The 72,089-nt window shown below is 44.6% G+C and overlaps 1 protein-coding gene across 1 annotated transcript; it reads left to right on the top strand.

The window, feature by feature from the left end:
* The first annotated feature begins 1,084 nt into the window (after positions 1-1,084).
* LOC144680746 (adhesion G protein-coupled receptor F5-like) lies at positions 1,085-60,207 on the top strand. The gene is made up of 9 exons (XM_078542082.1): positions 1,085-1,170; positions 8,522-8,628; positions 16,104-16,159; positions 29,965-30,080; positions 39,878-40,050; positions 45,711-45,878; positions 54,950-56,338; positions 58,517-58,558; positions 58,648-60,207. Exons 2-9 carry the CDS (start codon positions 8,623-8,625, stop codon positions 58,729-58,731), a joined length of 2,034 nt encoding a protein of 677 aa, XP_078398208.1. The 5' UTR covers positions 1,085-1,170; positions 8,522-8,622; the 3' UTR covers positions 58,732-60,207.
* Positions 60,208-72,089: the final 11,882 nt, after the last annotated feature.

Genomic DNA, 72,089 nt, shown 5'->3' on the forward strand with positions numbered 1-72,089 from the left:
AGAAGGGCAGTGGCAGGTCCCTCGATCAAAGGCAGCCTGTGCCTGATCGAGGGATTCGACATCAGGAAGGGAGAGGCCTGCTGAGAGCCTGTCCTGCTGCTGACTCCTGTGCACCACTTTCCCCACAACCTTCACCCTGTGAAATCCACCCCCACCCCCGCTCCCCAACATTAATTACCTGTGGCCTGGGTCACTCCTCGATCCAATCTTTGATTAGATGGCAGCTCTCAGTAGGTGAGACTTTCACCCCCGGCGTCTTGTTTCCAGGGGAAGGCTCACCACTAGCCTTGCCACGCCTGATTAGCTTGTGGTTTGGCAGGCCTTCCCAAAAAGAGGCAGTGCAGGTCTCTCGCTGGTTCTCCAGCCAGCAGACAAGACCCCCGCTTCCTCAAAAAGATACCATCCAGTATTTCAGGTGTGGTCCCACTAATGCCCTGTACAACTGTAGTAAGACGTCTTTATTCCTGTACTCTAATCGCCTTGCAATAAAGGCCAACATGCATTTGTCTTTCTAGTTGCTTGCCGTACCTGCAAGCTAATTTTCTGTGTTCCTTGTATGAGCACACCCATTTTTCTCTGAGCATCAACATTTACAAGTTCTATGCCTTTTGAGAAATATTTTGCTATTCCATTCTTATGACCAAATTGAATAACCTCACACTTTCCCACATTACACTCCATCTGCCATCTTGTTGCCCATTCACTTAGCCTGTCTATGGCCGGAATTTTCCGCTCCTGCCCATGGTGGGTGGGAGCGGAAAACATTGCAAGAAGAAAGAATTACGTTTTATATCAGAGGGAAAGCAAGTTCCTATTGCCCACTCTAGACTTCAATGGCAGAGCACATTTCCTAACATGCAATGTCAGGAAGACTATTTGAATACTCTTAAATGTGCTGAATACTCATTATGAAGCCTGCTTGCCGGTATCATTCCCCCACACTGGATCAATAGGGAACGTCGATGCCTAATTAGGCCGATGTGTTTCACAATGGTATATAAACAACGTGCACATGGCAACCAGCATTTCACTCGTGCCTGCGAGGTTTGTTCACATACCTTTGATCACGCAGTGCACACAGCACCTCAGATTCAGTGCCAGGCTTTGCAGGCGGCACCACATTGTTCTGAGGTGGGTATCACAGGCAAGGTTCTACCTACCAGACCAATGGTAAGTTGGGGTATGATGGAAGGGGCCAAGGGCAAGGCCTCCGCCAGAGGGTTTGGGGGGGGCTGGGGGGGCTGCGGAGGGAATAGTGATCAGAGCTATGGGAATGGGGCCACAAGGCAAGGCCTCCATTTTGCAATAGTGGCAAAGTTTCAACTCAGGAGCGTGACATGAGGGATTTGGCGAGGAGGCATCGCTTGGCCAGAATGGGGAAGAGCCTGTTACAGAGCGACATAAGTGGCTTGAGGATCATGGAGTGAAAATCACTTCAGTTTACATGGCTGACCTTGCAAAGACTGTCCCTGTCCCTGCCCAGGTAGGGTGAGGGAATGTCGGTCCAGGCCAGTAGTGCCCAGAATGTTGTGTACAGGGAGTGGTCGTGACAACTTGCGCCTCTGTCCAGGAGCGTTTCTGGCATTATACTGGACTGCATGCTTGACAAATCTACTGGAATTTTTCGAGGATAGAACTAGCAGAGTTGATGAGGGGGAGCCAGTGGATGTGGCTTATTTGGACTTTCAGAAGGCTTTCGACAAAGTCCCGCATAAGAGATTGGCGTGTAAAATTAAAGCGCATGGGACTGGGGGTAGTGTACCGAGATGGATAGAAAACTGGTTGGCAGACAGGAAACAAAGAGTAGGAATAAACGGGTCTTTTTCCTAATGGCAGGCAGTGACTAGTGTGGTACCGCAGGGATCGGTGCTGAGACCCCAGCTATTCACAATATATATTAATGATTTAGATGAAGGAATTAAATGTAATATCTCCAAATTTGCAGATGACACAAAGCTGGGTGGGAGGGTAAGCTGTGAGGAGGATGCAGAGATGCTTCAGTGTGATTTGGACAAGCTGAGTGAGTGGGCAAATGCATGGCAGATGCAGTATAATGTGAATAAATGTGAGGTTATCCACTTTGGTAGCAAAAACAGGAAGGCAGATTATTATTTGAATGGCTATAAATTGAGAGAGGGGAATGTGCAATGAGACCTGGGTGTCCTTGTACACCAGTCGCTGAAGGTAAGCATGCAGGTGCAGCAGGCAATAAAGAAAGTATGTTGGCCTTCATAGCTAGAGGATTCGAGTACAGGAACAGGGATGTCTTGCTGCAATTGCACAGGGCCTTGGTGAGACCACACCTGGAATATTGTGTGCAGTTGGTCTCCTTATCTGAGGAAGGATGTACTTGCTATAGAGGGAGTGCAGCGAAGGTTTACCCGACTGATTCCTGGGATGGCGGGACTGACATATGAGGAGAGATTGAGTTGATTAGGATTATATTCACTGGAGTTCAGAAGAATGAGGGGGGATCTCATAGAAACCTATAAAATTCTAACAGGGCTAGACAGGGTAGTTGCAGGAAGGATGTTCCCAATGGTGGGGGAGTCCAGAACCAGGGGTCACAGTCTGAGGGTATGGGGTAGACCATTTAGGACTGAGATGAGGGGAAATCTTTTCACCCAGAGAGTGGTGAGCCTGTGGAATTCGTTACCACAGAATGTAGTTGAGACCAAAGCATTATATGTTTTCATGAAGGAGTTAGATATAGCTCTTGGGGCGAAAGGGTTCAAAAGGTACGGGGGAGAAACCGGGAGCAGACTATTGAGTTAGATGATCAGCCATGATCATAATGAGTGGTGGAGCAGGCTCGAAGGACCGAATGGCCTTCCCTGCTCCTAGTTTCTATGTTTCTATGGTGTACCCAAAGTCAGGGGAGGCATCTTCAGCCTATAGATGGAGAAAAGGGGCATTGGAGGGTTCCGAGGAAGGGTATGCTATATACCTCACTGGTCAGGAAGCTTCAAGAGGGGAAGTGGTAAGGTCCACACAGGGCATGGGCACATACATATCCAAAGATTTAGGAGGCAACACAGGGATTTCCAACACAAGCACAAAGGGTTCAAGGATTGGAGGGGGAGGATTGAGAATCCTTGGATGTAGGGAAACCCCCGGAAAATTGAGCTCCTCCAAGCCGAAGGGAGGGATTTGCACAGCCACAGAGGGAGGGTTCAAGCTGGTCTGGGAGTGAGAACTCAGCACCAGCATCTTCCAACCTGAACCAATGGCACAACACAACATTAAAAAGAGGTGAGACTTTGCTGGTGAGGGCTCTCAGGGCCGATTGGAGGACTGGCGCTCTGCACTGGGGGGCTCATTGAAGGGGCACCCAACTGAAGTGTGTTTTGCCAGATGAGGGGAGATGCACACCAGTGACATGTTAGTCACTTTTCAGTGGCAGTGCAGGGAATCAGGAGAGTTAAACACTGGGGAGCATTCACGCAAGACAAATCCCCATTCCTAGCACTAATAGATCTCTTTGTATTAACCCCTTGTTCCAAATATTGAAATTCATCAGAGCGATAGCCAAGTGCGGGGCTATTGGGTGATTGGACAAGCTGGTGATATGTCTTAAACACAGGAGTTTAGGATATAGTCGCTGGCAGCTGACCAGATGAGAAGCCTCCATCAAATAATCACACTTCCTTTCTAAACATTTGCTCTTTTGTGTTTTACAAAGAGTCTAGTCTGAGAGTGCAGTGAATGAGGATCCCAGCGACAGGCCTGAAAGCTGCACGTCCAAGTGCCTGGCCTAAGCGATGTCACGGCAGTGGCTTATTTTATATTTTCCAAGAAAACCTTGAGAACCCCGCGAGTTTCCTCGTAAATGAGGCCGGAGATGCGTTTAATGCCTCCACGACGAGCGAGGTGGCGAATGGCAGGTTTAGTGATTCCCTGGATATTATCTCGAAGGACTTTCCGGTGCCGTTTCGCACCCCCTTTACCGAGACCTTTCCCGCCTTTGCCTCTACCAGACATCACACCCGGAGATAAAATCTTGTAATCAGCAGTGGCTAATGTAGGAGAGGTGGGGGGCTGAGTAGAATCACCTTGAAAAGTACCAGCTGGCTAACATCTCAGTGGCAATTAGTTGCCAACACTGAATCCAAGCCCTTAAAGCAATAGTCACTCACTAGCCATCAACAGAAATAGAACCTTTGGAGGCTCATGCTCATTCATGACACTTTCTGATTGATGCTGCAGAGAGGAGGCTTTCAGCAAGATGGAGGCTGGAATTATTGCTGCCTGCATCATTGTGTACCGGCAGCAGAGAAGGCGAAGAAGATTGTGATGGAGGCGCCAGGCTCATCAAGGGGAGGAGTTTCACCCTCATGAGCAAGGGGTAGCAGGGCCCCCTCTGGACGCAAAGGATGAGGCTAGCAGAAACATCATGCGTAGGCGGCTTTCAAGACAAAGGGTGTACAGAAGACGCATGTCTTTTCTGCCAATGAGCAACAGGCAGTGTCATCGGTGTCTCTGCATGTCCAGGAATCTGGTGGCACGCATCTGTCACATTCTCCAGGATTTGACACCACGGGGACTGGGAGGACATCCTTTGCCAGCAGCTCTGAAAGTCACCACTGCTCTTAACTTCTACACAACTGGCTCTTTCCAGAGCTCCACTGGGGACCTCTGCGGAATCTCAAGCTTCCATGCACAGGTGCATACAGGTGATAACAGACACCCTTTTTGCCAAGGCCCACAATGAAGTTAAGTTCACTAGAGAACAAGCCAGCCAAGACGCCAGAGCAATGGGCTTTGCTGCTATTTCTGCTTTCCCGCAAGTGCAGGGTGCCATCGGCTGTACTCTTGTGGCTATAAAAGCTCCTTGGCAACAGGCACTCCAACAGGACAGGCTTCCACTCGATCAATGTCCAGCTGCTCTGCGACCACAAGAAACAAATCCTGCAGGTTTGCGCCAGACGCCCAGGAAGCTGTCACAACGCCTACATCTTGAGCAGGTCGTAGATCCCGGACACCTTCGAAGGACTACACAGGGTCCAGGGCTGGCTCCTTTGTGACAAAGGGTACCTGCAAAGGACATGGCTGATGACGTCTGGGCAGCAGTCGCAAAATCCAGGTGAGAGGAGGTACAACGAAGCTCATACCGCTACCCGAACATTGGTGGAGTAGACCATTCGCATGTTAAAGATAGCATTCTGACGCCAAGACAGATCTGGCCAAGCACTCCAGTGCACTCCTCAGAGGATCTCATGGATCATCCCAGCTTGCTGCCTGCAGCACAACCTGTTGCTGCAAAGGGGCGAGAAGTTGCCAGATGCCAGCATGGAGGAGCTGCACGTTTCCTCTGATGAGAAGGACATCAAAAGGGATGAGGGCGATGAGGTTGAGGAAGCCAAGGCTGCAGGGAAAGGGGCCACACGAGGCAAGCATGCATGTGAGGCCCTCATAGCCACCATATTTCACGAGGAGGATGACAAGCAGCGTTTAGTCTCCTCTTAGACAAGTGCCCTCCATTATGGGCCTAAATGAGCAGCAGCGAGTCTATCCCCCTCATTTCAACCAGCCACTTCAATTGGAAAGTAACCACTTAAACATCAGGCTCACATTGTCCTGATGCTTTGAAGGTTGATGAGGCCTCAGGAGCATGCGTCTTTTCTGAAATAAGGTCCTAACTGGAGGGGGGCACTCTGGCATCAGACGTCAAATGGTGCTGCTTCTGCACGCGTCTCTCCAGCATCCCACTCACTACGGCAGCCTAATAAAGGCAGGAACTCGTCTACAACCCTCAGTGCGCATGTAGCTGTATGCCCTCAGTCTGACAGAGCTCCTCAAGGAGATCCACCTCCAGCAATGGGGCAATGCTTTATGATTCACCTTGATGGTGATACTGAGAGGGGACACTTGGGCCAAAGCAGCTGAGGATGTTATGCAGTCCTCATGCATTTTGAGATGACTTAGCACTCTGTGTCATCTTCAACTCCATAACGTTGACATCTGGCACTCTGTGGGCCTACATTTAGCGTGACCTTTCCATATTGATTGACCACCTGAGGATAACTATGTTCACACACTCCCTGGGCACAAATTAAAATGCCTCCAGTTGAACACAGACAGTCTCCCCTAATGGCCAGCCCTGGCCCTTGCAACCTCAATACAGCAACAACACTATGGAGACCTCACGGTGAGGCTTGGTTCACATCAGTGAGCACACTTCAGATTCATTCCATTCTGCCTCCAAGGTCATTGCTACCCTCTACATTGTCTTGCCATCAAGGTCACATATGCGCATTGAGTGCATGCTCAAAGGCTCCATTGACTACAACATATCATCGCTTGGAGTTATCATCACTGACCTCGGCAATTGTTTAGGCGAGAGGATGTTATGCACAAAGTCTGGCACAGCGCTGCTCCCGTAGATTGTGACGAGAGCCTTGTGGGTGTTATGCAGGCAACTACAATGTGCAAAAAGTGGGTCACAATCTGATGAGAACAGCACACAATCTAGTCCACAGCAAGAGGAGGCAGGGACATCAGGGATCACTGGCATTCGGAGGACTGTTGGAGGCCAAGATTCTGCAGAGTCTGAGTCAGAGGACGAGCATCCAGACTCGGTCCTGTCTCAGTTGGTGAAGCTGCAGCGACAATCACAGGAACATCATGAAGGGGTGCCAGCTGCATTCCTCAGGTATCAACCCACAATGGAGGAGTCCGTCCATGTTCAGTCTGAGGTCATAGCACCGGCATGCCAACATACCAAGGTCAACACTGGTAGTATGGCAGCAGCCATGGAGACCTTGGTCCAGAACATAGGTCTTGCACTGTGGCAGGAGCTGCACTTCATCGGTATAGGCATTGGTGACATCCATCAGTGGCTACACAAGAGTGGGGCACAGCACCTCAATCTCACTCCAGCTACACCTTCTCCTCAACAAGTCAGCCAGGGGCCCTTGAGCACCCATAAGGATGAGGACCAGTAGCTGGATACCCCTGAGCCATCCACCCAGGTGACACTGGGAATGTCTAGCCGATCTAAAACTCCTCTTCCTGTGACCCCCATCAGCTTCAGCTCCACAGGGCAAAGAGGGTGCACCTGCCCCACAGCAGGAGACCCAAAGCAGGCCAGGACCCTTCAGGCCTTGGCCCTCCAGAGGACGCCCACCAACAGGTTGTAGCAGTCAGCAGGCTGCCTCCAACTCTGTCGTGGATGGTGGGAAAGCACGATGACATAGCGGTAGGGTTAGGAAGACAAAACTATATTAAGATCACATCGGTGGCACGGGCGTTAAACACATGCATATCATTTTCACAAATATAAATAGAATTGCAGCCATTTCAAATGTCCTCTTGTGTATGTCTCCTCTTTATGTTCAGTTGTGTTTTTGCCAATCATGTGTGACACCATGGTCCCTCCCCCTACTTATCACAGATGTCACTCTCATGTGCCTCTTGGTCAAGGTTGTGTGTTTCCAACTGACCACAGTGTGTGCCACTTCACATATTGTTTCCGGTATCAGTTATGCCTCATCCTTAAAGTTAAGTGTACTTGTGAAAGGAAGCTCATTCTCTTTTTTTGATGGGTCATGCAATGTTAGATCTTGGCCGTGTAAGATTGAAGCTGAGGTACCTGTTCAGCCGTCTCCTCAGCATTATTTAAAGGTGAAAGTTTGGTGTGCAATGAAAGATGTTTAGATGCATGGAGAAGGTTCATATATACTGCAGCTCTATGTTCTTTCTGTCATCCAGCCACACAAGAGTGGGGCGCAGCGGAACGGATGAGATCATTCACCCTCTTTCTACACTGAATGGCTGACCTCCTCTGTGCAGTGTTGGCCTTGTTTATGGAGGTGCAGGCAAGAAAATTTGCCGTATTTATTTATAGCTAGGCTGTTCAGCAGGGGGTCAGCATTCAGAGTGGCTAGAACCAGTTAAAGCTAACATGCGCTGATTAAAGGAGAGGGGTATTGTGGCTGGAGCAGATGCTCCATGTAGGAAGTGCATCTAACCTGTGAAACATTGAGTAATGGCACATAATGGGAGCAAATGGGATCCAAGGTTTTGAGAGGCTACCCTAGAGGTCTTGGTGGAGGGAGTGGAAAGGAGGAAAGATGTCCTCTATCCAAACCAGGGTGGGAAGCCAAGCAGGTACACATTCACAGCCTGCCTGCTCCTTCCAGTGACCGTTTACAGCAAACGTGCTAATGCCCTCACCAATATGGTGCCTGGCATAACTCACCCCGAAAGTGTGCGCACAAGCTGCAGGTACCATTTTGGAGATCTAAGGGCACTGGTAGCACCCAAACGCTCGGTGCAAATGATCCCAATTTCACACCAAGCTGGTGTTATAAACTAGATTGATTCTTTTAAATTCATAAATTGATAATTCTAGTTTAGTTAATCTGTGAAAGGTTCAGTTTTTTAAAAAATTCCATCCATAATTCTTTGTGGGGTATTGGGTAATAGAATAACCATAATTCATTAGTAACACAAAGTGCCTTAAAGCAAACAATTGCACAACCTCTATATTTGAAATAATAAAAAATATTTTTTTTTGCAGTAAGGGAGAACCATGCATTCAGAGTCTTAGGACTGATCTTTACAGATGAACTTAAAGATGCTTCCTCAGCCTTGTATAAAAATCTCTCAAAGACATTTCAGATGTTGGTATGTAACTGAATGAATAATATTATAAAATGAAAAAGTGTTTTTTTTTTCAACTGTCTGCTATTGTTGGTGAATCTTGCCTTTCAGGAGTGTATAACAGAAATTCTGTTCTAAGACCTTGCTGATGCATTAAAGTAAAACCATTAATCGAGATCTCAAAAGTTTCAAAAGGCAATTAAATGGGGAAACGTAATCCTGTCACTGTGCAGTATGTGATCCTTTAGGTTAAAGTAAAAATTAGTTCAGTATCTTGCCTTGGACACAAAGTTTCAGTTCCTGGGGGCAGGATTTTCTAGTCCTGTCCGCCGTGGGACCAGAAAATCCCACCCGAAGTCAACGGACCTTTTTCTGATCCATCAAGTTTTCCATCCCGCAGACGACGATTCCCATGGCGGGCGGGATCAGAAAATCCCAGCCTGGGTGAAAACCTTTTTGAACAAAGCATCTTGAGGGAATCAGTCCGTTCATTAATTTACTGTGCTCTTATAGCTGCTTTCATGTTATTTTCCTATTATGAAAGTTTCCTTATGCCTTCCTATTTTAAATGTTACCATGAAGCATGTTACAGTAAGTGATGCTTCTGGCGCAAAGCATGCAAAATACGGATTTACGGAGATATTTTAATAACATATAAATAAAGCAATGTTGGGCAGAATTTTCCTTTCCCGCCAATGGTGGGAATTGTGGTGGGTAGGGCCAAAATTTGGCGTGATGGCAAAAGTCTGTTTGCAGGAAATTAGTTTGGAATTTTGTTCTCCCGGCGGGCTAAAAACGGCTTGAGTTTCCTGCTGATCTACGTCCGGAACCACATTTGCAATCATTCACTCTTTAAAAGGCCAACTCGCTGGAATTATGTTCCCCCTCCAAATGAAGTGCCCCACCAGTGGATTATTAGAACAGTCTGTTTCCCAACTGTGTATAACTGGTGCTTACCTGGCGAGCTTCACTACACCTTGAGGTGTGCAGGCATTGCTTTCGTCTGCCTTTAAGAGCGGTGCTGTGAGATTTCAGGTGTTTGTATCACAAGTTGTGTCAAGGCTGGACAGGGGAGGCAGGCTTCCGGGGGAAGGGTAGGGCGGGGTGGGGGGAGTGTGTCCAGGGAACGTGGGGATGGCCAGGCAAGGGTAAGGAGTGTCTTAGAGGTTGGGGTCATTTATGTCAACAGTGGGGTCCTAGCAGGAGATCTCAGGGTACTGGTGATAGGAGGGAGCAGTGACAGTCAGAGGGGTATGTGGGACGCGATAGGATGGGAGGTCCGAGGTGAGAGTCTGGTAGGGAAAGGTCTCATCGGGTTGGTCATGGAGGGGGACAAGACAGGTGGCTCAGATGATAATGGAGTCAGGTCCAGGGCAGGCTGGGATCTGTCCGCCCCGTCACTAACTCATGGGATCGAAAGTCTAGGCGCCATATTTATACAGTGCCCATGCACACATTCACTACCTGCAGCCTAGGATTTGTTGTGGCAAAGACAAGAGCAGCCCTGATAAGATCCAAACCGTCTGCCCCAAAGTTCAGAGACAGCTCCTTGGAGATACTTCTCCTGGCAGCCCTCGACAAGCGGGAGGTCCTCTATCCCAGAGATGGCAGCAGGAGGTCCACCAACCACACCACGCTGGCTTGGGTCACACCAAATGCCTCCATGGAATTAGGCTCACCTCCTCAGCTTCTGGGTCTTCATGGGGCCATGCTGGCCCATGTCCCTCAGGGCGAAGTTCTTCCCTTTGCCCTGGCAGACAGTATTGGGCCCTTCTCTTCCTCAGTTGCATCAAAGCCATAAAGAAGGCAGCCTTGCCAGCTTCTTGTGTCTGTGGAAAAATAGATGAGGGATATGATTGCAGCTTACCCTGTAATGATCACCTCCCATCACCAAGCTAGGGAGTTGTTGTGAAGCCCTTGGGCTGCCCCCATTCCAAATATTCCATCCTCAGGTCATCCCTTGCAGCTGAAGCACATTCTAAAGGATCACAGGTAGCTGAACTTTCCCCCAGCAACCCCCCCATCACAGTCCCAGGCATGACAGCGCATTTGCAAGGGGGGTTGAATCGGGATGAGTACAGCCATGTGCTATCAGCCTCAGTCAGGGCACTGTCAGGCTGCCTCCTTTGGAGCAGACTAGAGCCCAGCCTTAATGACTGCAATCATTGCTCCATGTAAACCCTGAACCTCCCAACTGCAATGTGTAGTGTTGTCTGGACCGTGTTACATATATACTGTAGCCAAGGACCCTTAATAGTTTGATCATTCTGACCTTTTTAATTCCTCTGTGATGAACAAATGATCAATCATACCAAATCTACATTTGCCCCAAGCCCTAATAGATTATTGCAAGAATGCATACCACGAGTTAAAGTGCCCAAATCCTTCGATTGGCATTTGAGTCTTCCTAACATTTCTCAGCTGAGCCTTACCTTCCACTTCCTGAACTGGTAATTATTAGGATGCCCCTTCAATTGGCCCAAAAATGCAGTAGTCAACTCCTCCCACATGCCATCAGACCCCTCCCCTAGTGATTTTTTCCAAGGTTATTTTCAACTGCATCATTCCATCAGCTGTTGAGATGGTGCTGCCCCAATTCTTTTTCAAGGCCAGCATCCAACCTTCTTCCCTGCTGAACCACTTTCTGTGGATGTCCCCATGCCCTTTGTCAACATCACCCCTCCCCATCTTGAGGCCCTTTGCACAGTGACCTACTGGGGCCCCGAGCCCTACACCCACCATGAGACCATCGACTACCCCCCTCTTACTTATCAATTCCCCAGTTACAGACAGCAGATGCCCCTCCTGATGGTGATAATACCACCTGCTGCCAAGCCACCAACACCCAGGACCCAAATGTGTGAGGGAATGGTCACATCCTTCACCCATGCTGTACACGACTGACACAGCACAAACAGGCCCTCCCCCTCCCTGGATCTGTACTAAGACATGCATACCAGGCATATCCCCGTAGCATGGTCTGCATTGCCCCGGGGCTGCCTTTAAATTCTGGCCCCACCACTGTGCTCTGCAATACCTCAGGACTGTCTTTAAATTCTGATCACAACACTGTGCTTCACTCTACCCCAAGACTGGCTCACACTTCTCCCCCGTCTTCCTTTTGTTATGTCAAGAAGACATGAAAAGAAATAAAAAACTGTATGTATCAAAACTTTATTCTTTTCTTGCTATTTTAAAATTGACTTCTGTGGAGCCACAAAAATGACTGCTACAGGTCACAAGGCTCACAAGATTGGCCATCAGTTCTGGAAGGTTCCTACAGAGACTACAAGAGCAAAAGAGTTCCACTTCCATCCTTGTGGAACCTCACACCCCATTATAAGGCCACATTATAATCACAAACCTCGATGACTATTAGACGAACTGACTCCCCCAGTCAGGCCAATAACAAAGAAGAGATGTCGAAACTCGTTATACGTGAAGAACTGTTAACAGCCACCTTTCTGCTCCTAAGGCAAACAATAGATTTTAGCTAGGAGCACAGAAACTGCTGGCGAGGCTGCAATTAACTCATTAATGGACCACATCACATGACCCCATGCTTTTAGCCTTTTGGATAATTTTAATATGACATTTCTAGCCTCACAGCTCAGACTTCTGCTTTAACACCAGCTGGAAAGAACTCCAGCAGCTCCCAAATGGCCAAGCAGCCGGCCCAATCTCTCAACTCCTCAAAGCCAGCTTGATTTTTAAAGTCTCTGATCAATGCCTGCCGAGCAGTCTAAGCTCAGAAAGCCTACCATGTTACATCAACATTTGTTTCAAGGGTTTTTGTATTGCTGTCTATGACAAGGAACTCACCTAGACTGAAGCTGTCACAAAGGAATCACCCACTGAACTTCGACTTCTCAGGCTTTGGAAATCACATGAACTAATATTAATTTTGGTGGTTCTTCTACTGTTGTTGCTCATATTATAAATCTTCCTCTTTTCTATCCCCCCTTACTGAATGTGTGTGTGTGTGTGTGTGTGTGTGTGATTACTGTCAGGTTTGGGTGTGGGTTACCTTTCATGCTGACCTGCTCGTGACCATGTGTATGGTTGAACATTATCCCTTTCTTCGTTCCCATTCTCCACCTGCATAATGCAGAGAAATGGACCTAGTTTGCACTTGGTGACTGTTGTTTATACATAAATGATACAGCAAATTTACACAGGGGCAGCTGGGTTGTTAAACTAAAATATTCAAAAGTCATTGTCCGAGACCTGCTGCTGTATTGTAGGCTACACTAAAACAGTAGCTCGCTGTCTGCCTCATCATTGACATGCTTTGCACAGGGTGAAGTTCCAATTGAGATACAAACTAATCTCACCACAGAAAGTCAGGTATTGTCTATTCCAGTCTACTTAACCTTTTAACAATGTGATAAATGTTAATTACTGCCAATCAACATCTCTGATGCAGAGAATTAACTATTGTGTGGAATATTATTGTTGAATGATGTGCCTGCATGTCACTTAATTTAAAGGTGCTCAGCAGAGCAAGGGTTAACTTGGGACTGGGGAATAGCACAACCTGTGGTATGATGTATAGAGTCACATGGTAATAGACTCTGAGAGGGCAGCCTAGAAAGAACCTTCTGGAACCAGCCTGCATGGAGACAATAGCTCCATGCAAGGCTATACCTTGGATCTGCAAATAGTTAGAGGTTAACAATAAAGGACTCATGTTTAGAAGTTGAGGAATCCACCAGAGTGAGTGGAAGTCCAATTGCATGACCCCTGAATGATGCAGACCAAAAAACTGATTAGATCACAAGACAGGTGAGCAATGCTACAACAAATTGCAAGACCACCAAATGATGCAGAGTTAAAAAGACAAAAAAACTGATCAGATCACAAAGATGGGTGAGCAAAAATACAAAAATTGTAAGACCCTGGGTGACACAGTGTGAAGGATACTGAAGTTCATGAGATGGTGAGTAAAAATTATAAAAGGTACTTACATTGTAGACTAGGTGGCAACCCCAAAGACTCAGTAGATTAGAGAAGCTGGAACACAGCTGCAAGAAAAAAAAACCCAAAGGTTTAAAAGAAGCCTGTAAAAATCAGCTGGCACAGTCAAAAGTTTAAGAATCTGCAGAGTTAAAAAAAGAGAAAAGTCCCTGCAATTCTGCTGCTGTTCTGAAGATTTTTAAAAAGGCAAACAAAGATTTTTTTTTAAGTGGCCACCATCTACACAGAGCCCTCCAAAAGTGTGGGAAACTCACAGCACAGAACCAGTAAGATGCAGTGATAGCCAAAGTGAAAAAAATGGCTACTGCACTTGAAAATCTTACAGCAGTAACAAAAGTTAAAGCAGTGACTACAAGAAAAGACAACGGCCATGGACAGCAAATTAGAAGAGCCAAAAACATTTCTGCTATAGAGATGACAACTCTGCCGAGGACAAGAGATCCCAGAGAGAGAGGGCAACTCCGCCAAGGGCAACAAAAGACCTAGGATGGAAGACAACAAAAGACCCGAGAAGGAGGGCACCAAATAATGCCAGATAGAGGACAACAAAAGACCCCAGAGAGAGGGCAACAGAAGACCCCAGATGGTGAGGTCACTCAAAAGAAGCAAAATGTGCAAAAAGTAAATGAAGTTGCTCGACAGGAAAATATACGCATCAGAGCTGAACAGGAAGATTTAAAGCACAAGATTCAAACTGAATCTATACCTTGGAAACGCATGATAAACTGAAGTGCTCAATAGGCTGAGCTGTTCAAGATCTGAAAAGTCAAATTTCAGAGAAAACATAAAGATATTGGGAGGAGATAGTGACCTTAATTCCACAGTTGGCAAGTCAAAGCAGGAGTTGGGAAAACTCAACCAGACAAAACAGCAGGCAGAACAGGCATGCAAAGAGGTTGCGACCCAGAAAACGAAAATTTGAGTCCACCCTAGGAATTAACGGAATGCGCATTCCTCTTAGAAGGAACGGAACAAACCCACAGTGTTTGAAAAAAAGCAAATGAGTTGTTAACAAAGAGAAACACAATGCGAAGGAGTGCAAACAGCTAAACAAATGGAGATAGCTAAATGCCAGAAACACAGGGCAGAATTTTACGAGTTGGCGAGCGGGGGTGGGGCCCGCTCGCCGACACGTAAAATGACGCGGGATGATGTCGGAGGCCATTGACAGGTCCAATTAAGTAATTAAAGGACCTGCCCGTCCAACCTTAAGGTTGGTGGGCAGGCCAGGAGCCCAGGCGGGAACTAGAAAATAACATGAAACCTCATCCACAGGCGGGATGAGGTTTCATGTAGGCTTTAAAAAAATTAAATAAAGGATTTGTGAAAATTTTGAACATGTTCCAACTCATGTGACATTGTCACATGAGAGGACATGTAAGGGAAATTTTATTTTTCTATTTTTGTCTTTTTCACATTTAGAGCTGATCTCCCTGAGGCAGCACTTAGCCTCAGGGAGATGAGTGCACTCCTTCGTGCGCATGCACGAAAGAGCGCACTCTCAATTTTGGGATTCCCCCCCCAACGCCCCCACAGGGAGTGCATAGCGCTTCCGTGCAGACGTCACACTGGGCAGGCCTTAATTGGTCTGCCCACATAAAATGGCGGCGCGCCTCCAATTGGGGGCGCCGATCGGAAGCGTGCCCATATGCGCCCGCCCATCAACCTCCCCCCCCCCCCAACGGAGGGAAAATTCAGCCCATAGAGTACTATTACCAATCCTCCAAATGTTTCAGACCGAGATGTGGAGGATCCGTTTAGCCTTAAGATCTTCTGAATTTATAAATTCAGAGACTTGAGCTGGGGGAGCAGGGATAGCAAGTAATGAATATATCACAAATAATTATACTTCATTGAAAAGGAAAGTTTTCTTTGGAGAAGGGGGATGTTTTATGATGTACCTGCATGCCACTGTAATGTAAAGGTGCTAAGCAGAGCAAGGGTTAATGTAGGGCTGGAGAATGGCATCAACCATGGTACGATGTATAGAGTCACATGGTAATAGACAGTGAGAGAACAGTCTAGAAAGAATCCTCTGGAATCAGCCTACATGGAGACACAGCTCCATGCATGACGATATCTTGGATCTGTAAATAATTAAAGGTTAACAATAAAGGATTCATGTTTAAATATACAAGACTCAAGATCTCATTACTGAGACATCTAAATAACCCATATTACAACATTTACTACTTAAGGTTTTAATGTTTGATTAAGATTTTTAAAATGTGAAGTTTTATTTTCACTCGTTGCAGATGTCTAATATCTCTCACTGAACTGTTAGCAAATCACACCATCAGCAAATTAAAAGCTTAAATATGACGGGCAAATCTAATTAGCTTGATGTCATTAGATATCCTGCCATAACAAACTTTGTGTCACTATACTGGAGAGTAATATGAAAGTATTTCATTTTTATAGATATATTCCTGTGAAATTAAAATTGTTTGTCACCCTTTTGCTGTTTACACATTTATTTTTAGAATGTCATCTTTCTAATCTACTTCTACCTATTTCTCTAGTTGGAAGATGCCTACGAACTTGTGCAACCTGCTGTTACAAAAGTTCTAGGATTCACGTAAGTGAGACAATTGGAGGAGACTTTTCCATAGTCACATTTTATTCTTAAGGTCTAATGTCAAAACATAGGGCAGAATTTTGCTCTTGTCGGGCGGGCTCGGCGGGGGCAGTTGGGAAGATGACTGCCATCCGCGATCAAGGCTGGAAAACGATTTCACGCTGGTGGGCCAATTAAGGCCCGCCAAGCGTGAAACGCGAGCGGCAGCACTCAGTGGGGGCGGGGGTAGGGGTGGCATTGTGTGAGCGGGGCAAGTGCGAACTTTGCACATGAGCGTGAATGCACGTTTGATAATCTCCCTGAGGCACTGAACTGCCTCAGAGAAATGAAGAGTGTTAAAAAAAATTAATAAAGAAATGAAAAATGTAATAAAACATGTCCCCTCATGTGACTCTGTCACACGTTAGACTCTGTCACTTGAGAAGGGACATTTTATTAATTAAATTTTTAATTTGTAATTTTATTTTTATTTGCTTTAGGACACCTCAACCCCTCCATGCATGAAGTTTCCTAAAACGTTCAAAGGCCACTAGGCCTTTTCGCCTGCCCGCCAACCATAAGGTTGGATGGGCAGAGAAAAATTTTGCTCAATTATCTTTTCAATGGCCTAACAGGCCTTTTAATTGTTAGCGGGCGCGCTGCCGACTCCGGCGTGCGCCCACCGATCAAAATACTGCGCAACTGAACATTGACATCAGGACGTTCGCCCGACATCAGCCTGCGTCATTTTACACTCCAGCGGATCGGGCACATGCTTGCCCGCCAAGCTAAAAATTTTGCCCATAAAGAATCTAATGTATAAATAGAAGCTGGAAAGTGTACACATGAAGGACACGTAGTAATAAGTTTTCCTTATTATTGCCATTTCCTGGGCCCCAAATACCTGCTCTGCAATTATAAGAACACAATTTTAAAGTGGCTCACTTTGTAAAAATTGACAGGGGTACTGCGATGCTACTTCTAGGAGGGGGACACATTCCCTCCCCACCAACCCATAACCTGGGCAGTTTTGGCAGTGTTTTTGACTTCCCCACTCCTTGAGCATGCAAGTCATAAAAGCTCCTCAAATCCCACAAATTTGAGGGTGGGGAGGGAGGGAGCAGTGACCAAGGTCCAAGATGGCTGCACTTTGCCACAAATGGTGAAGTGTGCTTCCCTGCAGATCAATATGGCCACAGTCTGCAGTAGATTATGATTTAGCAGTCCTGAATAGGAGTTCATTTTTAAATTCTTTCATTGCATGTCAGTGTCATTGACAAGGCCAGCATTTGTTGCCCATTCCTAATTGTGCTTGAGAAGGTGGTGGTGAGCCGCCTTCTTGAACTGCTTCAACATTTGGTGTTGGTACACCTGCAGCGCTGTCAGGAAGTGAGTTCCAGAATTTTTATTCAGCTGAAGTGAAGGAATGGTGTTTGTGGTTCCAAGTTAGGATAATGTGTGGTTTAAAGGGGAGCTTGCAGTTGGTGTGTCTGCTACTCTTGTCCTGCTGAATGGTAGATGTCTTTGGTTTGAAAGGTGCTGTTGAAGAATGCTTGGCATGTTGCTGTAGTGCATCTTGTATGTGCATCCAGGCAAGTGGGGAGTATTCCATCACACCCCTGACTTGTGTCCTGTAGATGGCAGACAGACTTTGGGGAGTCAGGAGGTGAGTTACTCACTGGAGAATTCCTAGCCCCTGACCTTGCTCTTGTAACCACAGTATTTTTTTTTGGCCCATCAATTAAAGTACTGGTCAGTGGTAGACCCCAGGATGTTGATGGTGAGGGATTCATCAATGATAATACCATTGAATGTCAAGGATGGGTGATTAGATTTTCTCCTTTTGGAGAATGTCATTGCCTGGCAATTGTGTGGCATGAATGTTACTTGCTATTTATCAGCCTAAGCCTGCACGTTACCTAGGTCTTGCTGCATATGGGATACAGATAGCTATATGAAGTGTAGGGTGGGATTTTCTGGCCCCGCCACTGGTGGATGGGATTGGAAAATCCTGGCCGTAGTATGGAGCCACCAAGTATGCTCATATCTATCAGGTGGCACATTAACGTGTTAGAATAGGATGTAACTATGTTTAAGAAATTTTACATTAATTGTCTTGGAAAGAAAAGAAAGAAATTGCAGTTATATAGCATCTTCTATGTGTTACTGTGTTGGACACAGTTGGAGTTTATTGCATCATGGGATCGAAGGAGTGGATGCCATATTTAAATGGCATCCACATACACATTCACTCTCTGCAGCCCAGGACTTGTTGTGGCAAAGACATGAATAGCTCTGAGAAGATCTAAACCATCTTTCCCAAAGTTCAGTGACAGATCCTTGGAGAGACTCCTCCTGGCATCCAGGACCGGCGAGAGGCTCTCTATCCCAAAGATGGCAGCAGGAGGTCCACCAACCACACTACGCCAGCTTGGAAGGTCGCCAGAGAGGTCAGTGCCTGTGGACCTCAGAAGAGGACCGCCCAGCAGCGCCATAAAAGGTTGAATGATCTTGTCTGCTCTACCAGGGTAAGTCAACCTTCTCCGCACTCCCAAGCCACACTTGCATCAGGCCTTCGCAGGGTTACAGTCCACAGGGGTCTCACACACTACCAGTAAAATGAACATCACCCAATGATTGTCTCACAGACACCTTAACATCATCATCTCCTGTAATATCCTGCATGAGTCTTCAGCCCTAACTGGGGATCACTCAGTACACACAACAGGCATGCATGCTTATGGTCTTCTCTTTCATCTGTGGTACTCACAGTTTATCCATCTGTCTCAATGCAGTACAAGGTCACCCACAACAACAGGGAGAGATCTCAGACCGGAGGGGGGATGCCGGGTTGAGACCACTCACCCCCTTCGAGAAGCAGGCAGAAAAGCTGGCTGGCAAGGACAGAGACTACTCCTGCACCGAAGATGAGATCGGCGTCTCTCAACAAGCCAGTAAGGGCCCATGCAGTAGTCAACATGCCACCTGAGGACACTGTAAGGGCTCTTTAATGTAGGTGACTGTTTAGCCAATCAATGATTATCTGCCCTCTATTACAGCCACCAGCAAGAAAAGTTGGAGGGACACCACCAGCCAGCCCATCAGCCCCAGCCCCCAGATCACCTCGGATAAGGATCCAGAGGAAGCATCCGAGGAAGACCCGTCATTGCGTTCACCTGCATCCTCCAACAATGCAGAGGCACACACCGCAGTGGGACCTAGTTCTAGAGCAGGGTCGGGGTTAGTATCTGGAGAGTACAGCACCAAAATGGCTCCACAGAAGGCAGAGGCAGTGACAGCCAACACCTCTGACATCTGAGGATGGCTGGAGGCCAGGACCCTGCTGAGTCTGAGTCTGATGATGAGCCTCTAGAATCGGCCTTCAGAGAAATGTTAGAGCTCCAAAGATAGGCAGGGGGAACATCAGGCAGGGTTGTCAGGGGCTGTCACCAGATTAAAACGAAGAAGGAGGAATCCATCCACATTCTGGCTGATGTTGTGGCTCCGGCATGCAAGCTCATCGAGGTCACCTTTGGATGGGCGGAGCCCACCATGGAGTCCCTGGTCTAGCAGTTTCTGCTGGATATGTGCTCAGACCCGCACACCATTGCTGTAGCTTTGAGTGGGAATACAAATCTAAGAACAAATCTAAGAGTGAACCAGCAGATAAGGCTAGAGGTTACAAAAATAATAAAAGGGAAAAATTAAAGTCTCTCTATCTGAATGCGCATAACATTCGAAACAAAACAAATGAACTAATAGAAATAAATAAGTAGAACCTGATGGCCATTACAGAGACATGGCTGCATGATGACATAGATTGAGAGCTGAATATTGAAGGGTACATGACATTTAGGAAGGACAGGAAGCTAGGAAAAGATGGTGGCTCTGTTAATAAATGATGTATTCATACAATAGAGAGGGATGACCTAAATTCAAGAAACCAGATTGTAGAAGCAGTTAGGGTAGAGATGAGAAATAAAAAAGGCAAAAAGTCACTAATGGGACTGGTGTACAAGCTGCCTTAACAGTATCCACATGGTAGGAAAGAGTATAAAGGAAGAAAGGTACGGTGATTATAATGGGGGATTTTAATCTACATATGGTCTGGAAAAATCAGACGTGCAAAGCTAGCCTAGACGAGGAGTTCATACAATGTTTTCTGGATAGTTTCTTAGAACAGCATGCTCTGAAACCAACCAGAGAGCAGGCTATACTAGACCTGGTATTGTGAAACAAGGTAGGATTAATTAATGACCTCATAGAGAAGGGACCCCTAGGTACCAGCGATTATGATATGATTGAATTTTACATTCAATTTGAGGGAGAGTAGAGTGGGTCCAAGGCTAGTATTTTAAACTTAAATAAGGGCAAATATGAGGGCATAAAAGTAGAACTAGCTAAAGTGAATTGGCGAATTAGGTTAAGGGATAGGTCAATACAGATGCAGTGGCAGATATTGAAAGGGATATTTCAGAATATACAGAATAGATAATTTCTAATGAGAAAGAAAAATTCCAAGATGAGGGCCCACCATCTATTTAAAAGGTTAAAGATAGTATCAAATGTAAAGAAAAAGCATATAATTGTGTCAAGATTGGTGGCAGATCAGAAGATTAGACAGGATATAAAAAACACAAAGAATAACTAAAAGATTAATAAGGAGGGAACATCAGAGTACGAGAGAAAGCTAGAAGCTAGCTAGAAATATAAAAACAGATACTAAGAGTTTCTATAGATATTTAAAAAAGAATAGAGTTAACAAAATGAGCATTGGTCCTATAGAAAGTGACTCTGGGAACTAATAATGGAAAATAAAGAGGCAGACGAATTGAAGAAGTATTTTGCATTGGTCTTCACTATAGAGGATACAAGTAACAGAAATAGCTGTAATTCAGGAAATAGAAGGAAGGGAGGAATTCAAGAAAATTACAATCATTAGGAAAGTAGTACTAAGCAAACCATTGGAGTTGCAGGTTGGCAAGTCCCTGGGTCCTGATGAACTTCATCCTAGGGTCTTAAAATAAGTGGCTAGTGAGATAGTTGTTGTGTTGGTTTTAATTTTACAAAATCCATTACATTTGGGAAGGTTCTATTAGATTGTTAAATAGTGAATGTAACTCCTTTATTCCAAAAGGGAGGGAGATGAAAAGCAGAAAAGTACAGGCCAGTTAGCTTAACATCTGTCAGAGGAAAAATGTAGAAGCTTTTATTAAAGAAGTTAGCAGGGCACTTTTATAAATTCAAAGTAATCAGGCAGAGTCAACATGGTTTAGTGAAAGGGAAATCATGTTTGACTAATTTATTGGAGTTCTTTGAAGAAGTAACTTGTGTTGTGGATAAAGGGGAAGTGGTTGATGTGCTATATTAGATTTCCAGAAGGTATTTGTTAAGGTGCCATATCAAGGTTATTGTAGAAAATAAAAGCTAATGGTGTAAGGGGCAGCATATTTGCATGGATAGAAGATTGGCTAGCTAACAGGAAACAGAGTAGGCATAAATTGGTCATTTTTTTGGTTGGCAAGATGTAACAAGTAGTATACCACAGGCGTCAGTGCTGGGTTCACAGCTTCTTACAATTTATATAAATGACTTAAATGTAGGGCCGAAGGTATGGTTACTAAATTTGCTCATGATACAAAGACAGGTAGGAAGTAAATTGTGAAGAAGACATAAGGAGGCTACAAAGGGATATAGATAGGTTAAGTGAGTGGGCAAATATCTGGCAAATGGAGTATAATGTGGGAAAATGTGAAATTGTCCATTTTCTCAGGATGAATAAAAAAGAAGCATAGTATCTAAATGGTGGGAGATTGCAGAGCTCTGAGATACAGAGAGATCTGAGTGTCCTAATGCATTAATCACAAAATGTCAGTATGCAGGTACAGCAGGTAATTAGGAAAGCTAATAAAATGTTATTGTTTATTACAAGGGGAATTGAATGCGAAAGTAGAGAGGTTATGCTTCAGTTATACAGGGCATTGGGAAGACTACATCTGGAGGATGCATTAGAAGCAATTCAGTGAAGGTTTACTAGACTAATACCTGGAATGGATGGGTTGTCATAAGAGAAAAGGTTGGGCAGGCTAGGCTTGTATCTGCTGGAGTTTAGAAGAGTAAGAAGTGCCTTGATTTAAACATCTAGGATCCTGGGGACTCTTGGTAGGGTGGATGTGGAAAGGATGTTTCCTCTTGTGGGAGAATTTAGAACTAAGGGTCACTGTTGAAAAATAAGGGCTCATTCGTTTAAGACAGAGATAAGGAAAATTTTTTCTCTCAAAGGTTCGTGAATCTTTGAAACTCTCTTCCTCAAAAGACGGTGGAAGCAGTCTCTTTGAAAACTTTTAAGGCAAAGCTAGATAGGTTCTTAATAAGCAAGGGGGTGAAAGGTTATCGGGGGTAGATGGGAATGTGGAGTTGAGGTTACAGTCAGATCAGCCATGATGTTATTGAATGGTGGAGCAGGCTCGAAGGATCGCGTGGCCTACTCCTGCTCCTAATCGGTATGCTTGTATGTCTGTTCATATGAGATCCATCAATGCCTAGGCAAGAGGGAGGTGGGGCACCTCAATCACCCTCCAGGTGCCCCTTCTCCTCAAGGAACCAGGGAGGGGCCTTCAGTCACCCATAGGGGGGAAGAGCACCAGCCAGACACCCCTTGGCCCTCCACACAGGACACTCCAAGGTTGTCAGGCTGCTCCAAATCCCCTCTGCCTATAACCCCATCCACTCCACAGGTCAGATCAAGGACAGTGCACCTGGCCCAGAGCAGGAGACCCGTAGCAGGCCGGAGCCTTCCAGGCCTCAGGCTTCCATGGAAGCACACCAACCTAAATTTAGAAAACAGGGCATAGCAGTCACCAGTCTGCCTCCACCTCTGCTGCAGCTTTCGGGGTGCACCTAGACGTAGAGGTAAGGTAAGAAAAATTAAGAAGTACTGAGAGCACAATGGGTGTTTGCTCACCGTATGCACTTTGCACGTTTGTAAATATATTTTGCTTTCTGCCTCCAAGTCTCAGCTAGTGAATGGCTCTTCCATGTGATGCAATGTTCCGAGGTCATACAAGTGTAACAGATGCTCCCTCCTCAAGTATCTCCCACTGTGTCCCTCAGGTTTATGGTGTCGCTCAATCTCAGCACAGTCAGTCACCTTTATGTCCACAGAAGTGATATGAACAAAGCCAGTTCCTTTATGAACATGGTGGTTGGACAAGTCATATGTAAAACTAGCATCAGAGGATCACATCATGTGGCCTCATGAGTATCAATTTTGGAAAGTTTTAATGATCCAGGTGCTGCTGAACTGAAGTCTGTTCTCTGTGGATGTTCTAGGTTTTAAACATGACCGACCTTGGAATCATTCCAACCAAGTGCACTTTCCAATGGTCTCCATGTAATTACTGTCAGGTTTGGGTATGGGTTGCAATTTAAGTAATTGTCGGGGCACCTTAGCCTTTCATGCTGGCCTGCACCTTTAACTTGTGACCATGTTTATGGCTAAACATTGCCCCTATATTAGTTCCCACTCTCTGCCTGCATGCTGAGGAGCAATAGACCTCATTTGCACATCCCAAAATTGCACTAAGTGCGGTAGTGGACAGGTAGAATGGCGTTGTACCCACTAGCTGCAGTGGCGGGTTTTCACGCCGTATCATCCCAAACCCACCACATTAGTTATGCATTCCCAGGAAACACGCCATTTTGATGGCAGGCGGGCTCTCATTCACCCATATCACCACCTCACTGCTTCATCATGCCGGGTGCCATATTTAAAGTCCAGCCGTGCACACCCATCTCAGTGCTTCCAGCCCATGACTACTGCAGGGAAGATGTCCACGAAAGGCAAAAAGACTGCAGCCCCCATGTTTAGTGACACATCATTGGAACTCATTTTGGATGCAGTGGAAGCCTGCCATGATGTCCTCTACGCCCGCTCTGACCGCAGAATGGACAGGGGTGTGACCAACCAGGCTTGGGAGGTGGTGGCAGTGGTGACCAATGCCAATGCTTCACAGAAGAGGTTGACCATCCAATGCCGATAGAGGATGAATGATCTCATCTGTGCAGCCAGGGTATGGAAACCATCTCATCACTCTAAACTCACACAAGCCCAGCACACATTCACTGGCATTTCACTCACTGCCAGCTCAAGGGACATCACCACCCATTTTCACACACATGCCCTCACATGTCCATCTGGCCTCATCTCTTCTGAGTACTGCCTCCTCAGCCCTCACCATCTTGAGGCCACTTGCAAAGATCAACATGCCTCCTCAGCCCTCACCATCTTGAGGCCACTTGCAAAGATCAACATGTTCCCCCACACACCCTGTAATACCCCCCTTCTCCATTACAATTTTGGCGGGCTGGCCTAATAATGATATGCAGATGTATTACAATGAGGTTTCCGACGTCCGATGACGGGAAACGTGGCTTGCCATTAGCGGGCTGAGCGGACAATCGCAAACTGGTTTCACACTGTCATGAAACCGATCGTGTCATACTATCCACTTATGCCAGCAAACACGCCTGACACTGGTGGACATGGAAAATCCCGGCTGGTGACTGATGAAATGTCTGCTCGTTGGCCACGACTATGCGATGTTATAAGTGTGTGTCTAGGCTCATGCTGCCGGCCTATTGCATGTGAGCATGCTAGTTCGCACCTGAAGATCTGGCTCATGTGGCTGGACATAATCCCTGTGCTAGCTCTCAGAAGGGCAATCGGCATGGTTCTCTGATCATGACAGTGCCTTCAGAATCCTAAGCTTCCTCGTATATATTTCAATCTGCTAGAGTAAAAATGTGGAGGAGTGTAATGGGATGAGTGTGAAGCTCCTGCACATCTGCTCTGTGGCCTTTAGTATAAACAAAGTTACTAAATAATCCTTAAATGCTGTGTTGAGACTGACTGGGCCACATCACTCCCAGATGCCATGGCAATGCACAACATGAATTTGGGAAGCTCCCACTGAAGCACTGTCTGTACATACAAAGATAACCTGACTCACTGGCACACATTGATGTGTAGAGTGACAGGTAACAACATCCTAAAGAGCGATTTCATCCAGGATGAGGCCTGCGCATTATTCATGTATGAGAGATGGCCTTTGGAGAGATGCCGCAGTCCGGGTTTAGATCAATCCTCAGACAGTCAAGCAATAACCAGTGATTGATGATTGTCCTCCTTGAGGTGCCTTGCAGTACTCCAGGCATACTGCCATGAGTGCATTAACATTTGTAGCCCTTTTCCTGCCTCTTGAAGGTTGCCATAGGCGGTGAAATGTTGATGGGATTCCTGAAATGTCTGCATCATGGCTGCTTACTTCAGATTGAGTGATAATGGAACTCTTATCCCATTACAGAATAGCCACATGCTCCATAGGCTGCCTAGCCTTCCAAGGATGAGGCCATCATTACGCATGATTGCGACTATTCATTCTGAGATTGATGTCCTTCATGGAGATATTGAGGATAACAAAGACGTTGTTAATATCTACCCTGTATTTAAGGAACAGGTGAAATGCACTCATGTGAGCTAGCCTTCTTCATTGCGTCATTATAAGGATCTCACAGGCGCGTCTGCCACTTCTGGCCATTGCAATGGCCTCTTCCTGTGGGGTGTCATCATCCTTGCCCTCTTCAATGTCATTCCTTTTGGCATTCTTTCATTGGAGCTGTGCAGTTCCTCCATTTCGCTATCTGGCAACTAATCCCCCTTTTGGAGAGCCAGGTTGTGTAAGGCGCTGCAAACCACGATGATGCAGGACACCCTCTGGGAAGCGTACTGGAGAGCACCACCTGATTGGTCCAGACATCTGAAATACATCTTCAATATTCCAATGATCTGCTCAATCAAAGCATGTTGCAGAATGAGCCCCATTGTACCTGAAGCACTCTGAAGCATTCTGTGGCCGCTGAACGGGTGTTATTAGCTACATCTTTTGCGGGTTGCCTTTGTCACTGATAAGCCAACCCAGAATGCGCTGAGGGCCCTCAAAGATCTATGGTACCTGAGAGTGACTGAAGATTTAAGAGTTGTGCAAGCTTCCAGGGTACCTCACCATACCTGCATAACCTGCTTTCAGTGATCACAGATCAGCTGCACATTGAGTGGGTAGAAGCGTTTTCTATTTATAAATCTTATTGGCTGTTGCCAGGGAGCTCTTAAGGCCACATGTGTGTAGCTGATAGCACTCTGTACTTTTGGGAAGCTGGTGATCATTGCAAATCCCATTGCTCTGGCAGCTTGGCTGGCTTCATCCAAGGGGAACTGGACGTGGCTGTATGCCTTATTGAAAAGGACATTGGTGACCTCCCTTATGCATTTATGAGTGAAGGATTGTGATAGAGGTCCACAGTGAAGTCCTGGAACAAGCCACTTGCAAAAAAGCTGAGACCCTAGCAGTGGCCCAATTTTGCTCTAGTCCTTGCCAGCTGTATTACAGTGAGGTCTGAGGCCCAATATCAAGGGTGTCTCAGACTTCACCAAAAATGTTCATTCTTCAATTTTTAGGTGTAAGTGTCTCTTGCAGCCAGTAGTGAATTGTTGCCTGCACCCTTTTCATGCTGCTGTCTGGCTGCCTGTACCCATGCAGCTCCTTAGTAAAATTGCAGGACCAAAGTGTTTCTGTCGGTTACCCATATGGAGAAGGTGAAAACTGGTTTGTTCAAACACCTTAACTTGCATCATGCATTTCTGCACAGCCAATTGTATAATGTGACTGAGGCAGCCTGAGATGACATTGTTATAAAAATATTCTGGCATTGGTGACCTTCACAAACACTGCCAGTGTGGAATCTGTGCTGCTAGTGGCTAGTAACATGTTGTATAAGCCATTGATGGTCTTTTGTGTTGAATGCAGCCACTAGAACTAGGAGTCACTGTTTAAAAATAAGGGGGTCACTCATTTAAAACAGAGATGAGAATTTTTTTTCTTTCAGAGAATTGTGTGTCTTTGGAATTCTCTTCCTCAAAAGGCAGTGTCTTTGAACATTTTTAAGACATAGATAGATAGATTCTTGATTAACAAAGGGGTAAAAGGTTATCAGGAGTAGGCAGGAATATGGGGTTGAGGTTACATGCAGAACAGCCATGATCTTATTGAATGGCGGAGCAAGCTTGAGGGGCTGGGTGGCCTACTCCTGCTCCTAATTTGTATGTTTGCACATATGTTCATATGTACAAGCCCTACTGTGGGTTAGCGGGAGGGGGTGGGGGGTGGGGGTTGGTTGGGGGGCAGTAGTTGGTGCTGGGTTTGTATATTCTGGAGTGAGACTATCAGAGTGCTGTCATAGATGCCTCAACATCCTATGTTGTTCCTCCTCCTTCTCTTTCTCTAAGTAACATTGATAAGAGAAAAATCTCCAATGGCCTCCCCTTCAGCACAGTCAGATTTTCATATTTTCTGTTTTTCTTTTGATTCGACCTCTATATTGAATGGGGGATAGGCAACAATGGGAGCTCCAAAGGAGAAGACAGGAATCTAAACATTGATGTAGTTGTGATCAGGTTTCCAAACCACCCACTCTTTCTAAAAAAAAACTAGGAAAAGGTTTAGAAAATGCAAATTATAGATTTCTTTGTTAGTACAATATTTCTGCATCTACCTTGCTGCCTAGAAACATGAGGCTCTTGTTTTATTCTAGCATAATTAATTATGGACAAAAATGAAAGCAGGAAGTTTGACATCTCTGATGCTGTTTGAATGTAAATGTAATTCATGCACCTGTAGTTGGGCAGCTGTCGCCCCTTCCTGTCACTTCTGACAGAAATCGAAATATGATGCTCCCATAGATGGGAATATAATATTACACACCTCCACCTAATTTATTAATTGACCTAAAATTGACAAGAAATTTTGGAACAATTAGATCAAATACCTGTGATCAAATGCACAATGCATGATTATGGTCCCATGACATTCCAAGAAATGAAACATACTGGTATAGGTCTTTTGATTGTGAAGCCAATGATATCACATTCATTTTAATGTGTTACTGTCTAGTGATTATCAGACAATCTAGTGCATGTTGTCTGGCTCTCCAGTTTTTCCTTTCCAGTATAACAAACAATTCATACTTGGATTGAAACAGCTGGGGTAGTTTTTTTATCACTTCTCTTGGCATAAAAGATCATCCGGATGCAGTACATTAAGGAAAGTGGACAGGGAGGATTGCATATCTGAAATGGACACTTTAGATTTCCCTGCATTCATTTTAAATTAGACACATTTTGTTTTGGCCTACCACCCTGCCTGTCCAATCTCACTTTATCCACTGTGCCCAGGCAACCTTAAATACTCAGGTGCAATAAAAGAAAAATTTGCCACTTTTCATTTCCTGATCAGCAAGTTTTTCCCTCCGCTTGCAGGTAGCGGTCAAGACTTGTGGCTTTGGTGAATCTAACAGGAATTATACACAATAGCCTGCTCCTGAGCCTGCCTCCAGGGTGATTTGCATATTTAACTGTGCAGGGAATGGTGCCAGTGGGTGGTTATGTAGTTATCACAGTGCGGGTGACCCTTCTTCTTCTCAGGCAGTCCCTTGGGGTCGAGGATGATTTGTTTCCACACAAAAAATGAGTCCTAAGTGCGACCTACAGTCTCTGTCACAGGTGGGGCAGGCGGTTCTAGGAGGAACAGGTTGGTGAGGTGCCAGGGTTGTAAAGCACACCTTTCGCTGTCGACGCTTGGCTTCACATAGCCCTAGGCAATAAGACTCGAGTTGTCCAACTCCTTCCCAGATGCTTTCCCTCCACTTTGGGCGGTATTGGGCCAGGGATTCCCAGATTTCAGTGGGGATGTTGCACTTTTTCAAGGAAGCTTTGAGGGTGTCCTTGAAGCGTTTCCTTTGTCCTCCTGGGGCTCACTTGCTGTGTCAAAGCTCCTAGTAGAGCATTTATTTCAGGAGTCTTGTGTCAGGCATGTGCAAGATGTGGCCCGCCCAGCGGAGCTGATCAAATGTGGCCAAAGCTTCAATGCTGGGGATGTTGGCCTGAGTAAGAACACTGATGCTGGTGCACCTATCCTGCCAATGGATTTGCAGGATCTTGTGGAGGCAGCGTTCATGGTACTTCTCCAGAGTTTTGAGGTGCCTGTAGTACATAGTCCACGTCTCTGAGCCATATAGGAGGGCAGGAATCGCTACTGCTCTGTAGACCGTGAGCTTGGTGCTGGGTTTGAGGTCTTGATCTTCAAATACTCTCTTCCTCAGGTGGCCGAAGGCAATCTATCACAGCATCCATCACAGGCAGAATGGCTCACTGCCTTAGGGTGGCACAGGGTTGTTGGGCATCAGCCACAGTGCAGGTGGCCCATTGTCTCCATGGTCCCAAAGTGTAAAACTATCATCATTTTTTACAAGATCATCCTGCAATTGCTTAATTGAAAGCTGCACTTAATTTTTTTTAAAAATTCTGCCATTTGACCTGTGCTGGACGCCAGAAGCCTTAGCACTCAGCATTGCTGAGATAAAATTATGAAAATGGCACCAAAGGTCATATTCTTCTCATTTGTACATACGGGCAGATATATTGCACATCCCTGTCACTTCTGTCAGGGAATTCTGGAAGTGGCAAAGGAGCTGTTGAACTTACACTAAAGATCCACTGGCTCTTCGGTGGAAGGTTCAGTCTGGTGAGCCTCCAATTTTACATTTTGAACCTTATTGAAGAGAACACAGCATTTATTTTAACCCTAACTACTCCAAACTAAATAAGATAAAGGCTGAACTTCCCACTCATTCACAGCTTCATTAGGTTCTTAGTTTGAATTCCTTTACTGAAGGAAATGGCTGTAATAATTCCCTTTTCTTGTCTTTTTTAGCAATGGGAGTGTAATTGTACTCTATCAAGTAGCCTCTAGCAAGCCTGTAGCTAATGACGAAATCATCATCAGACTCCAAAGTCTTTCTACAAATTACAGAATTGAGACTATATCCGGTAAGTAGTCCTTTAAATAATAAAATAACTTTGCTCGAAAGCATTTGAAGTTATAAATGTACAGAAATGGAATACTTACGCCTAGATAAGTAGGGTATCTGTATTTGCATTGTTTGATGTTGAAGCACTTTAGGCAATTATGTAATTGTTTAAGTACATTCATTTACGGAGGATGCTGCATAGCCTGAGTCACTAATGCTAAGATATGCTCATCTCAGTGTTGAATATTTGAGAAATCAGGACTCCTATTCTCAAGAAATTCTGGGAACTCGATAATTGGGAAAGTTAGAACGAAATTAAACCAGACTTTCATAGCTTCTCCGGTTTTGTAGTTTTGAAAAATTTGGTACAAGCACTCTTGGATGATTTGGGCCCAATGCTGCTTCATACTCAATAACTGATATGCTTGCATACCTGGTTATACCTGTGTTTTACTTTGGTGACTGGAAAACCCAATGGCTAAAATATGCATATTTCCTTGACTAAAGGCAGCACAGGTCAAGCTGTTAATGCTCCAGCTTGGAATGTTGATCAGGGCTCATTTTCCTCTTGGGTTCCCTTTTTTGGTGTAAGTCAAACATGGTGTACTATATGTTTGCTGTGCCTGCTTAAAGTTCCTGGGCCAATTTGCTTGGCTTCGGTACCCTTCTGGCACAGGTCCATCCGGACCAGACTTTCTGTAAGAACTTTGGTTTGGGATCAAAGTAAGAGCATAGCTGCAAACTTGAGAGGCATACTGCTTCAATGTTGGCTATTGATGTTGTTTCTCATGTAACCTTAATGCCTTGACTACCAGATATAGCCGCCCAGGCAGGCATGAAAGTTTCTGTCAGGTTGATCACAAAAAAAAAGAACAGGAGTTGACCATACCCAACATGCCGTGAAGGTGATTGCCCTGGGCATCACTTGATGAGTGTGACATCAAGAAGCCCTGATAAATTGAAGTCAATGGGAACCAGGGAAAAGCTCTCTACTGGCTGGAGCCATACCTAGAACAAAGGAAGATGGTTGTAAATGTCAGAGGCCAATCAACTCAGTTTCAGGATATCACTGCAGGTGTTCCTTAGGTTATTGTATTAAGTCCAACCATCTTCAACTGCTTCATCACTGACCTCCCTCGTCCCCAACATAAGGCCAAAAGTGGGGATGCTTGCTGATAACTGCACAATGTTCAGTCAATGTCAAGTCAAAGACTGGAAATTCTGAAATAGGTAACTCACCTTCTGACTCTCCAAATACCACATGACACAAGTCAGAACTGTGATGGAATACTTTGCACTTGTCTGGATCAGTGCAGCTCCTGTAAGACCCTCTATCTGGTCTAAAGGTACTTTTTTCTTTACACTGGATATCACTGACACAACAACTTAGATGAAATTTTATCAAAGGTGATACACCTTTATTAAACCACTAAGCAATAGTACATACTCACGATAATATCAGTTGCCGAGCTTCCCTACAAGCTGGAGTCTATCTCGGTGGTCAATCCGATGATGAATCCCATGCACGCCCTCTGAGCGATTGACCAACTTGCCCTAACCCACTGCAGCCAAGATGGTTCTCTGGACTCTTTCTTTATATCTTCTTTCTTTGCTATGGCCCTGTACCATATAAGGTAAAGACTGCTTTTAGTCCATTTAATTGGTTTTTGATTACATCATCATACACTTCCTTGCTTTCTCCAGATGTTCCCTGGCTAGACTCCCTTTGAAGGTCACACTTGAAGTATCATAGCCTGCTTGACTCCGCTTTGTATCTCCAACACTGTTATCAATCTCCAGAGCTGGGAGAAGGCAGCACATTTATTTCCCCTTAGCAAAGTTAAGTCTGTTTATCTTTCCTGGTATAAGCCCTCCTACAGTTTAAGTCATTTTACAGAACTTGCTGATTCTATCAAGGCTTTCACTTGACTAAATTAACCATCATGCTTTATGTTTTGAGTCACAGTGCAGTTCAGTGCAGTTCTTTACATATCTTCAGTCCGGGTTATTCTCTTACCTCGATGTTCCATTTTACCATCATGAGACAGACTCCACAAACAGGGTTATACCATAACCAGTCTACATTAATTAATATAAAAGAAATAAAGAAACAGTTACATAGTTAAAAAGTGATTATAGATTAAAAAGATAAAAAATACATTGGCTTACACTCAAACAACACTCAAGAAACTCAACACCATCCAGGACAAAGCAGCCTACTTGATCACTGCCCCATCACTGAACATTTACTCCCTCCACTACCTACTCACAGTAGCAACAGTGTGTAGCACATATGAGGTGCACTGCAGCAGCTTGTCAAGCATCCTTCGATACCACCTTCCAAACACCTAGAAAGACAAGGGCAATGGACACATGGGAACACCATCACCTGCAAGTTCCCCTCCAAGTCAAACACATCCTGACTTGAAGTCAGTTCGCAGTTTGTTCATCATCAATTGATCAAAATCCTGGAACTCCCTTCCTAACAGGACCATATGTGTACCTACATCATGTGGGCTACAGCGGTTCAAGAAGGCAGCTCACCGCCCCACCTTCTCAAGGGCAGTTAGGGATGGGCATTAAGAGTTGCCTTTGCCAGTGATGCCCACATCGCAAGACCAAAAAAAAACTAGCAGGAAATGCTAGGGCATTGTTATGAGTGAACAGACCTGACGTAATAGTGACTGCCCCAATTTCCTCTTTTCTTTTGATTCTGTCCATGAGCTCAATTGGCACTTTTAGTTTTCCAGCATAACATACAACCCACCAATCTATAGTTACATCAGAATGTGTGAAATGGGATTGGGAGTTTCCATTGTGGTCTTCCTAGAATGTTGCCTAGAGCAAAACAGAACATGAACCTTAGTACCAGTTTGAATATAGGCTTTATGATTATGTACAAAATACTCAAACTATGGTATTATATGCTAGAGTTTGAAATATGGAAAGCTGAATCATTCAACTTGAATTGTCTCTTGACAGTGAAATGCAGAATACAGCTTGTGATCCCCGACAAGAATCATATTGCAGCTTTTTAAAAGACGGCTACAAAAGAACCTTTTCTCTAATTTGACTATACAAATTGCCAAAATGCTGTTCATCCTAGCCAAAAAGAAAAGTCTTGATTTTAACTTAGAGCTTCAAGCTCTGATTATTCTTAGAGATTTCATCACATGACCTCCTGCCTCCATCAAGGTGCAGTTTTGTACTACATGTGGGGGAGCCATACAAATGTCACCTACAGAGTGGCCTAACTAGTGCTTCTTAAAGGGATCATCACAAAAGTTGTGTTGACAGTAAGGGCATTAATGCTTATTGTGGCTCCACAAAAATCGACCACTCCCAAATTCCTGACCCTTTGGGGCCTATAATGGAATGAGATTTTTCCTGCAGCAGCTTATCTCCTTAGAAGAGTTGCTGGATTTCCCACCCTGACCAATAAGAAGATAAGAAATGGGAGGAGGAGTAGGCTATTTGGCCCCTTGAGCCCGATCTGCCATTCAATATGATCATGACTGATCTCATTGTGGCCTCAACTCCACTTTCCTGCCTGCAGCCCATCCCCTTCCCCCCGACATAACCCTTACCTCCCTTGTAGATCAAACACCTGTCTAACTCAGCCTTGAGTATATTCGCTAACTCAGCCCTCACTGCCCACTGCCCTCTGAGAGAAGGAATTCCTCTTCATCTCCATCTTAAATGGAAGATTCCTTATTTTTAAACTTAGGCCCCAAGTTCTAAATTCCCCCACAAAGGAAAACACCCTCTCAGCATCTACCCTGTCAAGCACCCTCTGAATCTTACATTTCAATAAGCTCACCTCTCATTCTTCTAAACTCCAGTAAGTATAAGCACAACCTGCTCAACCTTTCCTCATAAAACAACCCCTTCATCCCAGGAATCAGTCTAGTGAACCTTCTCTGAACTGGTTCCAATGCAAGTAGATCCCTTGTATGATCCTTGTAGAGACCCACAATCCAACAGCACCAATGTAACTTTTAAGATATATATCAACCAAGATTTTCTATTACTTCACATTTAATTTATGTTGCTTTTTTGGGTTTGAGCAAATTTATTAACTAATAAACCCAAGAAAATAATAATAAAAATGTGATGTCTCACACACACACAGGTATCAGAATTAAGGGAAGTTAGAGACCAATAAAAAAAAACTAAAAGAATATGAGTATTGCTGAAAAAAGACATATCAAAGCTTTTTGTCTTGCATTCATCAGGACATTTCGCAAGAATACCAATATAAGGGAAAACAGCAATTTATACTATATGAAAACAGATTGATAATTGGTGGCAAGTGGGCTCTGATTGGTAGAGGCATTGCCAAAGAGAATGCACCAATTGATGGTGACTGACAGCTAACTGCCAAACATTGTTTGAAATTTAAACCAGGCAGCTAGAGGCTGATTGGTCAAGGCATTGCCCTGAGGAATGACTCAGCAAATGACTGTCACCTATTTTATTTACCTGAAACAGGTGCAAGTTGTGTACTACCTAGCTTCACCTGTTGCTCAAATTTTTGAGATACCTTGCCTTTCCAGGGTAATCAGAGGTAGACTGGGCAGTTTTCAGGGCTGAAAGTGACTGCCTTAGGCCCGTTCATGAGTTTACGTGATATACAGCGCAAAATGATCTGGGCAGGGTAGCCATTATCCCACAGGATGCCTTTGATGTGCCCTATTTCAGAACTAGTAGCAATTTGCCCAACCATTGGGCCAATTCATGTTTTGCAGAACCAGTCATGGATAGGATAGGTATTTCCTGAGTTTGAACTCCTCTACTCCCAATGATCCCACCACAAACCAGTGTCCACTGAAGATGCTGAATCCTTGAAAGCATGCCTAGCTGATCTAGCGCACGCATATTGCGAGATTCCGAATGACCTTTCTGACTTTCACATGCAAGGCAAATGTCTTACAGCATTGCGAGGCTTTAAGACCAACCAAGCCATACACATCAGTAAACCTCACAAAGGGACGGGAATAGTCATCCTTAACAAGTGTGACTATATCAACAAAATGCACATCATTTTTAATGGCAGGTCCAAATTTGTATCCATTGGACCTGCCGCACAACATGACCAAATAGCCTTGCTTGAAAGTATGCTAAAAAACATTTGCAGGACTTGTGTAAGAGTGATGAACTACCACGTGATATATATGACAGTGTTCGTCCTCATGGCTCGCTGCATCCATGTATGTGTGGGCTGCCCAAGGCACACAAAAATGATATCCCTTTGCACCCTATCTTATCTATGACTGATTCTGCACAGCACAAATTGGCCAAATGCTTGGGCAAATTGTTACAACCAGTTTTGAGCAAATTTTCCACAAACACTCCAGACCCACAGCAATGTGGATTTCTCTTAAATGCCCTCTGAAATGGTCTAGCAAGCCATTCAGTTGTACCAAACCGCTACAAAGTCTATAAGGAATGAAACCGGATGGACCACTTGGCATCCACTTAGGAATCGGAAACGACAACAGCAAACTCAGCCCTGTCGAACCCGCAAAGCCCTTCATACTAACATCTGGGGGCTAGTGCCAAAACTGGGAGAGTTGTCTCAAGCCTAGTCAAGCAACGGCCTGACATAGTCATACTCACTGAATCATACCTTGCAGATCATGTCCAAGATACCACAATCACCATCCCTGGGTAGGTCCTGTCCCCCAGCAGGACAAACCCAGCAGAGGTGGTGACACAGTGGGGAAGGAGTTGCTTTTGGAGTCCTTAACATCGACTCCGGACCCCATGAGGTTTTATGGCAACATGTCAAACATGGGCAAGGAAACCTCCTGCTGATTACCACGTACTGTTCACCTGAGCTGATGAATCAGTGCTCCTCCATATTGAATGCCACTGGGAAGAAGCATTGAGGGTGGCAAGGCGCACAATGTACTCTGGGTGGGGGCCTTCAATGTCCATCACCAAGAATGGCTCAGTAGCACTACTACAGACTGAGCTCACTGAGTCCTAGAGGACATAGTTGCTAGACTGGGTCTGGGGCAGGTCATGAGGGAACCCACAAAGGGGAAAAACATGCTTTACATCATCCTGCTGCTGATGCATCTGTCCATGTCAGTATCGGTAGGAGTGACGAAGTCCTGTCTTCACATTGAGGATACCATCCATTGTGTTATGTTGCACTACCACCATGCTAACTGGGATAGATTTCAAATAGATTTAGCAATTCATGATTGGGAATCCATGAGGCGCTGTGGGACATTAGCAGCAGCAGAATTGTACTCAAGCACAATCTGTAACCTCATGGACTGGCATATCCCCCACTCTACCATTACCTTGAAGCCAGGAGATCAACCCTGACTCAATGAAGAGTGCAAGAGGGCATCCCAGGAGCAGCACCAGGCATACCTAATAATGAGGTGTCAACCTGGTGAAGCTGCAACACTGGACTACTTGTGTGACAAACATCGTAAGCAGCAAGTGATAGACAGAGCTAAGCGATTTCACAGCCAACAGATCAGATCTAAGCTCTGGAGTCCTGCTGCCTCCAGTCATGAATGGTGGTGGACACTTAAACAACTCACTGGAGGAGGTGGCTCCACAAATATCCCCATCTTCAATGATGGGGGAGCCCAGCACATCAGTGCAAAAGATAAGGCTGAAGCATTTGCCACAATCTTCAGCCAGAAGTGCCAAGTGGATGATCTAACTCGGCCTTCTCCGGAGGTCCCCAGCATCACAGATACCAGTCTTCAGCCAATTCGATTCACTCCACATAATATCAAGAAACGGCTGAAGACACTGGATACTGCAAAGGTTATGGGCCCTGACAATATTCCGGCAATAGTACTGAAGACTTCTGCTCCAGAACTTTCTGCGCTCCCAGCCCTGTACTGTTCCAGTACAGCTACAATACTGGCATCTACCCTGCAATGTGGAAAATTGCCCTGGTGTGTCCTGTTGACAAAAAGCAAGACAAATCCAACATGGCCAATTACCGCTCCATCAATCAACTCTCGATCATAAGTAAAATGATGGAAGAGGTCATCAACAGCGCTATCAAATGGCAATTGCTTAGAAATAGCCTGCTCACTGACGCTCAGTTTGGGTTCTGCCAGGATCTCTCAACTCCTGACCTCACTACAGCTTTAGTTCAAACATGGACAATAGAACTGAACTTCAGGTGAGGTGAGCGTGACTGCCCTTGACATCAAGGCAACATTTAATCGAGTGTAGCATCAAGTAGCCCTAACCATCGCCCCTTGATATTCAATGGCATTACCATCACTGAATTCCCCACTGTCAACATCCTGGGGGTTACCATTGACTGAACTGTAATAGCCATATAAATACTGTGGCTACAAGAGCAGGTCACAGGCTAGGAACCCTGAGGCAAGTAACTAATCTCCTGTCTCCCCAAAGCTTGTCCACCATCTACAAGGCAGAAGTCAGGAGTGTGATGGAAAACTCTCCACTTACCTGGATGAGTGCAGCTCCAACAATACTCAAAAAGCTCAACACCATCCAAGACAAAGCAGCCCACTTGATTGGCATCACATCCACAAACATTCACTCCCTCCACCACCGACGCACAGTAGCAACAGTGTGTACCATCTACAAGATGCACTGCAGGAATTCACCAAGGCTCCTTAGGCAGTACATGCCAAAACCATGACCACTACCATCTAGAAGGATAAGGGGAGCAGACGCGTGGGAACACCACCACCTAGAAGATTCCCCCCCCACCCCACCCCCAAGCAACACACCATCCTGCCTTGGAAATATATTGCCGTTCTTTTACTGTTGCTGGGTCAAAATCCTGGAACTCCCTCCCTAACAGCACTGTGGGTGTACCTACACCACATGGACTGCAGCAGTTCAAGAAGGCAGCTCATCACCACCTTCTCAAGAACAAGTAGGGATGGGCAATAAATGCTGGCTTAGCCAGCGCAGCCCACATCCCATGAATGAATGAAAAAAAAACGGTGAAGATTCCTTCATATTTGTGAATGCCATACGGGACCTGTATATCAATAACACTGCTGTGTCCATGTGCTGATTTGTCATCGCTAACCTATTCATCGATGTTCCACTTAAGGATGCCATAGATATTTGTGCTGCAGCATTATATCATAGTGATCTAGACACCTACCATTGCGTGAATCAGTAGTCATTAAACTTATGAACTCAGCAACTCGTGCAGTTGAGTTCAGCTTTAATGACACCATCAATGCCTAAATAGATGGTGTTGCCATAGGATCCCCTCTAGGTCCAGCTCTTGCAAACATCTTTGTTGGGGTCCGTGAGAAACATGTCTTTGATGGAATGATATCTAACCTCCTACCCCTGGAATATTTCCGATATGTGGATGATACATTTGCTATATTTAAATCCACAGCTGCATGAAATCATTTCCTTTCATGTCTTAATGGGCTCCATCTGGTGCTCAAATTCACCTTTAAAATGGGGCAGTCAAATAAACTCCCCTTCCTTGATATACTAGTTGAGAAATCTTCCAGGGAATTTTCGACCACAGTCTACTGCAAGCCTACCTTCACTGGTCAATATACATGTTGGGATTCTTATAGTTCCACATACTGTAAGATTAATCTTATCGGCAATTTTGTAAATAGGGTCCAAATCATTTGCTCACCATGCAAGCTTGATGCTGAAGTAGGGCACATCAAAGGCATCCTGCAGGGTAATGGGTACCCTGATCAAATCATTTCACACTGTATATCATGCAAACTCATGAATGGGCCTATGGCCATCATTTTCATCCCTGAAAAGTGCCCAGTCTACCTCAGATTACCCTGGAAGGGCAAGGTATCTCAAAAATTTGAGCAACAGGTGAAGCTAACTGTTTCACACTGCTACTTTGCAGTAGCAACACAAGTGGTATTCACCACTAACAGGGTGTTGCCGTCAAGCCAGTTCTGCCTATCACATAAATGGGTAATGTGGTGTATGAATTTCAGTGCCAGTGTGATGCTAGGAATGGAGGCCATACGTCCCAAAGATTGGCAGATCATATCAAACAGCATGTCCCAGCTGCTGTTCGTTCGCAATGAGCAAAGTACAGATGTACCCAACCAGCCCGTGCTTGCAAAACTCAAAACACAGTGTCCAATATTAGATGTGATTCTGCAATTGGACAACATTTGCTAAATAATCTTCAGTGTGTTAAGAGTTATGCTGACAACCAATTTAAGATTGTCAGTAGGGCTCGCATAGTGGCGTATTTGCGTGTACTGGAAGCTACACATATTAATACACAGGGCCCTCCTCTTTGCAGACAGAAAGAACATGTACACACTATGCACCTGTTTTAGTCTTTGTAGTGGCTGGCATCTTGCCCTGAAATACTTCATCCATTGTGTATTTCAAAGGAGTTGTTGGGTGGGTCTGTCTGTGGCAGCCATTCTTTCAATATCCAGCACTTTACATTTTAATATATCTTCCTTAGAGGGTGATGAGTCTTGATGGATCTCTGATTTGTTTGATTTTCACCTTCACCTGGGAAGGTGGCCTTGCATTTTTAAGTATTATCTGCTGTCTCATTTCAAATTGCAAAATTTCCAGTCAGTTGAAAGTTGAAAAATCATTTTTTCAAAAATAAAGGGGCATAGCCTTGTGACACCAATTCCAAATGAACCAATTGATGTTTGTATAACACTCAACAATAGAAATAACTGGCAGTTGTTAATTGTTTTCATTACACTACTAAACATTGTAGCATATCAATAATCAAGTGCGCAGAGAACAAATGAGCATGAAACTAAGAATTAAATTCTGTAGCTTTTGGAAAGTTGTATGAATCTTGCTTTCTTTATACAGATTACGAAATACCATGTAATGATGAAACATATGGCACAACAAATTATAATTCTATCGCAGAAATCCCCTGTAAAAATCAGACAGGGGTCATGAAGAGGAGATGTGGAAAGAATGGAAACTATGAAGAGGAATTGGATTTCTGTATATCAGACGAAATCGACAATATTCTTCAGGTATAAATTGTAAGAGCAGAAACTGCAGCAAGTGCTGTTCTCGTAAAATGTGCTCGCACCAAATTCTTCATTGTTTTATTTTAACACAGCTGTTAGCTAGTTTAAACCAAATTAGTGAAGGGTCACAATTTATACATGTTTGTGGACCAAATGATGGAGTTCACATACACACTGAAGTTAAAGTGCCTAATAAGCACATCAAAGCACTGGAGAAGTACCACCAATGGTACCATCACAAGATCTTCCACATTCAGTGGCACAAAAGACAGTCCTGCAGGAACATCCTCTCCCAAGCGAACCTGTCAAAAAATGTTGATTGTTTGCCTAACATTAGACTCCCAAAGCAACTGCCCCACTTGCAACTTAATTGTGTTCGGTGACACCCAGCAGAATGGTGGAAATACCTTAGGGAGGTCCTCCAAGCATCCCTGAACATGTCAAACATCTCCATTGACTCATGGTAGTCCCAAGCTTGTGACTGATCAAAATGGAGAATGTTCATTCAGGAAGGCACCAAGCACATCAAGAGACTTCGTCAAGAACACGCAGAGACAAAATCGAGGGATCGGAGAGAGTGTACAAACCTCCCAACATTTCATTTGCCCAACCCTCCAAGCACCACCTGCCCACATGCAGCACAGTCTGCAGATTGAACATTAGGCTTATCAGCCACCTCAGAACCCATCGATCCGGAATAGAAGCAAGTCATCCTCAATCCTGAGGGACTGTCTAAGAACAAGAAGATTTAGCATCCAAGCATGGCTAGGAACGGGTAGTATTCATGCTAGCGAACTGTTAGAAAATTACCATTGTCAAAACATAAAAGCCAACCATATTCCTACGACCTTCCAGAACTGCACAATTGCCATTCCAGTAAAATCCTCTGGGTTACCACTGATCTGAAGATTAACAGAATCAGCTGTATTAATATTGTGACTATCTGATCAGGGCAATGGATGGGTACTTTGTAATGTCGGGTTCGTCTCCTGAGCCCTCAAATCCTCACAAAACGCCTGCAAGGCACAAGTCTGGAATTTGATGAAGAAGCTCAAGACCAGCAAGCACAAAAACACATGCTTGCATACTTGCCACTAACTTCAGTATCTAACCCCCTCCACCACTGAGGCACTGTGGCTGCAATATCTACTATCTTCAAGGTGGTCCACAGCGCTTCCTTGCCCTGTAACCTGTACTATCAAGGGGAACAAGAATACCATCTTGCAGTCACTACCCTAACTTGAACCAGGGTTCCCATCACTCCCCTTTGGGTGGGAGTCTACAGGTATAAGCGACTGATCTCCCGAATGCTGCTGCTGGCAACTCGGGAGAAATGGTCCTTGTATGTGTGACTTACTCATATGCAGTACTCCAGCTCGTCATGGCTGGTAACCACACCACACTGTCTGAGTCCTGGTGGTCCTCTCATTATTTGGAAACACAGCTTCATTGCCAGTTGTGAGGCTGGTTGCATCAGGGCCAATGAAAATAGCTTAGAAACTCTGAATCCTGAGAGAGCAACTGGGGGACAGAGAGAAAAACACAAATGGTGGGGGTAGAGCAACCCATGCTGGGGGAGGGAGAGAGAGAGAGAGAAAAACACAAACTGGAGAAGGGAGACAGCAACACAAACTAAGAAGTGAGGAGAGAGAAGGAGGCGAAGATCACAAAAAAGGGAAAGAAAAACACAAATTGGAGGATGAGAGAGACACACAGACACAAATGGGGGTGGAGAGAGAGAGAAGGGGCACATCCCTGGGCGGGGTGCAGGGGTTGGTGGTGGGGGTACAGAGAGAAACGCAAAGGGTAGAATTTTCCGTGCCCGCTGGCGTTGGGCAATCAGGCAGGCCTGAGCGAACAATACGGCGGGAAGGCTAAAAATTGGTTTCACACCGTTGTGAAACACACTTGTAATCATCCACTTCACCCATCAGTGGCAGGCAGCATTTCCCGCTGCCGCATATCAGGAACTTCATTGTAATACATCTGCATATCATTATTACCCCAGCTCACCGGAATCATCCCCCCTCACTGGTTCATTTGTGCATGTCGGCATGATTGTCCGTTCATGTGTTTCACAACTGAACATAAGCAACATGCAATCTGGCAAGCTGCACTAGGCTTGGAACTTTGAGGTTTGTTTGCCTACCTGGTTCTGGGCAGCACTCGCAGTCATCGTGCCAGGCTTTGGAGGCAGCACCACATCACTTTTAGGGGGGCTCATGGTTAGGTCTCTACCTACCAGACCAGCTGTAAGACGGTGTTGACTTCTCAATAGCTGCAGGGCTAGGGCTTGCTTGGGGAAGGGGGAGAAGAGACCTCAGGCAAGGGAAGAGACTGCAGGGCAAGGGGCTGTACTGGGGAAGGCAGGTATCCGGGGTTGTGTGTGGCGGCATATGTTGATCTGTGCAAGTGGCCTCAAGATGGTGAGGGTTGAGGAGGCAGGCACCAGAGCAGATGAGGCCAGATGGAGATGTTAAGGTGTGTTTGAGAGAGAGAGAGTGGTGATGCCTCTTGACCTGGCAGTGAGTGAGATGCCTGTGAATGTGAGATAGGCTTGTGAGTTTGTGAGTTTAGAGTGATGAGATGGTTGCCTTACCCTGGTGGCACGGGTGAGATCATTCATCCTCTTTCTGCATTGGATGGCCAACCTCGCCTGTGTAGTGTTGGCACTGACCACCATTGTCACCGGTGACGTGACAGCATGGCAGGTGAATCGGAGGCCGCCTGGCATCAAAACAGCATGTTTCCCAGGAACGCATAATTAATGAGGCAGGATTGGGACAATACAGCGTGAAAAGCCACCATTGCGGCAAGCAGATAAAATGTCCTTTTTCCCGCCCGCTACCGCACTTAGTGCAAATCTGGGACGATTCCACCCAAAGTAGGTGGAGGCAGGGAAAGATAAAATAGGGGAGGGTGGCAGAGACAAAGACAAGCTGAGTGGGATAGAGAGAAAGTAAAACTCTGGAGAGGGAAAGAGAACAACACAAAATGAGGAGAGAGGGAGAGAGAGAGAAACACAAACTGAGAAACACTGCAGAGTGCCATGGAATTCGCAGGTTGTTCTTGGGTCCTTTGACGAATTGGCTGCATTTCTTTAGGCAGAAGGTTGTTATTAATTTTGATAGTTCCAGGTGAAGACTGGTTATGAGTGGAGTCCAGCAGGGATTGGCATTATGACCATTTCTCTTTACAATCCATTTTAATAATCTGGATAAAGGCTTAGGGGAACTTGTCACCAGTTAGCAAGCGAGACAAAAAATTGTGTAAAAACCTGTAAATATTGGGATCTTAGATGTTAAAACTTATCAACCACAATCAGATCCAGATGCAATGGTGAACTGGGTTTGTGTTTAGCAGGTGACACTGAATGTCAAAAAAATGCAACGTTATGCATGTAAGCAGGGCTAATATCATGCAGATGTGTATCATGTGACCTAGGTGTTAGAAGCACATGCATTGCTACAAATTCACAAGTGATGCAACTAGAAAGCTAGAATAATCTAATGAAAAACTAAAAGTCAGTATACTGTCCTTATATAAGATATTGGTCAGGCCTTATCTAGAATATTGGCCCTGAACATCTGACCTCTGTATGGGTCGTAGCCTGGAGGTAACCCCCAAGATGTGCTATGGGGCCCCTCAGGTGTCCCAACACACTGACTACATGAGAATTGCCCAGGAAGTTTGGGCTTCCTATGGGAAATTCCCCTGTGTCTGAAATCCTCCAAAAAAGTCTCCAACTTTGAGCTAGAGTCGGAGCCTTCAGATGGTTCCGACTTACTCATCTTGCCAGAATAGTTATCCAGGAAACGTTAGTTTGAACTCCTGGGTGACTATAACTACTGACCCCCACAACTCCACACTGGCCCCCCGCCGACTCCCCCTTGACCCCCCCCCGTCCCCCCGACTACTCCCCGACCCCCGGACTCACCTCTGACCCGACTCGCCCCGACCCAACTACCTCCCTCACCCCTCAACTACCCTCCCAAACTGACTACTCCAACCCCCTGATGCCCCCTGACACCCAACCCCTGACCAACTATATGCCCTAACCACTCACCAGCCACCCTAACCACTCATCCAGCTACCTGCCATTCTACCCCTCACCCATTTACCTGCCACCTTACCCACTCACCCAGCCACCTGCCATCCTACCCCTCACCCACTTACCTGGCATCCTACCCCCACCCACCCACATTTTTTATTCATTCATGGGATGCAGGTGTCGCTAGCTAGGCCAGCAGTTGTTGCCCATCAATAATTGCCCTTGAGAAGGTGGTGGTGAGCAGCCTTCTTGAACCGCCGCAGTCCATGTGGTGTAGGTACACCCACACTGCTGTTAGGGAGGGAGTTCCAGGATTTTGACCCAGCAACAGTAAAGGAATGGTGATATATTTCCAAGTCAGGATGGTGAATGGCTTGGAGGGGAACTTCCAGGTGGTGGTGTTCCAGTGTGTCTGCTGCCCTTGATTTTCTAAATGGTACCGGTAATGGGTTTGGAAGGTGCTGTCTAGGGAGGCTTAGTGAGTTCCTGTCATGCATCTCGTAGGTGGTACGCACTGCTGCCGCTGTGCATCAGTGGTGGAGGGAGTGAATATTTTTGGATGTATTGCCAATCAAGTGGGCTGCTTTGTCCTGGACGGTATCAAGTTCCTTGAGTGTTGTGGGAGCTGCACTCATCCAGGCAAGTGGAGAGTATTCCATCACACTCCTGACGTGTGCCTTGTCAGTGGTGGACAGGCTTTGGGGAGTCCGGAGGTGAGTTACTCGCCACAGGATTCTTAGCCTTGTAGCCACAGTATTTATATGGCTAGTCCAGTTCATTTTCTGGTCAATGGTAACCCCTAGGATGTTGGTAGTGGGGGATTCAGTGATGGTAATTCCAATGAATGTCAAGGGGCAATGGTTAGATTCTCTCTTGTTGGAGATGGTCATTGCCTGGCACTTGTGTGGCACAAATGTTACTTGCCATTTGTCAGCCCAAGCCTGGATGTTGTCCAGGTCTTGCTGAATTTGGACATGGATTGCTTCAGTATCTGAGGAGTCGTGAATGGTGCTGAACATTGTGCAATCATCAGCGAACACCTCCACATCTGACCTTATGATGGAAGGAAGGTCATTGATGAAGCAACAGAAGGTGGTTGAGCCGAGGACACTACCCTGAGGAACTCCTGCAATGATGCCCTGGAACTCAGATGATTGGCCTCCAACAACCATTTTCCTTTGTGCTAGGTATGATTCCAACCAGAGGAGAGTTTTCCCCCAATTCTCATTGACTCCAGTTTTGCTAAGGCTCTTTGCTGCCACACTCGGTCAAATGCTGCCTTAATGTCAAGGGCAGTCACTCTCACCTCACCTCGGGAGTTCAGCTCTTTTATCTGCGTTTCCAAAAACTTATTTTGATTGCATTTGAGGACCAGAAAGGGATTTCCCAGGTTTTTCTTGCTGAAATTGGCAGAGAGTTTTTTGAAAACAATTTTTTTTTGCCTTTCCCAGAGGACTATGTGACTGTTGGTGAGGTCGGCATGGAGGGTGCACTGGCATCATGATGGTCAGTTATACCATGACTGCATGGACTATGCACAATTAACCCTTTTGTCTTTCCCAGTCCATCAATTCCATATGTTTCTGTAATCATTTCTAATTTCATTTTTCAGGTGGTAAACTCCACTGATTTAGAAAATACTTTTTCCAGTCTTCTTCAACAATTATCCAATGTCACAGATGTGGTCAACGTAACCACCCCAGGCAATGTCCAAGCTGTGGTTGATATTCTGACACCAATTTCAACAGTAAACACCACTGCTAATGAAACAGATGTAGAGGTAAGAACTAGCACCTGCGAGAAACAGGCTGGAACTGACTATAATGCTTTTCTGCACCATGTCTCTTTTACGTGAAAGTGAAGTTTAGCAAGGTGAAAGCTGGATGTGTTGCTTATAAAATCACTCTATGTCTTACCTGAAGATTAACTATAAGGCTTGAAAATTGCCTGAGTTGCTGAAAAGAAGTCTTGGCTTCCGAATGTCCAAACTTGGTTCATTCTAATACATAGGATCCAGTTCATTAGGAAAAAATTCAATCTCAACAACATTGAATCAGATGTAAGTCGGAAACAATTTTCCAAAAACCTCTCATGACTGATTCACTGGTTGTGCTTCATTCCGCTGCACTGTATAGAACCAGGGAAAAGACTTTGGCTCTGGACACAATGGTCCAGCAATTAGATGGCCCTGAAGGGTGGGAGGGATTGGGGGGTGCATGGGGGTGGGTTGCTATCTGGATGTAGCGTGTGCTGTCAGGAAAGATTGAACTGACTAGGGTTTTTTTTAGATAAAAGAGAAGGCTGAGGGTTTATCTGATTAAGGCATTTAAAGTTACGCTCGGAATTTAACACTGATGGGATTTTACAGTCCCGCCATAGTCAATGGACTTTTGAACAGCTTGCCGCATTTTATGGCCTCACCCCCACCACTATGGGGCCATAAAATTTTACCCTATGAAAGGGCTTGATAGTGTAAGTGTTGAGATGATGTTTCCACTTTTTGGGTAGACCACAATTAGGGCAATAAATAAAAGAGGATCACTAATAAATATGATAGGAAATTCAGGAGAAACTACTTTACACAGAGAGTTGTTAGAATGTGGAATTTGCTTTCACCAATTATTTCATTAGGTCTTCATCTATTGCCAAGGTGATTACTTCAGTCTTTATGTTTGGTTGGGATAGTTGTCTCAGCTCTCAACACCTTTCTATCCTAAATGATTTGAACCACGATTTTGATCATTAGGGTTCAGTTGTGAGGAATCAAATTAACAAATAGCTCATTGAAGCTCCATTTCCAGCTAGAATATAAAGAACCATAACTGGTAAAGGTTCCTGAGGGTTGCTGTGCCCCATAAAATTACAGTGTAATTTCATTGATCCCACACTATCAGTAAGAAGTCAGTCTTAAAGGGACCACAGTGCAGGCATACAGTGACAATACTCAAATTCCAATTCTCTGATCGATGTAGCTTTCAAATAAAGCTCCTGCTGGGAGCAGAAAAGTGATGAATTTACCGCCATGCATCAGTTTGAATTGTTGTTCTTGCAGACAAGAGGAAATGGGGAGGAATGAGCAACACAGCCTCAATCAGTCTGACATTTCGGATTTTCCATCAAACTGTCCCATTATTTTGCAGTTACCTGAAAAATGGGACTTTGACATCTGGAAATAAAAAAATGTATAATAAATAGAAAGATTGGGTGATACAGCTTTTTTCTTTCCATCTCTACTCACCCTCTCCCCACCTCATAGAAATAGGTTTCTATTTTGTGCTTAATTCTCGGGTCGGAGAATGAGAAAAATTAATGAATGCTCGGCACATTCAATTTTACTGTGATAATGCACAAAGGTCACTGAATTATCATTATAATTCAAGGGTTAATGGCTCCAAAAATCCACTGGGCCAATTATGTGGGTTTTGTCCCACTGACCCTGGACTTGCACAAATTGATAACCTTCAACTCACTTAAATATCCATTAGCATTATCGGAAAAGGAAGAATGTGCAGGGTTATGTGGAGAAGGCGGGGCATGGCGCTACGTGAGCTGCAGACACAATGGGCCAAATGGCCTCCTTTTGCACCCTAACAATTCTATGATTCTGTGGTGGTTCTGGACTGTAAGTCCCATGTAAAACAGGGGGTGCTTGAGAATGAGAGGGCAGCCTTTAAAAGGCCAACTCTGCCTGAAGGCTGCAGTAAGAGGAATATGGGAAAGGACGGGGCTCACCGAGTTAACTGTCAGGATGATTCATGTGAAATTTTGTGCCGCTCCTCAAGAATATCTCCCACTGAAGGATCTGACAGAGACAGCCAGAAGGGAGAAGAGTGTTGGGGTGACGGAGTACCTAATTTCAGTGAACCCGACCTCAACACCCTCCCCAAGTGAAGTTCAGTAAAGGAAGGAGAGATTTTGGGGTCTCCATAGAAACAAGCTGCAAAAAAGTGTCTCATGCCATATGGAAGGAGATGGCTCTGGCTGGCATTCTGTGCCAAATTGCTCACGCCAAGACTGCAACCCAATACCATAAGAGGTGTAATGACCTGGAAAGGGCAGGCAAGGGGACACACCAACTACTTTTCCTTTACTTCCTTATACACTCTGAGAATCAATACACTATTCACTTTCTAAATTTAGTTGCCCAAGTACATATTGAAGCTTATGTTATGTGTTGCCATCTCCCTTAACAGCAATGACTTGCATGCACATGTTAAAAACTCTTTCTACTATGAAACGAGGTGAAGCAAGCATTGCTGGAATGCAAAATTCTATATCTTTAATGACATTAAACCAGCCAGTCCCTTGATTGGGGAAATGTAGTTCCAGGCTGGGTTCCAGTGGAATGCGAATGATTGCAGTAAGCCTGTCCAAAACTGCCATTTCTCAGCAGTAGGTGGCAGGTATTTGGCCTTCCTCCTGTGTAATGACTCAACGGAGTGGACAAGTTTCAACATGAAACAGCTAAACTTTATTACAAAGAGCTTTTCAGGTGCTACATGCTCGATCACGAAGCTCCAACTCCCAGGTTCCCCGCCTTAGGAATCACTGGTCGTGGTCTTAACAGAACATCACATGACCCCTGATAGACAGCAGGAGGGACTATACCCTCAGTTACCACATTTCTTTCCCTTTTAGTTTTTTTTACAATTTCTATTAACAGGGAACCATTTGAACATCCAACAACATAAACATATATACAATTTCAGGTCAAGATCAAGTCTCAGGGGTGCTCTCCTTTTATGGCTAGAGTGGCATAGCTCTACCACTTGAAGCTCGTCAACAGGATCTGGGGGATGGCCTTGTCCTCGCTGAATAAACCCATAATGGTTTTCACTATGTTTGCGGCATCCAATGCTCTTCATTCTAACTGCTTGAGCTCCAGTGTCGGGTAGCCTTTTCTAATCTGATTTCTGTCGTTTCTTTTTCTGTTTGCCGCAGAGTTTTGTCTTGGCCTTCATTTTGATTTCACAGTCGGCTGAGTCTCTGTTTGGTGAAATTTTAACTTGGTTCTGATAGGTAGTTGACTACCCATGACTTCATTATCCACGCGCATCTTGAAAGTTCTACGACTTTTCCCTTCAATGCCTCTTTTGCTTCATTCAGCTGATTCTTCAGCTCCTCAGTCTCTTTCCTGTATCTCTTGGCTTCCTCCTGGAATATTGAACATTGTTGAGTCTTCTCTGCCAACTGTTTCTTCAGTTTGTTCAGAGTGGCACTAAATTCATTTTGTTTCTCCTCATGATTTTCCAGAGGAACCAACTCTAACCTGAGGGATCCTTGCAGCATGTGAAGGTCCTTCAATTCTCCCAATTCATTCTGTGAGATCATGTTCTAGATGTTTTGGAACTCCATCAGATTTGAGCTGAATTATCTCGGACCATTCGAGCCTGATCTTCTGTTGTTAGTCTCGCCCTAAAAGACCAGGTCCTTCCCCACAGGCAGCTGGGCTGTCCGTTAGTTGTAAGAAGCTGGTACTTTGACGATGTCCTTTACCTCAATGGATTCTCCAATGTATGTCCTTAATTTAGTGATTGTTCGCTCCAGGTTTTTTGGCTGTCTAATGTACCTTCATTAAGGTTCCTGAAAGTGTGCTCTCCTACCACTGTAGTTGAGGTATCCGTATCCACCTCCATTATTAGTGGCTTCTCATTAACTTGGATTGTCACATGATAGGTTCGGTTTTTACAGCAGTTACATTATACAAGGAGTAAATGTTGGTGTCATCAGCTTCAGTCTCTGCTGTATTCTTTAATTTGCTCATGTAGCTTTGCTGTTTTGCAGGCTACTTTAGCTTTGACCGGCATTGCCTTACCACGTGACCTTTCTTATGACAGTTATGATATTCTGCCTCCTTGAATTTACAGGTGTCCGGTCTGTTGTCACCTCCACATCAGTAACAATTTAATCTTGGTGTCGCTGCTGAAGTGTTTCTACTCGGCTTTTTCATGTTTCTCACAGTGGACGTTGCATCTCGCTTCGATGCTGTGTCACTGGTTTTTGTGCCACGCCCGGTGGTAGGTTCCTGCCCCACATAAGGAACATGTTGTATGTATTGCAAAGTCTGTGAGTCTCTCACAGCACTTTCCATGGTGAGGGAGATTTCTAGGGTGCAATTAAAGTTAATGTTGACCTCGGTGAGTAAACGGTGCTATATGATGTCGTCCTGAACTCCACAAACTAATCGGTCCCGTACCATATCACTTACTGTGTCCCCGACGTCACAGTGTTCTGTCAACTGCTTAAGGCTCACAACATAGGTTGCGATGGACTCTCCCGGAGCCCTAACTCTGGAATTAAATTTAAAATCCTACATTATTACGGATGGCTTTGGTTGGAAGTGCGTTTTCACAAGGTCCACAAATTCATTATATGACTTTTTGGAATTGGGCGTGCTCGGGGCCATCAGGTTGTGAATTAAAATGTATGTCTTACTGCCACATACACTCAAAAGGATGGCTTTCTGCTTTTCCTCCGCGGTTATTTCGTTCGCTACAAAATAAAACCTGAGGCATTCTACATACTGGCTCCAGACTTCCATTGTCCCTTCACAAGGATCAATCCTGTCGAAGAGTGGCATGACAGATGAGTATCTTTTTCTTAAATTTGATGTACTCACAGTAACCGGGCGAGACACAGAGTCGGAGCTAATTTTACCCTTGTCGCCAAATGTCATGACTCAACTGATCAGACAGGTTTCAACAAGAAACAGCTAAACTTTATTACAGAAAGCTTTTCAGGTGCCACACACTCGTTCAGGACTCTCGTAAGGAAGCTCCACCCCCCAGATTTCCTGCGATTAGGGCTCAATGGTCAGAACCTTAACAGGACATCACGTGATCCCTGATAGACAGAAGGAGGGGCTATACCCTCAGTTACCACATCCTGAGAGCACCATGCCAGAGGACAGCACGAGCTGGCATCAGCCTGTCTATGCACAAGTGCTGGACATACAGCCATCACTGGCTCCTGGGAGCAAGTTACCATGAAAGGAGAATCATTTCAGTCTGAGTCTTTGTAGAAAAGTAGCAGTCAACCCCCATTCATTTTCGTGGCCCTAGGGTTGAACCTGGAAGAAACACTAAAATAGGAGAAAGAAAGGTATGTTTAAGGATACCAGGAGAAGGACAGTGTAATGAAAGAGATTGACTTCTGATTGGCTTCTGTTCGCTTTGGAGTTTGTGATCTTAAGAAAAATAGACAATTTGGTTATACTTTGTTATTCATTGAGGTTATGGTCATATAGAAAAGGTTGCACTTATGTTGCGGTGACTCGTTCAAACAGATGATTATTATTTGCATAGTCCTGTAGGGCCAAATGGTTTGACATATTGCAATATTCTCAGATATTGGAACAAAGGATTTGTTCTTTACTGAAAGCTGGGCGAGAAGGAGTTGGCTGAGTTGTCAGTTGCTACTTGTTCAGTTGTTCTCTGATGATCATTGAAGCAATAACTGAGGAATTGTTGTGCTGGGTCATCCTAATGCTCTTCTCCATATTATTATTCGAATTCCAAAGCTAGGAATATCTAATCAGGAGATCCATGTATAGGCCATCCTGGATTGGAAAATTGTGCAGGGCACAACAGGCTGCAACATAATGCAGAGCTCCTCCTGATATGTCAAGGCAGTCAAAATATCCTTTTCAATCCCAATGACCCCCTAAATGTCTGCAGTGGTAGAATCATGAGCCTCTTTGTAATTCTCCTCTGCTGCTTTTGTACAACAGTCAGAGGGCTCATTAACCTTGGGGGATTCAATTCTTTGAAGAATTTAGGGAGGGCCAAATTCCAAAGAACAAATGCATTGTGGCAACGTCCTGAAAATTGCATGTTAACATGCATGATGTTGTCATACACAAGCTGGACATTTGAGCCCTTTCTGTTCAGGGAGTTGAGAGATAACCATGAGCATCTTTTATATGCTGCACATTAAGCAAACCAGCAAACTGGTAATATTAGATGGGCCCATCCTGCTACTGCCTTCCTTGTGATGCCAAAGCCGATGTATTCCCTAACCTTCCCTAGCCACCTGATGAATACATCCAGCATTGGCACACTCTTGTGATGTCACATAGAATCTATGATATGCCCCTTGAATTTAAAAAAGAAAGGACTTTCATTTATAAACTGTTCATGTCGTCAGGACATCCCAAAGCATTTTACAATGATAAAAGCAAAATACTGCGGATGCTGGAAATGTGAAACAAAAACAAGTATTGCTGGAAAAACTCAGCAGGTCTGACAGCATCTAGTTTTACAATGATGTACCTTTGAAGTATAATCACTGCTGTAATGAAGGAAAGGTGGCAGCCAATTAAAATATGAAAAATCCCATGAACAACAATGAAATAATGACCAGATATTCTGATTTAGTGATGAATATTAAACAGGACACCTGGGGAATACCCCTGCTTTTCTTGGGATTGTACGTGGGATCTTCCACATCCACCTGAGAGGGCAGATAGAACCTCAATTTAATATCTCATTTGAAAGATGACACATAGGCAGTACAGCATTCATTTATTACTCCACTGAAATCTCAGCCTAAACTTTGTGCTTAAGTCTTGGCTGTAGGGTGTGTACCCGTATCCAAGGTGAGAGCGCTACCGCTGACCCACAGCTGGAACCTTTATCATAAAATTCACAATAACATTGTGCTATAAAATTTGAATACAGTCATGCTGTTCATAGCCACAAATAAAGCTGCAGAAGATCGTGCTGCAGGTTATGATGTCGTGGCTGGCACATCTCTGCCTAGTGCACTTGCAGAGCTTTTCACCAATCTCTTCATATGTCCTGTGTTAACAGTATATTCATTGGGGGCAATATTATTTAGAGGGCATGTTTTCCTTAAATACTGCCAGACTCTTTCTGTCACCCTTTCCTGCTCCTCCTGAACATGATAATCACACAGGGCATTGGTGAGGTCACACTGAAGTACTGCATCACGATGGCAAAAATAATATGCCCCCTTGGGAATCATACTTGTACCTGAGAAGCTCTCATTGTTGGTTGAGGCAAAATATCCTGGGGAGGAGGAAATTTCACAGCCCCACAGGCAGTCAGAGATGAATCCAGGGTAAAAAGAAAACTGCTTTGCAAACTGATTCCTAGCTCCAGTAATCAGCAGGCAAAGTTTTGGCTCACAGGTTCCTCATTTATAGTAATTTCAGCGGATCACAGCAACGGGTATATCCTACATTTCCTATTCTAACTTAGTCCTGTTGGAGGACAAGTATAACCTCTGAAAATTCAGAGTGCCAGCTCCACTGACCTTCTGTTAAATATGCTTAAATCAGCTGCATGAGAACTTAGCAGATGGATTGTGTAATGGGCCAATCGTGTTCAGGAGTTTGGGCACATAGTTTTAGCAAAGCAGAAAACTCTCCAGTTTCCAAGCTACAGAGACCATTTGACATGATATTCGGCTCCACATATGGACAACATTGCTTGAAATTATAGGTTCATTAGTTCTGAAATTCAGCAGGGTTTCTTATGATCTCCCCCCATAAATCTGGTGTGAGACTGGTAGAACCTCCCTAAAACAACATTAAAACACAGCATAACCCAGGTAAGGCTGGAGTTTCACTGGAAACAGGGAATTTGATGCACTAGATTTCAAACTGACTCAAATTCTATAGTCACTCATTGTGGATCAACCTGGATGTAGCTCACTAGTAATGCCCCCTAGACATTGGTGTTGGGCCTCTACTGTTCATTATTTTTATTAATAAACTGAACAATGGTGTTGGGGTATGGTCAGTAATTTTGCTGACAATATGCAAATTTGTTCAAATGAGGAGAAATTGAGTAGTTTAGGCCGATATTCTCTGCCTTTTGGAAGAATAACAGGTGGTCTAATTGCAACATATAAAATTCTTAAGAGGCTTGACAGGGTAGATGCTGAGACATGTTTCCCCTGATGGAGAATCTAGAACGTGAGGGTCACAGTATCAGAATAAGGGATAGTCATTTAGGGCTGAGATGAGGAGAAATTTCTTTGTTCAGAGGGTTGTGAATCTTTGGAATTCTCGATTCTCTAGGAGCCTTGGATACATTGTGATTAAGTATATTTAAGACAGAGTTTGATAGATTTTTGGGTATTAAAGAAATTATAGAATATGGGGCTCATGCAAGAATGTAGAGTTGAAGTAGAAGATCAACCATGATCATATTGAATGGAGGAGCAGGCTGTGGGGGCCAAATGGTCTACTCCAACTCCTATTTTTTATGTAAAAGTATATGAAGCAATAAAAGAATAAGAGTGTGTGCCTATTTCACAGACTTTTATAGTTTGAAAGATTGGAGCTGAGCCTGAGGCATGCATTTAAACTACACAGAAGTAGGAAGAATCTAGATGTTCCTTGCCCAGAGAGTACTGAGCATCTGAATTAGTGGCTTGTCAGGTGTGTGCTGACTCTCTACAAGTCTTCAATAGGGAGCTGCACTGTTTCTTTGTCAGGACAGAGACTGCATTGTAGAAAAGGCCAGTGGATTTACAGTTAATGTACTTTGTTCAGCGTGACCAGCTAGGCTGGTTTTGATCCCCCGAGGAGTTTGAAGAGAAACTTTCCAGATTTGATTTTACTTGATTGTGTCTGGTTTTCTCTGGCTTTTCAGGAGATTTATATGGCTACACAGGGAAGGTGGGGTCAGTAATGTTTCTCCAGGGTTCATGGGTGTGGGACGGGCTTAATGGGCCAGCTGTTCTTTCTCTGCATGTCATTTTGGTATGTTCATATGTTCAAGCCTGTATCTTTTGGCCATTTTCTGATGCCAAAAATATAGATTTTTCTGTGAATTTGAAATTGAATATTTGATTAATAAAACATTCTTTTGTGTTTTTCAGAATTTCTTGCAAACTGTAAGCAGAGTTATCTCTTCTGATTCAATAGGCGCATGGAGAATTCTCAAAAGCACAACAAATGAAAATAAACCAAGCTCTAGTTCTCAATTATTACAGTCAGTGGAAAATTTTAATAATCGCCTCAATCTGCAGAATGACTGTTTTATCATCAAAGAAAAGAATCTTGAGCTTCGATCTGCTAGAATTGTTCGTCAGAACAATAACTGTTCTATTAATGCACCCTTTGTTAATGTTTCCACTGAGGAATATTCCAATTTAAGTGCCAGTGTATTCATTCCCTCTGAAGAATTTGAAGATACACCAAATGCCACAGTTATCACTATTGCATATCCAACATGGATTGATATTTTACCCAATACCACAACCTTTGGTGGAAACTTTTTGATTAATGGTCTTGTTGTGACAACAACATTAAAAAACGTTAATAAATCTGTTAACATCAGCATGTCATTCTCACCAAGAAATCGCAAGCTTGATCTCAACACGGCCATGTGCGCGTTTTGGGATTTTAATGGCACCGGTGCATGGAATAATGCTGGCTGTAAGCCTGAAATTAATGGAGAAAATATCACATGTATCTGTGAGCACTTGACATCCTTTTCTATTCTAATGTCCCCTGATTTCATAGATGACCCAGCTTTGGATTATATAACCATAATTGGAGTTGCCATATCAATCAGCAGCTTATTAATCACTATTATTATAGAGGCCATAGTGTGGAAGCATGTGACCAAAAATAAAACCTCATATATTCGCCATGTTGGAATTTTGAACATTGCAGTAAATCTGTTGGTAGCTGATACATGGTTCATTGTGGCTTCAGCTGTAAAACCAGGAACAGGGGCTTGCACAGCTGCTACTTTCTTCATTCACTTTTTCTATCTTGCCTTATTTTTTTGGATGTTAACCCTGGGCCTACTACTTGTCTATCGTTTGGTTTTCCTTTTCCATGATCTCAGTAAGTCAGTTATGATGGGAATATCATTTAGTATTGGTTACCTGCCTCCATTGATAATTTCTGTCATCACAATCGGAGCTACCTCTCCAAGGGACAGTTACACAAGAGAAGATGCCTGCTGGCTTGGCTGGGAGAAAGAGTACCCTCTACTTGCATTTGTTATACCTGCACTGGCTATACTCGCAATCAACCTCATTATCCTGATTGTAGTCATATTTAAACTGTTACGACCGACAATTGGAGCCAGATCCAAAGGCAATAATCACGAGAGAGAAACATTCAAACAAGTTGTGAGAAGCATTGCTGTGCTAACCCCAATCCTCGGTCTCACCTGGGCATTTGGAATACCAACCTTTCAAAAGGGTTCCCCAAAGGCTTTCCATTATATATTTACAATCCTCAATGCTTTTCAGGTATGTATTATCTATGATTTATAACTTTTGACTTCTAACTATTTAGTTAATTCATATTTATGCAGTCAAATTCATATAAAGCAATTATCATGAGCTAAACAGGGTCCATATGTTCAATACTTCATTGATCATTCCATAACATGTGCACATTTATACCTAGCTGGAGGTAGGCAAAGTCCACCATAAGATCAGCTCAGTAGAGGAAGCATAGCAGAAAATTAGTTTTCTTGACAGTGATTCTCCATGATAAGTAGGCGATCTGGAGTATCGCTGGAGGATCAGTGGTGAGGCTACATTTGGAATATTGGGGAAAGTTTCTTCTGTGCATTATGTGTACCAAGATCTTGAGCTTTTAGGATATATAATTTTGTCATAGTTAGGTCACAGAGGAAGCCTTCGCTCACTGAGTAAATCTTTCATACCATATAAAGAACTTTGGTGAATGCTCCCTATTCCTGATTTAACTGGGTGGATTGGGAGTCAGGTGAGTAACAGGCTCAAGAAAGATGAGTCAGTAATTGTATAATGATAATGAGGCTGCTATCTCAGATTTTATTAGTTTTTGGGATTTCTAAGCTCAGAAACTTGGCAGCTAAAGGGAGATAAGAAGGATGCAGTAGGTAATTGCTTTTCCAGCAGCGCTTTTGGGCAAGATGAAGCAGAAGTGTTTCCCCTGAACCCATCTGCCCTGCAATCTCCAGACACCCTTCTCCTCACTACCTCCAGACCCCCTCCTCCTCACTATCTCCAGATTCCCCTCTTCCTCATTATCTCCAGATCCCCTCCACCTCACTACCTCTTGACACCCCACTCCCTCACTATCTCCAGATCCCCTCTTCCCATCTCCAGACCTCACTCCCCTTTACTATGATCACCCCTCCCCCTCACTATCTTCAGACCCCCTCCTCCTCACTATCGCCAGACCCACTATCCCTCTACCTCCGGACCCCATCCTTGGGAGCTCTTTTTTTTCCTGATGTCTGATGTACTCACTCCCTGTGATCTCCAGATCACACCTTCCCTGTGATCTCTGGATCCTCCTCCATGGGGTTTCTGGACCACCTTCTTCCTGTAATCTCCAGAGCTGAATCCCCAATCCTGTGAACATCCACCCCTGCCAACCCTGTTGAACTGCTGAAGTCTATCTTTTAGCTTCAGAGAGAGAGAGAGAAATCTTCCCTGCTCTTTTCCAACAGTGTTTTCGATGACAGTCCTATTTTTTTTCTCCTCCTGCTTGTTCCTTTCGCTGCTCAGCAAAACCAATTTTAAATGCATGTCTGTATATTCCCGGAAGGGAATTCAATTAGCATGTCTTGCATTCATTGTTGTAGACCAAGTAATCCAATTTTTGATCTTTGCCTCTCTGAACCTTTTATCACATGTCAAAATATAAATCAACAAGAGGTGGGGGTTATTTTGTCCTTCACAGGGACTTTGAGTATCTGATTAAAAGTCCAGCAGTTTGCATCTTTAATGCCTTCCTTTCAAGAGTATCGCTGTTTGCAATGGACCTTGACACCGTCCAAATGTGAACTTTTAGCTAACAGGCCTGCAGTGCAATCATATAGACTTTCCAGAGAAATGGTCAACTTTACAGCATCACCGTCAGGTGACTTGTGGCAGCCATCTTTTGATCAGTGTCTTTTCTTATATTTGATCTTCTTTAAACAGTTCAATATGTCTGTGGTTAGCTGGTGAAGTTGTAGGTCACAGTCACAGTCACAGTTTCCTGTCATTGTGATGTATCTCCAGACCACCAACTACTAATGTTGGAGTAATTATAATTAGGAATACCCAAGAGGGCAGAATTGAAGGTACACAGAGATCTCAAAAGGTTGTAGGGCAGAGATAGGATGGGGTGAGGCCATGAAGAGATCTGAAAAATAAGAATGAGAATTTTACTCATGCAGGTTTTAACAGGGAGTAGGATTTGATTACATAGGGCGTGGCCTCAAAACAACAAGCAACATGATTAGCATTGTGGGCCAAGGAGGAAAGTAGTTCTCCAGACCTGCCAGAAGTTTGCCCTGGTTAACCTTTGCCTTTAAACCCTATTTTGACCTGATTAAACTATTGGCAATTGGTCAATTTGTAACAGTTAATGCAATGTTAAAAAAAGTATTTGCAATTAGTTAAAAATCTATTGATTAATTTCTTATAAATGTCTTCCTTTTTTAGGGATTCTTTATTTTGGTCTTTGGAACATTTATGGATAATAAGGTAAGCTACGGATGCCATTTCCACTAATTTTCTGGCATTATTTATTTTGACCTCAACTAACAAAGTGTTTTCTTCTGCTATGAACTTAGGTTCGAGAAGCCTTGACGTCAATCAAAATCTGGTTCAAACCGCTATCAGATCCTACTGACATGACAGGACATCAATTTGCATAAACTTATTAGGCTCCTGCCTGCTTTAAGCAAGCATTTCATTCACTTGCAAAATCAGAAACAATGGAAATCTGAGAGGGTAAATTATATTATTGTGTTGTTGGGTTGGAGTAGTTTCAATAACTCCTAGACTGCTGGCTGTACACAGTCTAACTTTATTGTAGCATATTTATAGTTATGAGTACTTTCCATGCTGCTTTCTCCTAGACTCTCTCAGATCACATGATATACGTCACTTCCTTCTGCGACATCAGAGACTATTACAGTTAGCCCTTTATAGGACTTAGTCTGACATACTCCATTACACTACATCTCTCCCCATGTTCAGACTTCAACATTCTCTGACAGTCCTAGACACCCAATCGACAACATCTTCCGGTCGGCGAGCGGGGGTGGGGCTCGCTCACCGACACGTAAAATGACACGGTGATACATCACGCATGAGTCCCGACGTCACCCCATGTCATTTAGATTCTCAGTTCAGCGGGCGCGCAGCCAATTCGGCTGCGCACCCGCCGAATTGTCAACAGCCTATTAAGGCCACTAAAAAACTAATTAACCTGATTGATGGACATGCCCATCCAACCTTAAGGTTGGCGGGCAGGCCGGGAGCCCAGGCAGGCCTCGGAAAAAGCATGGAACCTCATCCACAGGTGGGATGAGGTTTCATAAAGATATTTACGTTTTTATTAAATATTTTATAAAACATTTCAATAAAAGTTATGGACATGTCCCAACTCATGTGATAGTGTCACTTGAGGGGACATGGCAGGGAAATTTTTTAAATACCTTTATTTCAAGTTTTAAATCGGAGACTTAAATCGGCCCCGACTCAGCCTACTGCAGAGCGAACCATAGGTCTTCTCAAGATGCACTTCCAATGCCTGGACCGTTCGATACCCCCACTCCAATACCTCCCAGATCGTGTGTCACTATTAGTGGTTGCATGCTGCACTCTCCACACTCTGGCACTTGAAAGGGGGGAACCCAGTGGAGGAAGAAGATCTTGACGCAGCTGCACAGACAACAGGTGATGAGTCCAGTAGTGAGTCTGAGGACGAGCACGGTGAGGAGAACACTGAGGGCATAGACGCTGACCTGGGTAACCTCCAGGGAGGCAGGGAGACCCGGGGCGCTTTGATCCAACTTTCCTTCAGCTAGCCTACTAAATAAGAACCACCACCACATGCCAGGGCTGCAGGCTCTATACTTGATCCCTGACAGGGCCAGTTCCTTGGTTAACAACATACACTATGTACCTTTGCAATAAAGTTTCAAGAGATGCACGTCCATCATAACATCATGGCCTACCCTGCACTTACAGAACAAATGAAGCATAATAGAGGCCAATTGCACAAAGTATCATCTCATTTCCTTGTGAATGTGAAACATTGCTGAAATTAACATTAACCAGTGTTGTCAATCACGCCATGAAAAAATGTAAAGAAAAATGGGGTAATAAAGTATCAACCATGATCAAGCCGTGTTGTGTTTAAGGTGCTGTTAGTTTGCATTTGCGGGTGCTACGCTGCTCCCCCGTCACTGGCACCAGCATTGGAGACAGCCCGCTCACTCTGCAGTCTTGTTGGTCTTGATGACATTGACGGGCATTGTCTGGCCCGTGGAGCCTGTGCTGGCCCCGCTACATAGACTACATGGCGATGTTATGCCCACCAAGGTGGTGGAATCTGCTGGTGCCTCCTTGACAGAGAGGGCATGATGCAGGTGCGTGGTGAGCATGGTGCTTCTCAGGGATCACGGGTGGGCCTTCACGCTCCTCATGACGACCGCCTGCTGGTGATCCTAAAAGGGAGAAGAAGGACATGTCATTATTTAAGTCATTACACTGTTACTGTGCATGCCTGGCACCCTGATGAGATATGCATCATGGTGCCCTCGTCTTTCTATTATCAATGGGGATTACAGGATCAAGGCTCACATCAATATAGACTACAATGGAATGGTTGCAATAACGGACATTCTCACCTCAGTGCACTGCACTCTTACCTTCCTCTGGCACCCCAACCTCACCGCTGCCACCGCTTGACTGAGGCTTGACCTCTCCAGCTCCAGGGTCTCCTGCTTGTACCACGTGACGATGAGGATGTGTGGGGTTGTCCCCCGCCAGTCTGTGACCTCTTAACATTGTTATGGGATGTTTTCTCCTGAAAGGACAGAGCAGCATTGATTAGTCCACTACCTACCTGCAGCGCCATTGCAGCCTGGCCAACCCCACTTGAGGAGCGCCTCGCAGGGCTCAGTGATTCGTGACCCTGGAGCCGGAAGGCGCTCAGTCCAAGCAGCCAGGGCTCACCCCCTTGGCCAAATCCTGCCTCATTGACATTTTCACTCACACTTTAACACACCTGAGGTTCACAGGGGGATGGGCAGCTCTTACCCGTTCTGCAAAGTGACCCATGCCAACACGGTACTCACACTTCCCAATCACAGGAGATCGTTAAAGCATTTCTGGCACTGCATCCATGTGCGCCTCTCCACATCGTGGCTGCTGACCCTGGATGCCACCTCCTCCCAGGCCTTTTTGGTGAGGTGGGGGAGCCTCCTCCTCCTACCTCTGGGGACAAGGGTTTCTCTCCTCGCTGCCACCTCCTCCAGGAGGGCAGTGAGGCACTCATCCAAGAAACGCAGGGCCGACTAACCCGCCGACCTGCCCCCCTGCCTGCCGTGTCCACCTGCAATGGATTCCATTGACCAGATTTCAAAGTCCTTCCATGGCAGCCTTCCAGGGGCTGCCAAGGCTGCTTTTGAATGAGCCGCCAGTCGCCATTGGACCCAGCGGACATCATTCCCCTGCCCCCGCCCGCCCCTACTCGCTCGTTCATGAGCCGCTGGGCGGGCATTAATTGGCCCGCCAGCATAAAATTGCAGTGTGCTGCCGATCACGGGCTGTGGTTGGCTTCCCTGCCGCCCCCGCCCACCCCCAGTGATCCCGCACGCCAAAGGCAAAATTCTGCCCCTTATGTCCTCTTCACAACTTACTTTCCGACCTCTCTTTGTGTCATCAGCAAAATTATCAACCACGCATTCAGTCCCTTCATCAAAGTCATTTATATAGATTAAAAATAGTTTAGGCCCCAGCACTGATCCCTGTGGCACTGCACTCATTACATCTTGCCAACCAGAAAATAACCCATTTATGCCCACTTTCTGTTTCTTATTAGCTAACCAATCCTCTATCAAAGCTAATATGTTACTCCCTATACCATGAGCTCTTATTTTGCATAGTAACCTTTGACATGGCACCTTGTTGAATGCCTTCAGGAAATCTGAGTACAGTACATCCACAGGTCCCCCTTTTTCCACTCTGCTTGTTATCTGCTCAAGGAACTCCAATATATTAGTCAAGATTTCAAAAACATCTAGTCTGTGTGCTGACAATTTCCTGAGATGTGCTCCCAGTGGGCACTGACCCTTATCAAATCACTCAGTACTACCCCCAATCCTGTAGAGAATGAATCCATTCCTACTATTATAGTAACTCCTTATCATAAAATGCATATATATAATATCATCATGGCTCTTCCTAAAATTTTAAAACTGGACAATGACCTTTTAAAAATAACTGAAGCCATGTCTGATTGTAACCTTCAAACAATAGGAGCTAATATCGAAGCAATTTGTGCCTCATTATCTCTGAAGAGATGCTAATGACCATGTGTACTGCAGAGAGCAAATTCAAACGGAATTATACAAAGACATTTCATAAGCCAGGCCTGGTCATTGGAGTCCAGTAGTCTGCTAGGACAAAGAGCCCTGTAGCCTTCATTTGTAATTCTTGATGGTCAGAACATTAACAATCTCGGGAGCACAGACAAAGGAATATACACCCCTTGTAAAAGCCAAAGTGGAGAGGTGGGAATCATGTAACTGGAGGAACCTGCAATATTGCCTTGTGGAGCTACAAAGCTTAGTCTGCCATCTTCCATCTAGCAAGCAGCAGCTCAGAAAAAGGACTTTGTCCAGGTTTGAATGCCTGGCCCCTATCTACATGGGTAAAATTTTTAGCTCGGAGGGCGGGCGCATGCCTGACCCGCTCAAGTGTAAAATGATGCACGTTGACATCAGGCGAGAGCCCCAACTTCAATGCGCAGTTGCACAATTTTTCATTCAGTGGGCACGCACCGGAGTTAGCTGTGCGCCCGCCAACAATTAAAAGACTGATTAAGATCATTAAAGGAACAATTAAAAATAATTTTTCATTGCCCGCCCAACCTTACGGGTGGGATGAGGTTTCCCAAAGCAAATAAAAATAAAATAATAATTTTAAAACATAATTTATAACACGTCCCTGCTCATGTGACAGAGGGGACCTGTTTTATTGCAACAAAAACAGAAAATGCTGAAAAACTCAGCAGGTCTAACAGCATCTCTGGAGAGAAAAACAGAGTTAACGTTTCAAGTCTGTATGACTCTTCTTCAGAGCTCTGAAGAAAAGTCATACGGCCTCGAAACAGTAACCCTGTTTCTCTCTCCACAAATGCTGTTAGATCTGCTGAGTTTTTCCAGCATTTTCTGTTTTTGTTTCAGGTTTCCAGCATCCGCAGTATTTTGCTTTTATCATAGACATGTTTCATTACATTTTAAAGTTTTTTTTTAATATAATTCTTCATCTCCCGAAGGCAGCTCTGTGCCTCAGGGAGATTATGAAGCGTGCACTCGCGCATGGTCGCTCTCGCCCCACTCGCCCTCCTCCCACCGCCCACACAGACAGTGCTGAACGCTGCCGCTTGCATTTCACGTTGGGTCTTAATTGGCCCGCCAGTGTGAAAGCACCTTCCGGCTCTGATCGTGGGCAGCGGTCCACTTATTGACCGCCCCTGCCCACCTCACTGAGCCTGCCCAACAAGGGCAAGATTCTGGCCGATGGTTTCTACTGGGACTTCTGAACTTCTATACCATTGCAAACAAGACTAATTCATCTCTGCATGCCTATCTCATTGTGGAATTTAACTGTACTGGAAAAGTGAATTATCCAACATCCATTCAGCCTGCCGACCTCCGTGAAGGAATACACCATTGATGATTCTGGATTGTGAACACGTAAAACAATAATTTTTGCTCTGTGCTCTTTGCCAAATCTTTCTTTCTCTATTCCTCTTTTATTGTATGAATGCACAGGGGGCTACAAAGCGACACCCCCCTCCCGCATTTTGAGTGTGTGCGAATAAATGAATCCTCTGAATTTACCCTATCTCGAGTTTGTTGTGGGGTTATTAATAAAAATAAAAATCACACCAAAACTGAGGTGTTGGGAAATACGCCACTGCTAATAAAGCGGGAAATCAATATCAAAACATCTTTCTGTTTTCGGGTGGGTGGTGAGAGGAGAAATCAGAGCGGTTTAAATTACATCCCCCCTGTCTGTAACGGTCTTGTCAAATTACATTGTTAAGGTTAAGAGAAAAAAGTGATGGGTTTTAATTGAGCACATATAAATGGGGGATAGTTGGGCACTGTGTTATGTGGAAGGAGAGCTGTGAGACTGAACAAGTCAATAAATTCTCTCAATAAAGTAAAGTTCTGTGTTTTGGTTTCTGCTTCAGTAACTGGCTTGGATCCTATTAACACTTCTTTCCAACACCATTCATTGTCTTGGCATAACAACAGGGGTAGTGGCTTGTTGAGCTCTATTAAGTTTTTTTTTAGAAATTTTACAACTTGATTCATGATTCAAATGAACTTTTGTAACTTGGTAATGTTACTGAGAGCTGGAAATTCTTTTATGACTCTGGCCTTCAGCGGATCAGCCTTTATTCCTGATGTACTCACTATGTGACCAAGAAACTTGATTGATTTCTGTGAAAACCCATGAGTGTCAATCCTGCCCCTTGTAGTCATCTCACTGCTCTCACTCTCATGTCATGCCAACTGGAGTGGACCCATGTACCTACAAGTCATCCATGTGCAAACAATGCCAAACTAAGCCCTCTACAAGTTTTGACATTGTTCTTTGATAGCTCTCTGGTGCTGATGTTATTCCAAAGGTTAACCTGTTAAAACAGAATCCTCTGAATGGCATTATGAAAGTTGTGAGAAGCTTGGAATCCTCTTCTGGAGACATTTGCCAGAATGTGCTGTTAGTGTCTAATTTAGAGAATGTTAAACTCTTCCCTAATTTAGGTAAACTCTCATCTACTCTTGTCTCATCAGTAAAGTAATGGAAAGGGGTCATCGACAGTGCTATCAAGTGGCACTTGCTTAGCAATAATCTGCTCACTGATGCTCAGTTTGAGTCCTCCCAGGGTCACTCAGCTTCTGACCTCATTACAGCTTTGGTTCAAACATGGACAAATAAGCTGAACTCCCGAGGTGAGGGTGACTGCCCTTGACATCAATGCAGCATTTAACAGAATGTGGTATCAATGAGCCCTAGTAAAATCTGGAGTCAATGGGAATCAGGGGGAAACCGCTCTGTTGGTTGGGGTCACAGGAAGATGGTTGTGGATGTTAGAGTTCAACCATCTCATTTCCAGGGTTGTTAGAGTTCAACCATCTCATTTCCAGGACATAGCAGCAGGAGTTCCTCAGGGTAGTGTCCTAGGCCCAACTATCATCAGTTGCTTCATCAATGGCCTTCCTTCCATCAAAAGGTCAAAAGTGGGATGTTCACTGATGATTGCATAATGTTCAGCACCATTCGCGACTCCTCAGATACTGAAGCAGTCCACGTTTAAATGCAGCAAGACCTGGACAATATCAAGGCTTGGGCCGATATGTGGCAAGTAACATTCATGCCGCACAAGTGTCAGGCAATGACCAACTCCAACAAGAAAGAATCCAAACACCACCCCTTGATGTTCAATGACATAACCATTGCTGAACTCCCGACTATCAACATCCTGGGGGTTACCAGTGACCAGAAACTGAACTGGACTAGCCATATAAATACTGTGGCTACAAGAACAGGTCAGAGGCTAGGAATCCTGTGGCGAGTAGCTCACCTCCTGACTCTCCAGAGCCTGTCCACTATCTACAAGGCACAAGTCAGGAGCGATGGGATACTCTCCACTCACGTGGATGAGTGCAGCTCCAACAACACTGAAGAAGCTTGACGCCATCCAGGACAAAGCAGCCCCTTGATTGGCACCACATCCACAAACATTCACTCCCTCCACCACCAAAGAACAGTGGCAGCAGTGTGTCCATTCTACAAAATACACTGCAGGAATTCACCAAGGCTCTTTAGACAGCACATTCCAAACCCATGACCGCTACCATCTGGAAGGACAAGGGCAGCAGACACATCGGAACACCACCACCTGGAAGTTCCCCTCCAAGCTACTCACCATCCTGACTTGGAAATATATTGCAGTTCCTTCACTGTCACTGAGTCAAAATCCTGGAACTCCCTCCCTAACAGCACTGTGGGTGTCCTAACATCACAGGAATTTCAGCGGTTCAAGAAGGCAGCTCACCACCAAAGTCTCAAGGGCAATTAAGAATGGGCAATAAATGCTGGCCTAGCCAGTGACACCCACATTCCATAAATTAATTTTATAAAATCTTTGGATGGACTTCTCTTTTCACAGCTTTATTTATTTGTGTGAGAGCAACATAAGTTCTTGTGGAACCATTTGGCTTCAGAACAGGTAGCATCCTAGGCACCAACTCATTGGCTTTTACGGATGAAATGACTCGCGTCTCACAATTGAGTTGATCTCTTTCTTTACCTTTGGAAATAATGGGTGTGGAACCTTTCTGATCATAAGCATATTGGTTTCAATGCTGGGCTTAGTATTATACGATATGCTGTTTTTAACTCCCCCAATCCTGTAAGTAATTTTGGGAATTCTGCTCTGACGTCTCCTGATTGACCTTGGCCATTCTTTATTTCTTCTATTCTGCGTATAAGATTAAATTCTATACATGCCTTTCTACCTCAGAGTGAACAACTCTGATCTTGAATTATGTACAGTACTTCCGTAATTCATTTCTCCTTGTGCTTTAAAGTAATGGTTAGTTCTCCCAGAACTTTCAGCTCTGTTCCTCCTGCTCTGTGTAGCTTTGTGTAGGATGGTTGAAGAATTCTCTTGTTTAACCATTGTTCAGCATCTGAAAGAACTGAAACTGCTGGTCCAGTGTCAAGTCTAAAATGTGTCTTGTGACCTTCTATCAGGGCCTCTGTACTCTAATAATTTCCGCTTAATTCCTTAATCTCTCCTAAGTATGGTATCTCAATGTATTATCAATCTTCTGCTTCATGGAATCGGCTTCTGTTTATAACTTTCTCTTTTTGAGTGTTCTGTCCATTTTCTACTGCAACATACTGCCTGAAAATGCCTCATTTTTTTTCACGAATAGCACTGCTGTCTTCCCAGGACAATTCGCAGGCCTATTCTCTGTTTCACCGGCAACAGCTGGTGTGGGCTGCTATCAACTGTCTTCTTGCCGCACGTGAACCTTCTTTCTATTTCCCCTTTTTTATGTCCGACAAATTCAACTATATCTGTTACTTTTGGATTCAGGCTGTCTCTCTCTCTCTACCAATCAGTTTTGCCTCCTGATCTCGGCTTGTCTACTTTATTGAATCACCTTCACCAGATTCAAGACATCATGGGACTGCAAATTATCTGATGATGCATCATCCACTACTCCAACAACTATTCTGCTATGAATTATCTCCTCTTTCAAATTGCCATACTCTCAATCTTGTGCTAATTGGTACAAATCATTAATAGATGTGTTGATGCTTATCCCGTGTTTCTGGGTATGCTTATTGAATTATGCATTTCCCTGATAGTGTTCGTGTGGAGATTGAAATATGTCTCCAGGGCATCAATGTCTATGGCATATGTGGCTTTACTCTCATCAATCCCCAGGGTAACTAAAATGCACAGTCACCCATTGCATTCAAATGTGTGCTGACCTGCTCACAGTCTGGCTTCATTGCAACACCCGATGCGGTGTGAAATCAGGTAGAAGGAGAGATTTTTCTAGTGTCATCCTTTTCCTGCTTGTCACAGAGTCACAGAATCACAGAAACACACAGTGCAGAAGAGGCCCTTCAGCCTATCGAGTCTGCACCGACACGTGAGAAACACCTGACCTACCCACCTAATCCCATTTACCAGCACTTGGCCCATAGCCTTGAATGTTATGATGTGCCAAGTGCTCATCCAGGTACTTTTTAAAGGATGTGAGGCAACCCACCTCCACCACCCTCCCAGGCAGCGCATTGCAGACCTTCACCACCCTCTGGGTAAAAAAAGTTTTTAAACCTCCTGCCCCTCACCTTGAACTTATGTCCCCTTGTGACTGACCCTTCAACTAAGGGGAACAGCTGCTCCCTGTCCACCCTGTCCATACCCCTCATAATCTTGTACATCTTGATCAGGTCATCCCTCGGCCTTCTCTGCTCCAACGAAAACAACCCAAGTCTATCCAACCTCTCTTCATAACTTAAATGTTTCATCCCAGGCAATATCCTGGTGAATCTCCTCTACACCCCCCAGTGCAATCACATCCTTCCTATAATGTGGCGACCAGAACTGCACACAGTACTCCAGCTGTGGCCTCACCAAGGTTCTATACAACTCCAATATGACCTCCCTACTTTTATAATCTATGCTTCGATTGATATAGGCAAGTGTCCCATATGCCCTTTTCACCACCCCACTAACATGCCCCTCCGCCTTTAGAGATCTATGGACACACACGCCAAGGTCCTTCTGTTCCTCAGGACTTCCTAGTGTCATGCCGTTCACTGAATACTTCCTTGTCAAATTACCCCTTCCAAAGTGTATCACCTCACACTTTTCAAGGTTAAATTCCATCGCCACTTATCTGCCCATTTGACCATCCTGTCTATATCTTCCTGTAGCCCAAGACACTCAACCTCACTGTTAACCACCCGGCCAATCTTTATGTCATCCGCAAACTGACTAATCCTTCCCCCCACATAGTCATCTATGTCGTTTATATAAATGACAAATAATAGGGGACCCAGCACAGATCCCTGTGGTACGCCACTGGACACTGGCTTCTAGTCACTAAAGCATCCCTCTGTCATCACCCTCTGTCTCCTACGACTAAACCAATTTTGAATCCACCTCATCAAATTACCCTGTATCCCATATGCATTTGCCTTCTTTATAAGTCTCCCATGTGGGACCTTGTCAAATGCTTTGCTGAAATCCATATAAACTACATCAACTGCACTACTCTCATCTACACACCTGGTCACCTCCTCAAAAAATTCAATCAAATTTGTTAGGCATGACCTCCTTCTGACAAAGCCATGCTGACTATTCCTGATCAAACCTTGCCTCTCCAAGTGGAGATAGATTCTCTCCTTCAGAATTTTCTCTAATAGTTTCCCTACCCCTGATGTGAGACTCACTGGTCTGTAGTTCCCTGGCTTCTCTCTACAACCCTTCTTAAATAGCAGGACCACATTAGCTGTTCTCCAGTCCTCTGGCACCTTCCCCGTGAATTTGGGTCAGAGCCCCTGTGATCTCCTCCCTTGCCTCCCTCAGCAGTCTGGGACACAAATCATCCAAACCTGGAGATTTATCCACTTTTAAGCCTGCCAACACCTCCAATACCTTGTCACTCTCTATATATCAATTTGCTCAAGAACCTTGCAGTCTCTCTCCCCGAGTTCGATACCTTCATCCTCATTCTCTTGGGTGAAGACGGATGTGAAGTATTCGTTCAACGCTCTACCGATGTCCTCTGGCTCCACCCATAGATTGCCCCCTTGGTCTCTAATGGGCCCTCCTCTTTCCCTGGTTATCCTCTTCCCATTGATATACTTATAGAATACCTTGGGATTTTCCCTACTTTTACCATATATTATTGTGTTGTTGCATTGGAGTAGTTTCAATAACTCCCAAAGACTGCCAGCTGCAACCACTCTAACTTTATTGTAACATATTTATGGGTATGAGGACATTCCCTTACACTAGCATCTTTTCATACTGCTTTCTCCTGGACTCTCTCAGATGACATGAGTATATGTCACTTCCTTCTATGACATCATAGACTATTACATTTAACCCTAGATGGGACTTAGTCTAACACACTCCATTATACTACATAAATAATCTGTTCATTTATAATGGCTCATCCACCTGCTATCTGCTAGTCAAATTGGGATAAAGCAATGTGCATACAGTACTTAGTATAGTTATTAAATACATAAGAAAATGTTGATGGATCCAATGTATTTAAAAACACATTGGCTATATACTAAAAACTACCAGCATAACATGCTCTGGATGTGTAGAATAGTAGCTTTTCTTAAATTGAAAATTTGGGAGTACAGCAAATGTATAATGAAATTCTATTGATGAAAGCATGACAACTGGTGGTGACTGATGGAGCTTGCTACATAAAGGATATGTTACGCAGAGCAGTCCCTTGTCTATCACAGTCAAATTCTTCACAGGAAAAAGAACTTTGCAAGCCTTGTCTTGGATCTTGAGCTCTAGCAAGCTGCATGAAAAACAGTTTTTACTGGTTTTCTCTCAAATTACACTTTTTGACACCAATTGTTGCTGCCCTCTCCTGGTGTTTAAAAAAACAAGCAAAAGCTGAAAACACTTGGGGCAGGATTTTTCAGTCGGTGTGCGGGGCCGGGCCCAACATGCCAACACGTAAAATGATGCGCAATGATGTCGGGCGTGCGTCCTGACGTCATCGCGCAGTCCCGCGATATTTCGTTCGGCTGGTGCGCACTGGTGCCGGCTGCACACCCGCCGATATGTAAATGGCCTATTAAGGCCATTAAGGGATTAATTGAAGTACTTGCCTGTCCAACCTTACGGATTGCGGGCAGGCGAAAAGGCCAAGTGGCCTTTACGTTTTTTAGGAAACCTCATCCACGAGCAGGATAAGGTTTCCTAAAGCTTTTATTTAATAAATAAAATTTTTTTCATAAATATAAAAGCATGTCCCATCTCATGTGACACAGTCATGAGGGGACATCTTGAAACAAATTTTTGACCCATTTATTTAATTTTTTCCATATCAATTCAACCTCCCTGAGGCAGCTCCGTGCCTCAGGGAGATTGAAGCGCTCTTTCATGCACACACACGAAAGGGCACTGGCTCCGACTCTCCCTCCTCCCACGCCCACACAGGTAGCGCTGAGCACTACCGCTCGCATACTATGCTGGGCAGGCCTTAATTGGCCAGCCGGTGTAAAATGGCGGCACGGAGACGATTGCGCGCAACGATCGGTTCCGCGACCACCCCTGCCTGCTCCCGCTGAGCCCATCTGCCAACTGAAAAATTCAGCCCTTGGGCAGGGATTTTTCTGGTTCCCTGAAATTTCAGCCCAAAGGGAAGGGACCCTTGGCTGCTCTGTCACATTTCCAGTCCCACCTGCAAAGATTCCCACTGCAGGCGGGACCAGGAAATCCTAACCCTGGAAAAAGCTGGGGTTTAAAACTGGCTTTAATAAACTTGCATAAATAATACTTGTTCTACATAAGGAAGTGTTATCATCATAACAAAAGATTACTTTACAATATTTATATCGACTGCAATAATATTGTCAGTGATTTGATATTTGTATTGCTAATCGCACTTTCCAAGGCTCTATAGTGTACGATCACTTAGTGATTTTGCCTATAATTCTTTTTGCTATTTTAGCAAAGGCTCTAATTCAGTTAAAATAAACATTGGTTAATTTGCAGGTTGATGTTCCCAGTTAGGAGCCTCATTATACACAAGCATAGGTTACAGCATTGACTCTATAGTAATATAGCCCCATCTCCAACTCACTGCTGCCTAGCAAAACACCAAGCTGGAAGCAAAGCTTCACAAATTTCACTGTAATGCATTAGCAGAGAGAAGAAATATATTGTTGAGTTGATAAATATTTGTTGGTATTACATGCTGTAGTGCCAGAGCTCAAGGCTCTATGTTGCCACTTTCCCAGGCTGCCCCTTGTTGTCCTACTCCTTGTTCAATGTCAAGTTGAGGATAAATATCAGGAAGATTTTCAGCAAGACCTTGTTGTTCAACTACAACAAAGTCTGAGCTCCAGTGCGACATTTTGTCCACCTTCTTGGCAGTAAATCTGAGTCAGACTGCACATGACCCTGACTTGCATTTCTAACCTTATCCAAATTTCACCCGATGTAAACTGAAATTAATTCAAAACTCTGCCTCATACTCTGCACCAAGAATCCTGATCCTTTACCATCCTTGCCCTTAGCTCCTCAATGCACTGAATTCAAAATGTTTGCCCTGTATGCACTTTACCCCTTCTCTGCATCTTTCTGCAGCCCTATATTTTAGCAAGTGCTCTCTGCTCTTCCATAGCCCCCTTTTTACTCAGCTTTCTTAGCTCTACATTTTTGCTGCTCTCCACAATCCCTTCTCAGCCTTTG

This window comes from Cetorhinus maximus, chromosome 5, assembly GCF_964194155.1.
Source record: "Cetorhinus maximus chromosome 5, sCetMax3.hap1.1, whole genome shotgun sequence".
Classification (NCBI taxonomy): Eukaryota; Metazoa; Chordata; class Chondrichthyes; order Lamniformes; family Cetorhinidae; genus Cetorhinus; species Cetorhinus maximus.

Coding starts and splice junctions, on each gene's coding strand:
- LOC144680746 (XM_078542082.1), top strand. Junction 40,051..45,710: donor AAATCGACAATATTCTTCAG/GTATAAATTGTA, acceptor TTCATTTTTCAG/GTGGTAAACTCCACTGATTT. Junction 56,339..58,516: donor CAATCCTCAATGCTTTTCAG/GTATGTATTATC, acceptor TTCCTTTTTTAG/GGATTCTTTATTTTGGTCTT.